The sequence below is a fragment of the Rhinoraja longicauda genome, chromosome 36, assembly GCF_053455715.1.
Source record: "Rhinoraja longicauda isolate Sanriku21f chromosome 36, sRhiLon1.1, whole genome shotgun sequence".
Classification (NCBI taxonomy): Eukaryota; Metazoa; Chordata; class Chondrichthyes; order Rajiformes; family Arhynchobatidae; genus Rhinoraja; species Rhinoraja longicauda.
In genome coordinates this window covers 12,941,209-13,013,297 of record NC_135988.1, presented here as the reverse complement: position 1 = coordinate 13,013,297, position 72,089 = coordinate 12,941,209, and positions in this window count along the sequence as shown.

Genomic DNA, 72,089 nt, shown 5'->3' with positions numbered 1-72,089 from the left:
AAGTTAAACATAGTCCGGATCCTTCACAACCGGCCTGCAAACACGACCAGCACGTGTACGATAGAGATCATCTCCATTCTTCTTATCCGGGGGGAAGAGCAGGTGATTCCACAGGCGAGGGAGACTGAATCAACGTCCCTGGATTTTTAGATTTCGATTTAGAGATACAGGCCCTTCGGCCCACCGCGTCCGCGCCGCCCAGCGATCCTCGCACATTAACACTACCCTACACCCTAAGGACAATTTTTACATTTGCCCAGCCAATTAACCTACATACCTGTACGTCTTTGAAGTGTGGGAGGAACCCGAAGATCTTGGAGAAAACCCACGCAGGTCACGGGGAGAGCGTACAAACTCTGTACAGACGGAGACGAGGCAGGAAACTGTGGAATAGGCGATGAATATGGAGGCGAAGATGGAACAGGCAGAGAGGAGCTGTTGCAGACATGGATTGTTGTGCTGGCAAAAGCATGCAAGTGCCACTAGGCCCAAACGGAAGCAAACTTGTACGATCTGGTTTATACGAAGGAGGAACTGGCTCGATCACAGGCAGGATGTGTCGCCTGTTACGTCGGTAGGTACCGCCATCGGCACTAACGATATATGAGCGTGGCTCCGAAGCAATTCCAGAAATTACTCCGATATGGTCAGTTCCAATCTACAGTTCCAACATGGAGTGGCTGCCCTTGGCTCCTATGATGGCCAACAGTCATACCATAGGATGAGGGCGGCACGCTGACGCAGCGGTAGAGTTGCTGCCTGACAACACCGGAGACCCGGGTTTCGATCCTGACTGTGGGTGCTGTCTGCACAGAGATTGTACGTTCTCCCCGTAACCCGCGTGGGCTTTCTTCAGGAACTCTGGGTTTCCTCACACACTCCAAAGATGTATAGTTTTTAGGTTAGACATAAAATGCTGGAGTAACTCAGCGGGACAGGCAGCATCTCTGGAGAGAAGGAATGGGTGACGTTTCGGGTTGAGACCCTTCTTCAGCCTTCCTGTACATTGTTTGTAGGTTAATTGGCTTCTGTAAAACTAAATTGCCCCTCGTGTCGTTGTTGAGTCGGTACAGATTCGTTGGGCCGAAGGGCCTGTTTCCGCACTGTATCTCTAAAGTCTAAAGTCTAAATATTATTTTTGTTTGGACATAGTTTAGTTGAGTTTAGTTTACTTTAGTTTAGCTTAGTCTATTGGTACATGTAACGAGGTACAGTGAAAAGCTTTTGCTGCAGGCTAACCAGTCAGTGGAAAGACAATACATTATTACAATCGGGACATCCACAATGTACAGATACATGATGAAGCGAATAACCTTTAGTGCAAGACAAAGTCCAGTAAAGTCCGATTAAAGATGGTCTGAGGAAATAGGCCCTTCGGCCCACCAAGTCCTCACTGACCATCGATCACCATGTGCACTCGTTCTATGTTATCCCACTTTAACTTCCAGTGCACCAAGGGCAACATACGGACGTCAATCAACGTCCAAACCTGCGCGTCTTTGGAGTGTGGGAGGAAACCGGAGCACCCCAAGAAAACACACGTGGTCACAGGGAGAACGTACAAGCTCTGCACAGACAGTACCCATAGTCGGGATGGAATCAGGGTCTCTGGCGCTGTGAGGCATCAACTCTATTGCTGCACCACTGTGATTCTCAGCTGTTAAATGGTGGGAAAGCACTACTTGTTATTTTTATCACACACTGTGTCTTTGGGAAGGTTTTGCAGTTATTAACTACTGAAGGCGTTCATTCAGGTCCCTCAGTATCAGCAAAGTGGCTCTTTAAATAAGAAAACAAGAAACAAACAAGCATGGAGACGCAAGGGATTGCGGACGCTGGAATCTTGAGCAAATCACAGTGCACTGGAGTAACTCAGTGGGTCAGGCAGCAACTGCGGAGGGAATGGGTAGATGACGTCTCGGGTCGGGACCCTTCTTCAGTAAAACAAACATGATATGTTGAGGAAGGAACCGCAGATGCTGGTTTGCACCGACGATGGACATAAAATGGACACTGAAGTAACTCAGTGGGACAAGCAGCATCCCCGGAGAGAAAGAATGGGTGACGTTTTGGGTCGAGACCCTTCATCGGAAGTCTGAAGAAGCCTGATATGTTCTTAGTTCCAGCCAGTCTCCGTGATGGTCTTAATATGGACCTTTGCATTCCAATTTCTGCCGATGTGGGCAGAAATGGATGTGGTGTAAATCATGACGTTATTGCCTGCTTGACTCTGGGAGAAGGTCGGTCGCTAATCCTGATGGGGCCAGTGTGGGGAAATGCCTCGGGACTGAGATGATTTCCAGCTGAGATGATTTCACGTCTGGACTGAGATGATTTCCAGCTATGAAAATGAAAACGTATGCTTATTTCCAATGCCCAAAAAACAAAACTCAGCACAGCCAACCTTTGGAGCTTTGGATTTGAATTCCAAACGTACTTATTTATTTCCATTTCTCTGCAGTCACGGTGGGATTGGAACCTGTATCTTTGGATCTCACATCCAGGGTACTGCATTACTGCACGAGGCTGCAATGGATTGGAGTCACAAAGGGCTGGTGTGAGGTAACATCAGTAAACCGATTCTGAGCAGCGTACTGTCTCATAAGGTCATAAGGTAATCAGTGATAGGAGCAGAATTAGGCCATTCGGCCCATCAAGTCTACTCTGCCATTCAATCATGGCTGATCTATCTCTCCCTCACAACCCCATGCTCCTGTCTTCTCTCCATAACCCGTACCAATCAAGAATCTATCTATCTCTGCCTTGAAATTATCCACTGACTTGGCCTCCACAGCCTTCTGCGGCAACAAATTCCACCGGTTCGCCACCCTCTGACTAAAGAAATCCCTCCTCATCTCCTTCCTAAACGAACGTCCTTTAATTCTGAGGATAGGACCTCTTGGTCCTAGACTCTCCCACTAGTGGAAACATCCTCCACATCCACTCTATCCAGACATTTCACTATTCGGTAAGTTTCAATGAGGTCCCCCTCTCGTAATGGGAATGTGGAGCATTATCAGCATCAATGACTCCACTACGTTATAAGGGGTTTGCAAAAGGTTTGGCGTTATTGCAAGCAAGTGAGTACTTTGGAGTACACTCTGCCTGGGTGAAGCTTCACTCAATTCCCATTTACCCTGTCCTCTTTTTATTAGTTTAGTTTAATTTAGTTTATTGTCAAGTGTACCGTCAAGTGTATTGTCAAGTGAAACTAAACTAAACTAAACTAAACTGAACTGAACTGAACTGAACTAAGTTTAAACTAAACTAAACTAAACTAAACTAAACTGAGGGTGACCACGGTGGCGCAGCGGTAGAGTTGCCGCCTTACAGCGCTTGCAGCACTGGAGACTCGTGTTCAATCCCGACTACGGGTGCTGTCTGTACGGAGTTTGTACGTTCTCCCCCTAAACCGCGTGGGTTTTCTCCGAGATCTTCGGTTTCCTCCCACACTCCAAAGACGTACAGGTATGCAGGTAATTGGCTTGGTGTATGTGTAAATTGTCCCTAGTGTGTGTAGGATAGTGTTCATGTGCGGGGATCGCTGGTCGGCGCGGACTCGGTGGGCCGAAGGGCCTGTGTCCGCGCTGTATCTCAACTTGCCCAACTTGCTCACTCAGGCCAACATGTTCCAGCTACACGCATCCCACACTCACACTATCCTACACGCTAGGGACAATTTACACATGCACCAAGCCAATTAACCCACAAACCTGTACGTCTTTGGAGTGTGGGAGGAAACCGCTGTACCCGGGGAAAACCTACGTGGTCACGGAGAGAACGTACAAACTCCATACAGACAGCACCTATAGTCAGCATTGAACTCAGTTCTCTGGCACTGTCAGGCAGCAAATCTACCACTGCACCAACTGGTGTTGTCAACTATCTCACTCCCATATACGGGGCAAGGTGACGTCACTGACCCGCGCCACACGTGACCTCACGAGGTCGCGTGGGGCGCGGGGGCGGTGACATCACCCTTTGTCCCTTATTTGGGAGTGAGGAAGTTGGCAACCCTACTAATACGGGACAAGGGCGGTCCCGTACGGGGCAAACTAACTTAGCCCAAAATACGGGATGTCCCGGCTAACACGGGACAGTTGGCGACCCTAGCACCACCATGCCACCCTGAAGTGAAAGTGAAAAGCTTTTTTTTTTTGCGTGCTATCCAGTCAAGACCGTATATGATCGCAATCCAGCTGGCGACATTGAGCAGATACAGGATAAAGGGAATAGTAGCGATCTTAAAGCCTGGAGGGACTGTCATAAATGATTGCAGGTCCTCTTCTGAGACTTCTGAGTCGCCTGGCTTGGGCGCCATCTTAACATGAAAGATCATTTACGGGTCAGTCTGTAAACTTTACCCCGACGCTCACGACGATCCATTAAAATCCATTAAAATTCAAGCTTCAAGACCCATAAATGGATCACACGCTGGGTTCATTACAGAATGGTTTCCAATATGCTGTGCTTAAATGAAACGTTGTCACACAAGATAAAGTTAAGTAAAGTAATAGCCGCTTGTAAAATCCGTACGCTTAATACCAAAGCTACCTTGTATCAGGGCCATTTGCTTTTCTCAGAATTTACACCATTATTACAAAAACGAGTGAATATATCAATTGCAGTATTTGCTCAGTAAGATGATTGGTGCCATGCACCATCTCCTGAAAATAATTGAATTTGCCTGTTATCAGATATTTATTTCAACTCTTTAATTTTACAAGCAAACAATTTTTTAGTCGAAAGCTTGGCAGGCAATAAGCACAGAGCATTTATCCGACAATTGACTGGAATCGGTTGGTAGACACAGAACTTGAATGAATATTTAAGATTAATATATAGGATGAGGGGTGATCGTATAGAGGTGTATAAAATCAAGAGAGGAACAGATCGGGTAGATGCACAGAGTCCCTTACCCAGAGTAGGTGAATCGAGGACCAGAGGGCATAGGTTCAAGGTGAAGGGGAAAAGATTTCATAGGAATCTGAGGGGTAACTTTTTCACATAAAGGGTGGTGGGTGTATGGAACAAGCTGCCAGAGGAGGTAGTTGAGGCTGGGACTATCCCAACGTTTAGGAAACAGTTAGACAGGTACATGGATAGGACAGGTTAGGAGAGATATGAGCCAAACATGGGCAGGTGGGACTAATGTAGCTGGGACATGTTGGCTGGTGAGGGAAAGTTGGGCCCAAGGACCTGTTTCCACGCTGTATCACTCTATATACAATGTTGTCATCTTTGTGAGGCTTTGAAGATTTATTTTAGAGCATGTTTCGGCCTGTTGCTAACCCTGGGGCTCTGTCTGCAGCTCCACATGTTGTGCTGGAGGTTCCCAAGGGATAGGAAGCCATTCGGCCCATTATGAACCGGTTTGAAGGCACTCTCACTGTAGTTCTGTGACTGCATGCAAATCTGGACACTTTTTACCATCTAGAAATGTGTCCCATTTTCTCTTGGGCAAAAATCTTGAACGTTACTCGACTATCCTTTGAGCCAATGTATTCCAGATCTATGCAAAATTCACACCCTCATTTTTTGATCAATTGCCAGCTGTGGTAAACCTGTGATCCTGGTCACTGCTCCTTCTCTTTTAGAAAGCTGTTCCCCCTTCCCCTGCAGGTCCACCACTGATTTTCCGGCATCTGATGGTCCGGCACCTCCTTTAATGCGGACAAAATCATGGGGGAGCAGACTTGAAATCCCCCCTCTCCCCCCCCCTCCTCCCCCCAGGAAGTCCCCCAGAAAATGTGGCTCCTAGGCCGGGTGAGACAGTTGATCTCGACCTCATCGGGACTTCCGCGGCCGATTGGTGGGTCAAATTCGCCTCCCTGCGACCGTGGCTCCGGAACTCTGGCCTGGATGCAGCCAGCAGATCTGTTCGGTCCCATGGCCAACTGTCGAGGCCCACTTTGCAGGCCAGTATCTCGGCCCCCTCAGCGGCCTGGACCGTTCGACTAAATCCGATTATCTAAACCGGATAATCCGGACAGGCTCTGGAACCCAGGGGCACCGGAAATTCGGTGATGGACCTGTGCCAAAACTTAACATGATTTCACCACATCACCTCTTAACTTAACTTAAGGGCGGCACGGTAGCGCAGCGGTAGAGTTGCTGCTTTACAGCGAATGCAGCGCCGGAGACGCAGGTTCGATCCTGACTACGGGTGCTGCACTGTAAGGAGTTTGTACGTTCTCCCCGTGACCTGCGTGGGTTTTCTCCGAGATCTTCGGTTTCCTCCCACACTCCAAAGACGTACAGGTATGTAGGTTAATTGGCTGGGTAAATGTAAAAAAAATTGTCCCTAGTGGGTGTAGGATAGTGTTAATGTGCGGGGATCACTGGGCGGCACGGACTTGGAGGGCCGAAAAGGCCTGTTTCCGGCTGTAGATATATGATATGATATGATATGATAACTCTCTTTGCGACAAGGTGAATATTCTTCAGTCTGAAGAAGGGTCTCGACCCGAAACGTCACCCATCCCTTCTCTCCCGAGATGCTGCCTGACCTGCTGAGTTACTCCAGCATTTTGTGAATAAATACCTTCGATTTGTACCAGCATCTGCAGTTATTTTCTTACGCTAATTGAACCTGCAGTGTGGCCATTCAGGGCACGACATCTTTCCTATGTTGAGGTGCTCAGAATGTACTAGGTTAATTCCCGGAATGGCGGGACTGTCATATGTTGAAAGACTGCAGCGACTAGGTTTGCATACACTGGAATTTAGAAGGATGAGAGGGGATCTTATCGAAATGTATAAGATTATTAAGGGGTTGGACACGTTAGTGGCAGGAAACATGTTCCCAATGTTGGGGGAGTCCAGAACCAGGGGCCACAGTTTAAGAATAAGGGGTAGGCCATTTAGAACTGAGATGAGGAAAAACCTTTTCAGTCAGAAAGTTGTGAATCTGTGGAATTCTCTGCCTCAGAATGCAGTGGAGGCCAATTCTCTGAATGCATTCAAGAGAGAGCTAGATAGAGCTCTTAAGGATAGCGGAGTCAGAGAGTATGGGGAGAAGGCAGGAACGGGGTACTGATTGAGAATGATCAGCCATGATCACATTGAATGGCGGTGCTGGCTCGAAGGGCCGAATGGCCTCCTCCTGCATCTATTGTCTATTGTCTTTTGTTCCACAGAATCTTTCCAGTGATTGATTTGTCCTTTTGCATACCTTTCATTCATTTGTTTCTTTGTACCTTTTCATACCTCTCGTTTCCCTCTCAGTCTGACTCTCTGTCTGAAGAAGGTTCTCGACCCGAAATGTTACCCATTCCTTTTCTCCAGAGATGCTGCCTGACCCGCTGAGTTACCCCAGCTGCCTCTGTCTATCTTCAACCTCTGTCTATCTTCGACCGAAACCAGCATCTGCAGTTCCTTCCGACACATTAATAACGGCCTGTTCACCTTGCAAGTCAAACCAAGGATCGGGTGAAGAAACGAAGATCGTGTGTACAGTTTTAGTGGGTTCCTCAGTTTAAATCAAAGATACCAGAGGAGCAAGATGAACCTTGATGATCCGTCGAAATCGCCTGTACTGAAGTGTAGCACGCAAAGGAGCGGAACGTCCGCCATTTTAGCAAGCAAACCCCGCCGTTCGTCATGCCTCTCGCTGTGTCATCAGTGTTTTGGGGGGAACAGTATGTGTGATGATACCATAAAAATGCAGAAAATATCTCATCTATCTATTCACAGATTTTTGTTATTTTTCTTTTAAAATGTTTCTGCGAGTTTCTGCCTACTAAAATGGCGCCCTGACATACTACGTCTGTTAGGGTCGAGTGGTCTATCTTGCTCTGCTCTATTATCTTTGGTTTAAATGCACCCACAGATTTCTCGGATCGCGTCACAGGTTTCAGCCGAGTTACTATTTTGTTCGTGTTAGCTGGGTCCAATCTTAATTGCAAAGTGCAATGCTTCTGCAGGAAGAGCACGACACAAGGTTATCGATGGGGAATGCCTATGGGCATAATAGTAAACTGGAAAGTCTCCCCTGCTTGATTTCCCCTGGGCTCCTTGAAATGCATCAAGGTCTAACTCCATCGCAGAAACGCTGTTATTACGGGTGTTATTTCTCCTTGCACCACAAGGTTTAAACAACAGCATGTAAATGTTGCATGCACCGCAAATGGAACTCAAGTTGAAGCTCTTACTTGCTGCAGCTTTTACAGGCAAATTAATGCAACCGTTGCACCCCTTCTCTGACGCACCTCTGTGCCACCCTTCTCTGACGCACCTCTGTGCCACCCTTCTCTGACGCACCCCTCTGCCACCCTTCTCTGACGCACCTCTGTGCCACCCTTCTCTGACGCACCTCGGTGCCACCCTTCTCTGACGCACCCCTGTGCCACCCTTCTCTGACGAGCCACTTTGCCACCACCCTGGATGGATCTATTAGAATTTGCTTTGCATTTAGGTGGTGCAGCGGGAGATTTGTTGCCTGACAGCGCTTACAGTGCTGGAGACCCGGGTTCGATTCGGGCTGCGGGTGGTTGGCTGTACGAAGTCTGAACGTTCTCTCCGTGACCTGCGAGAACTTCGCCCTCCAAAGACGTACAGGTTTGTAGGTTAATTGGCTTGGTGTAAATGTAATAAACAAACTGTCCCAAGTATAGATAGGATAGTGTTAACGAACGGGGATCACTAGTCGGTGCGGACTCGGTGGGCCGAAGGGCCTGTTTCCACACGGTATCTCTAAACTAAGCTAAACTAAACTAAACTATACTAAACTAAATCAGGACCTCCATCCAAGTCAACCATATCTCAAGGTTGAAGATAGACACAAAATGCTGGAGTAACTCAACGGGACAGGCAGCATCTCTGGAGAGAAGGAATGGGTGACGTAACTTAACGGGACAGGCAGCATCTCAAGTCCCGTTGAGTAACTCAGCGGGACAGGCAGCATCTCTGGAGAGAAGGAATGGGTGACGTTTCGGGACGAGACCCTTCTTCAGACCCGAAACGTCTGTAATGTCTTGACCTGAAACGTCGCCCATTTCTTCTCTCCAGAGATGCTGCCTGTCCCGCTGAGTTACTCCATCATTTTGTGCCTATCTTCGGTTTAAACCGGCATCTGCAGTTCCTTCCTGCACATATCTCAAGCTCAATGCCTGCTAAGAATACATGTGGATTCTGGAGCAATGGGAGTGCATAATGGTGATATGTAGACCACAGGCGATCACCTGCCCATATTAATGCTGGGGCAGGAAGTAAGTGGTTGAAAAGATTGTGTGCGAAAACACAAGATGTCACCATGTTAAGCTCTGAATACGCAAGGATAAGCAAGGGTCTTCTCGAACCTATCTGTCATGAATGACTGTAATGAGGAATACCTTTTAAAGGTACGGGGAAGGTTGTTGGATTCATGATAGATGGGAAAAGAGAGATACCTCCTGAAGTATGAGGTATCCATGCCAGCCACCTTTATCAGATAATCCAAAGTGTTAGGAAAGTCAAGCCAGCTTGACCTGGGGCTGCTGGAATTGCTTACGTTCATAACACGGTAGCGCAGCAGTAGAGTTGCTGCTTTACAGCGAATGCAGCGCCGGAGACTCAGGTTCGATCCTGACTACGGGTGCTGCACTGTAAGGAGTTTGTACGTTCTCCCCGTGACCTGCGTGGGTTTTCTCCGAGATCTTCGGTTTCCTCCCACACTCCAAAGACGTACAGGTTTGTAGGTTAATTGGCTGGGTAAATGTAAAAAATTGTCCCTAGTGGGTGTAGGATAGTGTTAATGTACGGGGATCGCTGGGCGGCACGGACTTGGAGGGCCGAAAAGGCCTGTTTCCGGCTGTATATATATGATATGATATGATAACTTCATGGTTCATGAGTTGTTGAAGCAGAATTAGGCCATTCAACCCATTAAATCTATTTCGCCATTCAATCATGGCTAATTTATCTTTCCCTCTCAACCCCATTCCCCTGCCTTCTCTCCACAACCCTTGACACCCATACTAATCAAGAACCTATCAATCTCCACCTTAAAAACATCCATTGATTTGGCCTCCACAGCCGTCAGTGGCAATGAACTCCAAGTGACATGGTTCTTGCACTGCTCCCAGCTGAATAATTTAATATGCCAAGCCAGAACCATTCGCTTGAGTTTAAGCAAGTTCTTTCCTACGGCGTTTGACGTCCATGTTGAGATATCGAGACACCATTCATATGTATAGTGATATTTGTACTGAACTGTATACAAAAATTAATTTCACTATGCCTCGGTACATGAGTCAAATAAAGTACCGTACCATACCAATACTGAAAGTGCAGTCATCAGAGATGGGACTATGGGAGAAGAAGATAAATCATGTTCATAAGCCATAGGAGCAGAATTAGGTCATTCGGCCCATCAAGTCTACTTCGCCATTCAATCATGGCTGATAGAAACATAGAAAATAGGTGCAGGAGGAGGCCATTTGGCCCTTCAAGCCAGCATTCATTGTGATCATGGCTGATCATCCACATTCAGTGAACCGTGCCTACCTTCTCCCCATGTCCCTTGATCTATCTCTTCTAACCCCATTTACCTGCCTTGCCCCCTATAATCCATGATCACATTGAATGGTGGTGCTGGCTCGAAGGGCCGAATGGCCTACTCCTGCACCTATTGTCTATTGTCTAACCCCTGACACCCACCTCATTCCCATTCCACCTGGACTCGCAGGTTATGTACCTCTAGGGTGTCCGAAGCTGGACTTTGTATCTGAGAGTCCACAAGGAGGGTCTGGGCCCGAAACGTCACCCATTCCTTCTCTCCGGAGATGCTACCTGAGTTACTCCGGCATCATCCATAAGGAGGAAGGATGGCTGCTTCTGGAGAAAACGAAGTAGTTGAAACTTCAAGGGTAAAGTGAATTTGTCCGCGTGGGGAATGAGGGAGAGAAGGCTGAACATGTGTTGCAGGGAAGGAACATCTGGATAGTCAAAAGCACAACCCACTTGAGGTTCCAGCTGTTCTTCATTAATCACCATTGCTCTGTTCGGGTTGATCGATGATGTCATTTTGACTCCTTATCGAGCAAAGGAGCAATTTAATAAGCCTGCAGCCATCTGCTCCCGGGACACACGTTGGCTGTGGGGATAATCAAGGATAGTTCGACCATCCTTACTTACCGCTAGCCCTCCTTCTTGCTCTATCACAGTCCGACGCACATTTTGATACTTCATTATACGTGGCATCTGCTTGATTGAAGGGCCTTGAACTGATGAAACACATTCCGTCCGCAGGGCTTTGCAACAGTCTGCTTGAGAAGTGTTGAGCGATCTGAAAAATGAACTGTCCATTTGGGGTCCGCACACAGCAACAGTGAATGGCCGTGTGACCTGTTACTTTAAGGGTTAAGGGGAAGTTAGCTGTAACACAAAGGGATTCTCTGGTCTCTTTGAGAGGTCCCAAAGTGACAGATGGGGACCTCACTTTAACATGGAGTCATAGAGTCTTACTGCATGGAAACAGTTCCTTTGGCCCAACTTGCCCACACTGACCAGCATACCCATCTACACTAGTCCACCTGCCTGTGTTTGGCCCATATCCCTCTAAACCTGTCCAATCCATGCACCTATCTAAATGTTTCTTAAACATTGCAGTGGTACCTGCCTCAACTACTTCCTCCGGCAGCTTGTTCCATACACCCACCACCCATGTGTTTAAAAGTTACCCCTCAGGTTCCCATTAAATTTTCCCCCCACCTCGCCTTAAACCTATGTCCTCTGGTCCTCGATCCCCCTACTCTGGGCAAAACTCCGTACAGACAGCACCTGTAGTCAGGATTGAACCTGGGTCTCTGGCGCTGTAAGGCAACAATTCTACCGCTGTGCCACCGTGCTGCCCCGAAGTTAAACAAACCACTTGCCTTCATTAGTTGGGACATGGAACCAAAGAGCTGGGACATCTTGGTACAAGTTCATGAAATATTAGTTAGGCCCCACAGCTGGAGTTCTGGTTTCCACACGACAGTAAAGATTTGATTGCACGGGAAAAGGTACATCGATCACCCATTTACATTAGTCTGAAGACGGATCTCGACCCGAAACTCCACCCATTCCAGAGATGCTGCATGACCCGCTGAGTTACTCCAGCATTTTGTGTCTACACCAGTTCTATGTTATCCCACTTTTGCACCTACTCTCTACACACAATTTACAGTTGCCAATTAAACTACAAATTCGCACGTCTTTGGGATGTGGGGGGAAACCGGAGCACCCGGAGACAAAAAAAATGCGGTCTCAGGGAGAAGGTGCAAACTCCACACAGACAGCACCCGATGTCAGGATCGAACCCTGGTCTCTGGCGCTGTGAGGCAGCAACTCCACCATCTACACTACAGTGCAGGCCTAATGGTCAGTATGGACACGACAAGCATTTTTGTGCTGTATGTCTCCAGGACATTATGCGTACCCGTCTTAATTCTAACAGATTCAGAGGGCGTGCAACGTAGGTTCACTAGGTTAATTCCCGGAATGGCGGGACTGTCATATGTTGAAAGACTGGAGCGACTAGGCTCGTATACACTGGAATTTAGAAGGATGAGAGGAGATCTTATCGAAACGTATAAGATTATTAAGGGGTTGGACACGTTAGAGGCAGGAAACATGTTCCCAATGTTGGGGGAGTCCAGAACCAGGGGCCACAGTTTAAGAATAAGGGGTAGGTCATTTAGAACTGAGATGAGGAAAAACTTTTTCAATCAGCGAGTTGTGAATCTGTGGAATTCTCTGCCTCAGAAGGCAGTGGAGGCCAATTCTCTGAATGCATTCAAGAGAGAGCTAGATAGAGCTCTTAAGGATAGCGGAGTCAGGGGGTATGGGGAGAAGGCAGGAACGGGGTACTGATTGAAAATGATCAGCCATGATCACATTGAATGGCGGTGCTGGCTCGAAGGGCCGAATGGCCTCCCCCTGCACCTATTGTCTATTGTCTATAACCCATTATCTTATTATGTATAGGAAGGAACTGCAGATGCTGGTTTACACAAAGATAGACACAAAATGCTGGAGGTACTTAACGGGACCGGCAGCACCTCTGGAGAGAAGGAATTAGTGACGTTTCGGGTCGGGGTCTGAAAAATGGTCTTGACCCAAAACGTCACCCATTCCTTCTCTCCAGAGATGTTGCCTGTCCCGCTGAGATACTCCAGCGCTTTGTGTCTATCTCCATTATCTCCTTAAGTAGCTTAGCATTAAGCACTCATTGCATTGCCTCTGGGATGCACTGTACAATGATTTGTTGTGTTAAAGTTGACAACATCAATGTTTGCTGCACTTCTTGTCAGAACGAGAACCCTGGCAATCATTTCACTCTGGAAAAACTTTGTGGTGGAACTCAGTGGGGTAGAAGGTGCAGTAAGTAATTTGATTAATTGGCAACAAATCTGCTTTTTAATTGTAGCTATGTTACACGGGTGAATAAAAATCAAGGGAGATATGGATTTCTACAGCGGGGAAATCAGGCAAGCAAATAAGCAATGGATCTTGAATTAAGGATATTACATGCTTAGTTAGACTGAAACTTTCTAGTTTTGATACCTGAAGCATTGCTTTAAATGACTTTCCCAAATTGCATTTTCTGTTTATTAATTTTCCATTTTGCTTTCATTGCATATTTAAAAAATATAATTCATAATTTTCCCTCTACCTTTTTTCATTGTTTTCTCTCCGCATTCTCACATTAAAAGCCTTTTTAACAGTCACACAAACTGGGATGTACTTACTCTGTACCTTAGGCATGCCTGCTCTCTGTATTTCTATCAGTCTGAAGAAGGGTCTCGACCCGAAACGTCACCCATTCCTTCTCTCCCGAGATGCTGCCTGACCTGCTGAGTTACTCCAGCATTTTGTGAATAAATCGATTTGTACCAGCATCTGCAGTTATTTTCTTATACTCTGTATTTCTATCGTGGTTCCGCTGTTGCGTCAGTCTTTTTAGGTTCAATTTAGTTCAGAGATGTAGCGTGGAAACAGGCCCATCTTCCCACCGAATCTGCGCCGACCACTAATGGAATCAAGGGGTATGGGGAGAAGGTAGGCACAGGTTACTGATTGTGAATGATCAGCCATGATCACAATGAATGGCGGTGCTGGCTCGAAGGGCCAAATGGCCTCCTCCTACACCTATTTTCTATGTTTCTATGACCTGCGATCACCCTGTACACTAGCACTATCCTACACACTAGGGACAATTTACATTTTTTACTGAGGCCAATTAACCTACAAACCTGTACGTCTTTGGAGTGTGGGAGGAAACCGGAGCAACCGGAGAAAACCGTGTTAGTGTACAGGGTGATCGCTGGTTGGTGTGGACTCGGTGGGCCGAAAGGCCTGTTTCCGTACTGCGTCTCTAAACTAACTAAACTAAGACCCCATTAACTACCATCACATCAAATAGAGACACCATGGCATCAGTTGAGACCCCATCAAACAGGGTCCAAAGACGTACAGGTTTATAAGTTCATTGGCTTCGTATAGATGTCAAATTATCCCTCGTGTGTGTTGGATAGTGTTAATGTGCGGGGATGGCTGGTCGGTGCAGACTCGATGGGCCGAAGGGCCTGTTTGTGCGCTGTATCTCTAATATAACGATGTGCTACTAGTGCGCTACTGTACTTGGTTGCAGCTCCACAAACAACCCCTACTCCAAGAGTTAATGCATCTCGTTTCACAGTCCACAAGTTAAATGTATTATTCATTCACAAAGCGGACTACTGAAGAAGGGTCTCGACCCAAAACGTCACCCCTTCCTTCTCTCCAGAGATGCTGCTTGACCCGCTGAGTTACTCCAGCTTTCTGTGTCTACCTACAGCACAGGTCTGTGCCAGCTGAAATGCTGAATTTCCAGCATCTCCTGGGGTTGCTTGAAATCTTGAGGCTGCAAAAATGGATAAGAATCTGATCTATTGTCTCAAGAGCATGCATTTGTGATTTGTGGGAAGGGTTTTACACAAGAGCTCAGAAACTTTGGAGTAAGTGGTGAAAGTACTCGAGTGGGTATTTCAATGGTAAAAACTCATTATTATTTTTAACAGCAGCTTTTCATTTAAGCCCGTCTTATGTCTTGCTCTCTACTTTATGACTCTTATGCACTGATGGATGCTGATGGGGTTTGCAGGTACATTATCAGTGGAGTGCAATACTAGTCAGCAAAAACACCTCGAGCACGGGATAAAGTGCTGAAGGAACTGGTGCAGCAGTCGAGTTACTGCCTTCCAGGGCCAGTGAACCGGGTTTGATCCTGACTACAGTCGCTTGTCTGTACGGAGTTTGTACAAATGGTCATCCTCCCCATGACCTACGTGGGTTTTCTCCGAGATCTTCGGTTTCCTCCCACACTCCAAAGACGTACAGTTTTGTAGGTTGATGTAAATGTAAAATTGTCTCTAGCGTGTGTGTAGGATAGTGTTAGTGGGCTGGGTTCGCTGGTCGGTGCGGACTCGGTGGGCCGAAGGGCCTGTTTCCATGCAGGACCTCTAAACTGATAATTGAACTAAACTTAGCAGGTCAGGCAGTGTCTTTGGAGGGGCTGGGCAGAATACACAGAATGCATTTCAGATCCGGACCGTTCCTCAGCCTCATGTTGTTTGGTCGGATTCTTGCAGAGAATTGTGGACGCAGGCCAGACCATCACACAGACCCACCACCCTTCCACTAACTCCATTCACGCTGCCTTGGCAAGGCCAGCAGCATAATCAAGGATGAGTTTCATCCTGGCAACTCCCTCTTCTCCCCTCTCCCACCGGGCAAGAGGTACAGAAGTGTGAAAACGCACACCTCCAGATTCAGGAACAGTTTCTTCCCAGCTGTTATTATCCAACTGAACCATTCTATCAACAACTAGAGAGCGCTGAGCTACCATCTACCTATTGGAGAACCTTGGACTATCTTTAATCGGAATTGACTGGACTTAACTTGACCTAAACGTTATTCCCTTCCTCATGTATCTGTACACCGTGGATGGCTTGATTGTAATCATGTTGAAAGGCTGGAGCGATTGGGCTTGTATACACTGGAATTTAGAAGGATGAGGGGGGATCTTATTGAAACATATAAGATAATTAGGGGATTGGACACATTAGAGGCAGGAAACATGTTCCCAATGTTGGGGGAGTCCAGAACAAGGGGCCACAGTTTAAAAATAAGGGGTAGGCCATTTAGAACGGAGATGAGGAAGAACTTTTTCAGTCAGAGAGTGGTGAAGGTGTGGAATTCTCTGCCTCAGAAGGCAGTGGAGGCCAGTTCGTTGGATGCTTTCAAGAGAGAGCTGGATAGAGCTCTTAAGGATAGCGGAGTGAGGGGGTATGGGGAGAAGGCAGGAACAGGGTACTGATTGAGAGTGATCAGCCATGATCGCATTGAATGGCGGTGCTGGCTCGAAGGGCTGAATGGCCTACTCCTGCACCTATTGTCTATTGTCTATTGTCTATTGTCTTTCCACTGACTGATTAGCACGTAACAAATGCTTCACACTGTACCTCGGTACATGTGACAGTAAACTAAAATAAACTAGGCAGATGGTTGGACAAAGACCAGAGATTAAAAGACAGAGTGAAAAGAATTGTAGAGTTGCGAATTGTGAAAGTATTTTCAATGAGGTCCCCCCCCTCAACCTTCTAAACTCCAGCGAGTACAGGCCCAGTGCTGACAAACGCTCATCATTTGTTAACCCACTCATTCCTGGAATCATTCTTGTAAACCTCCTCTGGATTATCCCCAGAGCCAGCACACATCCAAAGATAGTAGAGCAGAGCAAGATAGACCACTCGACTCTAAAAACCGTAGTATGTCATGGCGCCATTTTAGTAGGCAGAAAGTTGCAGAAACGTTTAAAAAGAAAAAGAACAAAAATCTGTGAATTGATAGATGAGATATATTCTGCATTTTTATGGTATCATCACACATACTGTTCCCCCAAAACACTGATTACACTGCGAGAGGCATAGCGAACGGCGGGTTTTGCTTACTAAAATGGCGGACGTTACGCTCCTTTGCGTACTGCACTTCAGTATAGGCGATTTCAACGGAGTGGTCCATCTTGCTCTTCTAGTATCTTTAAGCACATCCTTCCTCAGATATGGGGCCCAAATTTACTCACAGTACTCCAAATGCGGCCTGACCAGCGCCTTATGGAGCCTCAGCAAAGTTACAAAGTGCCTTGTGTGTAAACTATTGGGTTAACTACCCGACATCGTATTGTCAGGCGACTGGTGTAAACTTTCTAGGCTGGCTGTGAAGAGGCGTGCACTTGCCAATCTTGAATTTGCTCCCAATGTATCTCCATTAGCGCAGCGGTAGAGTTGCTGCTTTACAGCGAATGCAGCGCCGGAGACTCAGGTTCGATTCTGACTACGGGTGCTGCACTGTAAGGAGTTTGTACGTTCTCCCCGTGACCTGCGTGGGTTTTCTCCGAGATCTTCGGTTTCCTCCCACACTCCAAAGACGTACAGGTATGTAGGTTAATTGGCTGGGTAAATGTAAAAATTGTCCCTAGTGGGTGTAGGATAGTGTTAATGTACGAGGATCGCTGGGCGGCACGGACTTGGTGGGCCGAAAAGGCCTGTTTCCGGCTGTATATATATGATATGATATGATATTACCCTGCCTAGTCGATTATTCATTACCCTTTGTGTGAAGAAGGTCCTTCTGATAAATTTCCTCGAAATTAAATTTTCATTATTTTATATTTATGACCTCGTGCACCGGACCTGAGATTTATTGTGTCTGGGACATTCAATATTTTATGGTCAGTGGATGAAACGTCTACTTTCCCTGGAGCTGCAATGCTGATTTGTTAATTGCAGTCCGTACATTCAGACCTTTTCCCTTACATTGGGCATTCATTATTTTGTGCGTTTGTTTTTTTTGCGTTGGCAGGTGTGGCTGAAATATGAGTTGAGATTTATTGGGAGACACAGTGAGACTTGCTGGTGGCCTTCCAGAGTTTAGTTTAGTTTAGTTCAGTTCATTGTCACATGCAACGAGGTACAGTGAAAAGCTTTTGTCGCGTGCTAACCAGTCAGCGGAAGGTCAATACTTGGTTACAATCGAGCCATTTACAGTGTATAGACATAGATTTTTTAGATTTAGATTTAGAGATACAGCGCGGAAACAGGCCCTTCGGCCCACCGAGTCCGCGCCGCCCAGCGATCCCCGCACATTAACACTATCCTACACACACTAGGGACAATTTTTACATTTGCCCAGTCAATTAACCTACAAACCTGTAAGTCTTTGGAGTGTGGGAGGAAACCGAAGATCTCGGAGAAAACCCACGCAGGTCACCGGGAGAACGTACAAACTCCGTACAGACGGCGCCCGTAGACAGGATCGAACCTGAGTCTCCGGCACTGCATTCGCTGTAAGGCAGCAACTCTACCGCTGCGCCACCGTTCCGTGAATAGAAACATAGAGACGTAGAAAATAGGTGCGGGAGTAGGCCATTCAATATGAATCATGGCTGATCATCCAAAATCAGTATCCCGTTCCTGCTTTCTCCCCATATCATTTGATTCTGTTACAAGAGCTATATCTAACTCTCTCTTGAATATATCCAGTGAATTGGCTTCCACTGCTTTCTGTGGCAGTGAATTCCACAGATTCACAACTCTCTGGGTGAAAAGGATTTTCCTCATCTCAGTCCTAATGGTCTACCCCTTATTCTTAAACTGTTACCCTTGGTTCTGGACTCCCCCCAACATCGGGAAAATGTTTCCTGCATCTAGATTGTCCAATCCCTTGAGAAGTTTCTATAATTTCCCCTCTCATCCTTCTAAATTCCAGTGAATTTCAGCACAGTCGATCCATTCTTTAATCTATCTCTATATTCATATATCTCTACATAAAGAGGTTTCAGTAACAGGGTCTCCATGGGTTACATTCTGTCCTCAGAGTCTGGCAATTTTGGCGGCTCGGTGTCGTAACGGTAGAGTTGCTGCCTTACAGCGCCAGAGACCCGGGTTCGATCCTGACTACGGGTGCTGGCTGGATGGTGTTTGTACATTCTCCCTGTGACCTGCGTGGGTTTTCTCCAGGATCTCCGGTTCCTCCCACACTCCAAAGGCGTTAAGGTTTGTAGGCTGGTTGGCTTGGTATAATTGTAAATTGTCCCTAGTGCATGTGGAACAGCGTTAGTGTGTGGGGATCGCAGGGAGGGGCGGACTCGGTGGGCTGAAGGACTTACCGTACCATACAAAATAGGTGCAGGAGGAGACCATTTGGCCCTTCGAGCCAGCACCGCCATTCATTGTGAGCATGGCTAATCATCCATGGCGTGTTGTCTCTAAAGCTAAAACTAAATAAAAACTAAAAATTCAAAAGTGTGTAATTGTTATATGTACCGGAAACAGAGGAATCAAATTCTGTCAACCCCTGCAACAGTCTGTTCGAACTTCTACCATCGGGCAGACGATACAAGGCCTTCTACGCCCGCACCTCCAGACTCAGGAACAGCTTCATCCCCAGGGCCATAGCTGCCATGAACCGGTCCTGCTGAGCCGGATGGTCACATCGCAAAGTGATCCGGCACAGATCTACTTGCACTTTATTCTGTTTTAAAACTGTTACAATTTGTTTCATTGGGTTGTTTAAATTAATACTGACTAGCTAATTAAATTATTGCATCGTATGGGAGGCGCATTCCCAATCTCGTTGTACTCCTATCCTGTACAATGACAATAAAGATATATTGTATTGTATTGTATTGTTTCTTGCTGAAGCTTTACATGCAGTAATGCAACAAATAACAAGACAATAATCAATCATAGTCAATTAACAATCAGTAATACTATGCAACTAGACCACAACAATACACAACAGGAGTATGGAGATGCTGCCTGACCCGCTGAGTTACTCCAGCATTTTGTGTCTACCAACCTTATACAAAGTCCACAGTGGATTGATGCTGAGGTAGGATTGTGGTTAGGGCCGCGTAGTACGGTTCAAGCTGGGAAGAAGCTGGAGGTCACAATTCCCAGCTTCCTGTACTTTCTTCCTGGTATTCTTTAGTTTTAGTTTAGTGATGTAGCATGGAAACAGGCCCTTCGGCCCAACAATCACCCCTACACTAGTTCTATGTTATCACATTTTCGCATCCTACACACGAGGGGGAATTTACAGAAGCCAATTCACCTACAAACCTGCACGTCTTTAGCACGCGGGAGGAAACCGGAGCACCCAGAGGAAACCCACGCGGTCACAGGGAGAACGTGCAAACTCTGTACAGACAGCGCCCGTAGTCAGGATCGAACCCGGGTCTGTGGCACTGCCAGGCAGCAACTCCACCGCTGTGCCACCGTGACTGTATGGGATGTTCTAAGGTTCCGAATGACGTCGTCCAAAAGCGACTCTTGCTTTCCTCTGTGCAGAAAGGAACTGCAGATGCTGGTTTACACCAAAGGTAGACACAAAATGCTGGAGTAACCCAGCGGGTCAGGCAGCGTTTCTGGAGAGAAGGAATGGGTAGATGCTGCCTGACCCGCTGAGTTACTCCAGCATTTTCTGTCTATCTCGCTTTCCTCTATCAGGCTGTCTGCTGAGAACAGAATTGGGCTTTAACTGTGATCTCTGTGATTTAGTAGGCTGCCGACAGTCACTTGTGCATGAATAATAGCCACGAGCAAGGAACAAGAAAGCAATCAGTATCTCACAGTCCATTCCCTAAAGGACAGACAACAGATTGGGGGAGGCATAATAGAAAATTGGTGAAAAGAAATCTGGTGCTGAAACATTGGCATATTTAACAATCTGAAGTTTATTTTATAAATGTGCATGAAATATTCAATGTGAATATCTTCATCTCCTTACTCTACCTTGTCACGATCTTGCTGCACAAACAACCAAAGCAAGGATTTATGTCATGAATAGTAATACAAAGATAATCCCTAAAGATTTAATGTGACGAAAAGGATGTACATGTTTAGCAATTTCTTGTCACTCCTTAGAGTATTCCTCTCGAACTTTGTAAATCTGTTCAGCGTTCTCCTTCGCAAAGTGAGGTTGGGTGAGTGCATAAGAATCACTGCTTCTCACGCGGAAAGCACACACAGGGCATCCTACAGGCGACACGGTGGCGCAGCGGTAGAGTTGCTGCCTCACAGCGCTGGGGTCCCGGGTTCGAACCTGACTACGGGTGTCTGTCTGTACGGAGTTTGTACGTTCTCCCCGCGACCTGCGTGGGTTTTCTCCAGGATCGCCGGTTTCCTTCCACACTCCAAAGACGTACGGGTTTGTAGGTTAATTGGCTTGGTATAATTTTATATAGTCCCGAGTGTGTGTAGGATAGTGTAAGTGTGCGGGAATTGCTGGTCGGTGCGGATTCGGTGGGTCGAATGCCTTGTTTCCGTACTGTATCTCTAAACCAAACTAAACTAAACTAAATTAATAAACAAACCCCAGAAATAGAGAGGCCAATTATCAGCGCTGTTTAAAAAAGTGTTGCTAAACTTACACCCATGATGTGTAAAGATAGCGGAGTGAGGGGGTATGGGGAGAAGGCAGGAACGGGGTACTGATTGAGAGTGATCAGCCATGATCGCATTGAATGGCGGTGCTGGCTCGAAGGGCTGAATGGCCTACTCCTGCACCTATTGTCTATTGTCTATTGTCTATTGTTATTTCTGCAAAGACAGAAAATGCTTGGAAAGTTCAGGTTAGGCAACATCTGTGGAAAGAGAAACAGAGTTAATAAGTTGGAGAACTTTCATGGAAAGGAGATCTACTGGGTTGTTCTAAGTTCATAAGTTTATCATTTCAGATGAACGGTCTTCAAACTTTAGACTTTAGACTTTAGACTTCATAAGTAATCGGAGCAGAATTAGGCCATTTGGCCCAGCAAGTCTATTCCACCGTTCAATCATGGCTGATCTATCTACTTTAGGCTTTAGTAATACAGTGCGGAAAGTGGTCCATCGGCCCACCGAGGCTGTGCCAACGAGCAATCACCCCGTACACTAGTTCTAACCTACGCACTAGGGGACAATTTTCAGAGGCCAATTAACCCACAAACCTGTACGTCTTTGGAGTGTGGGAGGAAACCGGAGATCCCGGAGAAAACCCACTCTGTCACAGGGGAGAACGTACCAACATGTAGGTCAGGATCATAGAAACATAGAAACATAAAAAATAGGTGCAGGAGTAGGCCATTCGGCCCTTCGAGCCTGCAACGCCATTCAATATGATCATGGCTGATCATCCAACTCAGTAACCTGTACCTGCCTTCTCTCCATACCCCCTGATCCCTTTAGCCACAAGGGCCACATCTAACTCCCTCTTAAATATAGCCAATGAACTGGCCTCAACTACCTTCTGTGGCAGAGAATTCCACAGATTCACCACTCTCTGTGTGAAAAAAAACTTTCTCATCTCGGTCCTAAAGGACTTCCCCCTTATCCTTAAACTGTGACCCCTTGTTCTGGACTTCCCCAACATCGGGAACAATCTTCCTGCATCTAGCCTGTCCAACCCCTTAAGAATTTTGTAAGTCTCTATAAGATCCCCCCTCAATCTTCTAAATTCCAGCGAGTACAAGCCGAGTCTATCCAGTCTTTCTTCATATGAAAGTCCTGCCATCCCAGGATCGAAACCGGGTTTCTGGCGCTGTGAGGCAGCAACTCTACCGCTGCACCAATGTGCCTCCCTATGATTTAATTTATTTTAACAACCTTAAACCTTAGTTCTGGATTTTTTTTTAAATTGGCTTTGTTTATGTTCAAACAGAACAATTTATATGCCTTGTGTTGCTCGTATCATGTGCAATTTGCAATGTGTTCGATGTACCACTTCCTAATAGTCAGTGTATCGTAGGTGACCCTATTGACACCAAATACATCACTGCAATTAGTGTGATTACCACGGCGTGTCGGCTGTATTTGATTCCACAAAGCCTGGGATATCTGCTGTTAGCAACCTACCACAAAGGGAGTGACTGTCAGAATAAACTCTAATTAACTCGCAAATGGGGGGTGGGGGTGGGGGTGGGGGTGGATGGAGAATATTAACATGAACTATTTGCCCGACTAAGTAGATCGGCAATATCTTGTTGAGCTCAACATAAAGTGCTAGAGGAACTCAACTGGCCAGGCAGTATCTTTGAGAGAATGAACGAATGGACAGATGACGTTTCGGGTCGGAAACCTTCTTCAGTCAGGGATCTGATGCAAGTTATAGAGTCACACCACCTGATTCAGGAACAGTTTCTTCCCAGCTGTTATCAGGCAACTGAGGAAAAACTTTGTCAGTCAGAGAGTTGTGAATCTGTGGAATTCTCTGCCTCAGAAGGCAGTGGAGGCCAATTCTCTGAATGCATTCAAGAGAGAGCTAGATAGAGCTCTTAAGGATTGCGGAGTCAGGGGGTATGGGGAGAAGGCAGGAACGGGGTACTGATTGAGAATGATCAGCCATGGTCACATTGAATGGTGGTGCTGGCTCGAAGGGCCGAATGGCCTACTCCTGCACCTATTGTCTATTGTCTAATGTCTTTTGAACCATCGTACCACAACCAGAGAGCAGTGCTGAACTGATATCTACCTCTTTGATGTCTCTTTGATATCCCTCGGGCTATCCTTGCCCGGACTTTGCTGGCTTTACCTTGCAATAAACGTTATTCCCTTATCATGTATTTATACGCTGTAAACGGATTGATTGTAATCATTAATTGTCTTTCAGCTGACTATTTGGCACGTAACAAAAAGCTTCTCACTGAACCTCGGTACGCATGACAATAAACTAAACTGAACTGACACCTACAACAGGACCCCACCACTGGCCATATCTTCCCATCCCCTCCCCTCTCTGCATTCCGCAGAGACCGTTCCCTCCGCAACTCCCTGGTCCACTCGTCCCTTCCTACCCAAACCACCCTAACCCCGGGCACTTTCCCTTGCAACCGCACGAGATGCAACACCTGTCCCTTTACCTCCCCCCTCAACTCCATCAAAGGACCCAAACATTCTTTCCAGGTGAGACAGAGGTTCACCTGCACCTCCTCCAACCTCATCTATTGCATCCGCTGCTCTAGATGTCAACTCATCTATATCGGCGAAACCAAGCGCAGGCTCGGCGATCGCTTCGCTGAACACCTGCGCTCGGTCCGCATTAACGCCACTGATCTCCCGGTGGCCCAGCACTTCAACTCCCCCTCCCATTCCCAGTCTGACCTCTCTGTCATGGGCCTCCTCCAGTGCCATAGTGAGGCCCGCCGGAAATTGGAGGAGCAGCACCTCATATTTCGCCTGGGCAGTTTGCGGCCCGGTGGTATGAACGTTGACTTCTCCAACTTCAGATAGCTCCTCTGTCCCTCCCTTCCCCTCCTCCTTCCCAGATCTCCCTCTATCTTCCTGTCTCCACCTATATCCTTCCTTTGTCCCACCCCCGACATCAGTCTGAAGAAGGGTCTCGACCCGAAACGTCACCCATTCCTTCTCTCCCGAGATGCTGCCTGACCTGCTGAGTTACTCCAGCATTTTGTGAATAAATCGATTTGTACCAGCATCTGCAGTTATTTTCTTATACAGTGTGGAAACAGGCCCTTCGGCCCAACTTTCCCACACCGGCCAACATATCCTGCTTAAGATTAAGGGGTAGGCCATTTAGAACTTAGATGAGGAAAAACTTTTTCAGTCAGAGAGTTGTGAATCTGTGGAATTCTCTGCCACAGAAGGCAGCGGAGGCCAATTCTCTGAATACATTGAAGAGAGAGCTGGATAGAGCTCTTAAGGATAGCGGAATCAGGGGGTATGGGGAGAAGGCAGGAACGGGGTACTGATTGAGAATGATCAGCCATGATCACATTGGTTGGCGGTGCTGGCTCGAAGGGCCGAATGGCCTACTCCTGCACCTATTGTCTATTGTCTATTGTCTATTGAGCCATCGTACCACAACCAAAGAGCAGTGCTGAACTGATATCTACCTCTTTGATGTCCCTTTGATATCCCTCGGGCTATCCTTGCCCGGACTTTGCTGGCTTTACCTTGCAATAAACGTTATTCCCTTATCATGTATTTATACGCTGTAAACGGATTGATTGTAATCATTAATTGTCTTTCAGCTGACTATTTGGCACGCAACAAAAAGCTTCTCACTGAACCTCGGTACGCATGACAATAAACTAAACTGAACTGAACACAGTGTGGAAACAGGCCCTTCGGCCCAACTTGCCCACACCAGCCAACATGCCCCGTCTCTACTAGTCCCACCTGCCTGCGTTTGGTCCATATCCCTCTAAACCTGTCCTATCCGTGTTCCTGCCTAAATGTTTCTTAAACGTCGTAATAGTGTCTCCAATACAGTAGCTGACGTTATTCCAATGACTGACCTCAGGTGTCAACCGTGAATTACTATCACATCCTCTCCTCCTCCAGGAAGCCGTGATCTTCACACACAACAAGTTTGTGACTCTTTCGCCTCTTCAGCACCGACATCCTGCTACCCCCCAGCCCTCATCCCCTGCTGAGGTCTTCACATGTCTTCAGCTGTCTGTCCACGGGGGGGGGGGGAGGGGGGATGCGAGATTCAGCATCGCTCACCTTCGCTGCCAGTGGTGGTGTTAGAGTCTGTCGTCATCTGTTGCTTTGGTTTGGCGCCCGGTCTTACTGCGATTCGTTCGACGCCTGAGATCGCAGGAAATCTGTCCCAGGAAAGCGAGCCAACAGCTCCTATTCCGTTTCCCAGAGAACAGAAGGGCGATGTGACGCTTGCGTGAAACATCGACTGGATCATACAAGCGCCAGCTATGATTCTGGCCTCCATGCTGCAAAACGGGCGGAGAGAGATTCAAGAACTTGACCCACAGAATGGACACTCAGTATTGGCAGCAGTCCTCAATGCTACTTAGTTTAGTGTAGTTTAGAGATACAGCGCGAGAAATGGGCCCTTGAACCTACAGTGTACGTGCCGACCAGCAATCCCCGCACATTAACACTATCCTACACACACTAGGGACAATTTTTACATTTACCAGGCCAATTTGCCTACATTCCTGTATGTTGTAGCGACCATAGGGATTGGTCCTGAGAGTCGAACCCGCTGATTGGCCAGCAAGGTCACATGGTGGTTTTGGGGCCCAAAACCAGTCAGTGGGAAGAGAACTTCGATGTGAACAGTTTGAGTTAATGGTTGTCTGTAATCTCGTTTGTTATCCTTTGTAATTGAATATTGCTGCCGCAATAAACTTCTTTAACAAAGTACAAGCCTCCAGACTCGCCATATTGGTGACCCCGACGTGATCTAGCCGATCATCTACCATGGAGGGACAAGACCCCCCTTCTTTGGTTCTAACACCCGGCGTACCGCAGCTAAACGCGGTCAGCGTTCATCTTCCTCCGTTTTGGGCGCATCAACCACAACTTTGGTTTGCCCATGCTGAAGCTCAGTTCCACCTGAGAAACATCTCGGTGGACGAGACAAAGTATTATTACCTGGTCAGCGCTCTACCGCCTGAGACGTCCGCGCGGGTGATGCAGTTCCTCACCTCCCCTCCTGCAGACGGCAAGTACGAGGCGCTGAAGGTACTCATGCTTCGAACCTTCGGATTCAGTAGGCATGATCGAGCTGAGAGGCTTATGCACCTGCCGGATCTCGGAGATCGGCTGCCGTCCGCCCTCATGGCCGAAATGTTGGCGCTGGCAGGTGAGCACAAGGATTGCCTCATGTTCAAGCAGGCATTCCGAGAGCAACTTCCAGAAGGTGTTAGGCTTATGCTCACGGATTGTTCTTTTAAGGACCCCGTGGCATATGCGGAGAAAGCCGATGCGCTCATGGCGTCCAACTCGAAAAAACACAGTTCGATCAACAGGGTCTCGGCACCATTAGGCAGCTCGCAGCGGCACCAAGATGGCGCCGCGACTCCCGGCATTTCTTCAAAACCCCGCCAAAAAGATCCGCACAAGCGCGGCTGGTGTTATTATCATCTGAGATGGGGTGGAGAAGCCCGCAACTGCCGCTCACCTTGCACCTTCTCGGGAAATGCCTCGGCCGATCGTACATAGAGGCGGGTGCGATTGGCCAGAACCGACGCCTCTACGTCCGAGATCGATTCACAGACACAGAGTTCTTGGTCGACACGGGAGCCATAGTCAGTATCGTGCCGCCGACCGACCTCGAAACCCGATCGGGTAAGAGAGGGCCTACCCTCATCGCGGTTAACGGTAGCCCCATCCGCACGTATGGTACGCGGGCAATGTCTCTGGCGTTCGGCACCCGCACGTACGAATGGTCGTTTATCGTCGCGGAAGTCGGTCAGGCGATCCTGGGCGCAGATTTCCTCTGGGCCTTTTCGCTAGTTCCCGATGTCGGAGGTAAAGGCCTTCGACCCTCCGCTAGCAGCGATGAGCCCGCTGCTCCCCCGCCGGTCACCCCGCCCAGCCCGACTGTCCAGGCCGTTGTCGCAGCCTCCGACCCGTATGCTGCGGTCCTGGCTGAGTTTCTGGAGCTGCTCGTTCAGCGTTTCGACGCCCCTTCTGCCCGGCACGGCGTTGTCCATCACATTCCCACCAAGGGGCCCCCCGTTATCGCTTGGGCCCGGAGGTTGCCGCCGGACAAACTGAGGGTAGCACGTGAAGAATTTCAGAAGATGGAACAAATGGGCATTGTCCGTCGGTCCGACAGCCCGTGGGCCTCTCCGTTGCATATGGTCTCCAAAGCATCTGGGGGGTGGAGACCATGTGGAGATTACCGACGCCTTAACGCCGTCACCACGGCCGACCGCTACCCCATACCGCACATCCAGGACTTCTCGTCTGGGCTGGAAGGTGCCATGGTATTCTCCAAAATTGATTTGGTGCGGGGTTACCACCAGATTCCTGTGCGTTCGGAAGACATACCAAAGACTGCCATGATCACTCCGTTTGGGTTGTTCGAATGGTTGCGTATGCCTTTCGGTTTGAGGAACGCGGCACAGGCTTTCCAGTGGCTTATGGACCATGTTGGTCGGGATTTGTCTTTTGTTTTCATTTATTTGGATGATATCCTGGTCGCCAGTCGCTCGGAGCAGGAACACCTGGTCCATTTGCGGACCGTGTTCCGGTGGCTTCAAGACCACGGGCTCATCATCCACCCCTCCAAGTGTCAATTTGGCCTCCACTCTATTGATTTCTTAGGACACCGGATCACCTCTGCCGGCGCCACTCCTTTGCCCGAAAAAGTGGAGGCTGTCAGTGCCTTCCCGCGACCCACCACAGTAAAGGGGTTGCAGGAGTTCGTGGGCATGGTGAATTTCTACCATAGGTTCGTACCGGCAGCGGCAAGGGTCATGCGTCCACTCTTCCAGTGTCTCGCAGGCAAACCTGTCGAGTTGGAGTGGTCCGCGGCCGCTGAGACGGCCTTTGAGGCAGCTAAAGTGGCTCTGGCAGACGCCACCATGCTCATCCACCCAAACGCCTCCGCCCCCATGGCCCTGACGGTCGATGCGTCAAACGTGGCGGTGGGAGGGGTTTTGGAACAACAGGTAGATGTCAGTTGGCAGCCCTTGGCGTTTTTCAGCTGACAGCTTCATCCGGGTGAGCTGAAGTATAGCGCCTTTGACCGAGAGCTTCTGGCTCTCTATTTAGCTGTCCGCCACTTTAGGTATTTTCTAGAAGGCCGCCCATTTGTGGCCTTTACGGACCACAAACCATTGACTTTTGCTTTTTCGAAAGTGTCCGACCCATGGTCGGCCCGCCAGCAGCGGCACCTGAGTGCCATCTCAGAGTTTACTACCGATGTCCGACACGTCGCGGGTAAGCTTAATGCCGTTGCTGATGCCCTGTCCCGGCCAGCCAGTTCCCCAATTTCAGCGGTGGAATGCGAGGTGGATTTCCAGGAGCTTGCGGAGGCACAGCGCCTGGCAGACACTGCCTCAGCATACCAGTCCACCATTTCGGGGTTGAAGTTGGCCCAAGTGGCCTGCGGGTACAAAAGTCTGGTGTGATGTTTCTCTTCCCCGCCCTAGGCCGGTGGTGCCGGCCGCCCTTCAGCGCCGGGTGTTTGATGCCATTCATGAGCTGGCGCACCCGTCCATCCGCTCCACCTCTGCCTTAGTGGCCGCTAGGTTTGTGTGGCATGGCCTGCGGAAACAAGTAGCCGCTTGGGCCCGATCCTGTGTTCCCTGCCAGACCGCTAAAGTTCACCGGCATGTCCAACCTCCAGTGCAGGAGTTTGCGGTCCCTACGGTCCGTTTTGTTCATATTCACGTTGATTTAGTTGGGCCTTTACCTTCCTCCAGGGGCTACACTCACCTACTCACGGTGGTTGACCGGTTTACCCGTTGGCCGGAGGCCTTCCCGTTGTCCGAAACGTCCGCCGCCTCTTGTGCCCGGGCCCTGGCCCTCCATTGGGTGGCCCATTCCGGTGTTCCATCCGTCATTACCACCGACCGGGGGTCCCAGTTCACCTCTGCCCTTTGGGCTACGCTTGCGGAGCTGTACGGTTCCCGGTTGCAGCAGACCACGGCGTACCACCCACAGGCTAATGGGCTCGTGGAGAGGTTTCACAGGCAACTTAAGGCAGCCCTCAGTGCGCGGCTGGACGGCCCTGACTGGGTAGACCAGCTCCCCTGGGTCCTTTTGGGCATCCGTACTGCTCCTAAGCAGGATCTCGGAACTTCGTCCGCGGAACTGGTATATGGCTCGCCACTCACAGTGCCCGGGGATTTCCTTCCGGAGTCCTCTGGTCAGCAGCCCTCGGTTCCGTCGGTAATAGCATCCCTCCGGGCGCGAGTGGGTTCCCTGGCTCCGGTTCCTACTTCACGTCACGGGTGTTCCATGGTGCACGAATCGCCTGCCTTGAAGGACTGTGAATTTGTGTTTCTGCGTAGAGATGCCCATCGTTCCCCGTTGCAGAGGGTCTATGAAGGACCGTTCCGCGTGTTGCATAAAGGGACGGTCACCTTCACCTTGGATGTTGGGGGCAGGAGTGAGCTCGTCTCTGTGTCCAGGCTCAAACCTGCACACTTGGATCAGGACCGCCCTGTCCTGGTCGGCCAAATGCCTCGGCGGGGCCATCCTCCTGCAATTCCACCTGATCCGGGACCCCCTGCTCCTGTGGTTCCTGCAGCCCCTCTCCTTACTCGTTCTGGTCGCGAAATCCGGCTCCCTGCTAGGTTCCGTACCTCAGGTTCTGGGGGGGGGTCATGTAGCGACCATAGGGATTGGTCCTGAGAGTCGAACCCTCGGATTGGCCAGCAAGGTCACATGGTGGTGCGACCATAGGGATTGGTCCTGAGAGTCGAACCCGCTGATTGGCTAGCAAGGACACATGGTGGTTTTGGGGCCCAAAACCAGTCAGTGGGAAGAGAACTTCGATGTGAGCAGTTTGAGTTAATGGTTGTCTGTAATCTCGTTTGTTATCCTTTGTAATTGAATATTGCTGCCGCAATAAACTTCTTTAACAAAGTACAAGCCTCCAGACTCGCCATAATGTCTTTGGAGAGTGGGAGGAAACCGGAGCAACCGGGGGAAAACACATATGGTAAGAGGAAGAACATGCAAACCCGCAGTCAGGATCGAACCCGAGTCCCTGGCTCCGTGAGGCAGCAACTCTACCGCTGCACACCACTGCACAACCGTGCAACCCCAATGCTTGGATTCTTATAACAGGAGAAGGGCAAACATGAGGCGTTCCGACCAAGGTCTTTCAAAGCATGGAAGCTGTGTGCAGTTTTGGTCTCTAAATTTGAGGAAGGATATTCTTGCTATTGAGGGCGTGCAGCGTAGGTTTACGAGGTTAATTCCCGGAATGGCGGGACTGTCATATGTTGAAAGACTGGAGCGACTAGGCTTGTATACACTGGAATTTAGAAGGATGAGAGGAGATCTTATCGAAATGTATAAGATTATTAAGGGGTTGGACACGTTAGAGGCAGGAAACATGTTCCCAATGTTGGGGGAGTCCAGAACAAGGGGCCACAGTTTAAGAATAAGGGTTAGGCCATTTAGAACTGAGACGAGGAAAAACGTTTTCAGTCAGAGAGTTGTGAATCTGTGGAATTCTCTGCCTCAGAAGGCAGTGGAGGCCAATTCTCTGAATGCATTCAACAGAGAGCTAGATAGAGCTCTTAAGGATAGCGGAGTCAGGGGGTATGGGGAGAAGGCAGGAAGGGGGTACTAATTGAGAATGATCAGCCATGATCACATTGAATGGTGGTGCTGGCTCGAAAGGCCGAATGGCTTCCTCCTGCACCTATTGTCTATTGTCTATTGAAGCATTGGGGAGGGAGGGTGGTCACAGGGAAGCTGTTTCTGCACCCTGGGTAGTGCAGTTCATTAATGTGGTCTGCCTCAGCTTGCTCTGATACTAACCTCAGAAGGAGGAGAAAAAAAATCAATGGCTGCAGTCGGAGAGATTGGTGAGGATGGCGTGTGGCACGCTTGCCTTCATCGGAGGGGCATTGAGCACTTGGACTGAGAACTCTGAGGTCCAACACCACCAGGTTCAGGGACCGCTACCCTCCTACAACTATCAACCGAGTTCTTAAAACAATTTACACAATCCTAATCCTATCCTGGCAATGGAATACAATGGACCATCCCTTATAGACAATAGACAATAGGTGCAGGAGGAGGCCATTCGGCCCTTCGAGCCAGCACCGCCATTCAATGTGATCATGGCTGATCATTCTCAATCAGTACCCCGTTCCTGCTTTCTCCCCATACCCCCTGACTCCGCTATCCTTAAGAGCTTTATCTACCTATCTCTTGAATGCATTCAGAGAATTGGCCTCCACTGCCTTCTGAGGCAGAGAATTACACAGATTCACAACTCTCTGACTGAAAAAGTTTTTCCTCATCTCAGTTCTAAATGGCCTACCCCTTATTCTCAAACTGTGGCCCCTTGTTCTGGACTCCCCCAACATTGTGAACATGTTTCCTGCCTCTAACGTGTCCAACCCCTTAATAATCTTATACGTTTCGATAAGATCTCCTCTCATCCTTCGATACCTTGAACTATCATGGTATTTACCTTGCGCTCAATGTTATTCCCTTTATCCTGTATCTCTACTCTGTGGGCGACTTGATTGGAATCATGCATAGTCTTTTCGTCAACTGGATAGAACGCAACAAAAATGCTTTTCACGGTACCTCGGTACACGGGAGAATAATAATAAAGTAAAGTGAAGTAATGTTTCTAAGGTAGACACAAAATGCTGGAGTAACTCAGCGGGTCAGGCAGCATCTCGGGAGAGAAGGAATGGGTGACATTTCGGGTCGAGACCCTTCTTCAGACTGACATAATAAGCTCTAATTTGTCTCAACCCGAAACGTCACCCATTCCTTCTCACCCGAGATGCTGCCTGACCCGCTGAGTTACTCCAGCATTTTGTGTCTACCTTCGATTTAAACCGGCATCTGCAGATTTTTTTCTCCTAAGTAATGTTTCTACTTGTTTGTACTTTTGCCTACTTGGCAGGCTATGGATAAACAGGCTTTTCCCTCTGCTGCTTTTCTCCCTAGATGGGTCTCTGTATCCCGAGTGCTTGTGTTCTGGGGTGAAGCTCGGTCTCCACAATGACACCGGGTGCCAAACAACAACCTGGGGCTGTTTCTTGGCGATATTGTGGTTGAGGAGCAATGTCTTCACAAAGGTGAATCTTTGGAATTATCTCCCCAAAAGGGCTGTGTGGGGCGGGCTGCCCTGCTAAACACAGACCAACACATTTCTGGATATTAAAGGACTCGCAGGATATGGTGACACTGCAGGAAAATGGCACCGAGACCTGAATTCAACGAGGGTGGACAATAGACAATAGACAATAGGTGCAGGAGTAGGCCATTCGGCCCTTTGAGCCAGCACCACCATTCAATGTGATCATAGCTGATCCAAAGTACCGGTTCAACTCGTCTGCCATTTCCTTGCTCCCCATAATAAATTCCCCTGCTTCTGACTTCAAGGGACCCACATTTGCCTTGACTATTTTTTTTCTCTTCACATACCTAAAAAAGCTTTTAATATCCTCCTTTATATTGTTGGCTAGCTTACCCTCATACCTCATCTTTTCTCCCTGTTTTGGAGGAAGCTGGAAGAGTCAGAAGGCCTCTTGCCTCTCTTACATCTCAAGCACAGTGAGGTGGAAGTGTACTGGAATTTAGAAGGATGAGGGGGGATCTTATTGAAACATATAAGATAATTAGGGGATTGGACACATTAGAGGCAGGAAACATGTTCCCAATGTTGGGGGAGTCCAGAACAAGGGGCCACAGTTTAAGAATAAGGGGTAGGCCATTTAGAACGGAGATGAGGAAGAACTTTTTCAGTCAGAGAGTGGTGAGGGTGTGGAATTCTCTGCCTCAGAAGGCAGTGGAGGCCAGTTCGTTGGATGCTTTCAAGAGAGAGCTGGATAGAGCTCTTAAGGATAGCGGAGTGAGGGGGTATGGGGAGAAGGCAGGAACAGGGTACTGATTGAGAGTGATCAGCCATGATCGCATTGAATGGCGGTGCTGGCTCGAAGGGCTGAATGGCCTACTCCTGCACCTATTGTCTATTGTCTATTGTCTATTGTACGGGCTGATGCAATAGCAGCCTCGAAGGATGTGCCACTGAGGAAGGTGGCTCAGCGGTAGAGTTGCTGCCTTACGGCACTTGCAGCGCCGGAGACCCTGGTTCGATCCCGACTACAGCTACTTGTCTGCACGGAGTTTGTACGTGGGGTTTCTCCGAGATCTAACTGGTTCCTCCCACAAGACGTACGGGTTTGCAGGTAAATGTAAAAATTGTCCCTAGTGTGTGTGTTTGTGTGCAGGGTAGTGTTAGTATGCAGGGATCGCTGGTCGGCGCAGACACAGTGGGCCAAAGGGCAGGTTTCCATGCTGGGTCTCTAAACTAAACTAAACTAAACTAAACTAAAGAAGTAGGGATTTCGAGTGCGGAATACAATCTGCTCACAGCGATTAACTAGAACAGGAGAGAATGCTTGACTGGAGAGATGTTAAGGACTGGCATTGAATGTATTGGCTTACTGGGAATCAATCAAATCGTGAGCTTTACACGTTGGAAATTGCACCCTTCCATCCGCACTCACTTACAAAAGATAACAGGAATGATGTGTTAATTTGAACAGGTCTCAAGTGTTGCATGAAGTAATTGGCTTGGATTCATGCTGTCTTGGCAGAGAGAGATGGCAAGGCAACATTCGACGTGTGACGAAGAAGGTTCAACTAATTGGGATGAATGTTGATGGCCTATGAAGCCAAGCTCTGTCTGATGATGTATTAGCATCCTGTTTCCATGCTGTTCTTTACGAGGCTGTTCATTCCTATCCGAAGATTGGCGTACTGATTTCAATATCATTTCCCCACAGTGTGAAATATTGAGTATAAGAAAATAACTGCAGATGCTGGTACAAATCGATTTATTCACAAAATGCTGGAGTAACTCAGCAGGTCAGGCAGCATCTCGGGAGAGAAGGAATGGGTGACGTTTCGGGTCGAGACCCTTCTTCAGACTGAAGAAGGGTCTCGACCCGAAACGTCACCCATTCCTTCTCTCCCGAGATGCTGCCTGACCTGCTGAGTTACTCCAGCATTTTGTGTGTAAAATATTGAACTTGGTAAACGGGATATGAGAGTTTTGGTACACCGGGAGAGAATGTGGATTGTCATATAGCCATAGAATCGCACCCACGACCGAAAGAGGGCTTGGACACACTGTCCATGCCGGATCGAGCTGCTGCCTCACAGTGCCGAAGATCCGGGTTCGATCCTGACCTTGGGTGTTGCCTGTGTGGAGTTTGCACGTTCCCCCTGTGACTGCCTGAGTTTTCTCCAGGTGCTACGGTTTCTTCCCACATCCCAAAGGCGTGCAGGTTTGTAGCTTAATCATCCTTAGAAGGATGAGAGGAGATCTTATCGAAACGTATAAGATTATTAAGGGGTTGGACACGTCAGAGGCAGGAAACATGTTCCCAATGTTGGGGGAGTCCAGAACAAGGGGCCACAGTTTAAGAATAAGGGGTAGGCCATTTAGAACGGAGATGAGGAAAAACGTTTTCAGTCAGAGAGTCGTGAATCTGTGGAATTCTCCGCCTCAGAAGGCAGTGGAGGCCAATTCTCTGAATGCATTCAAGAGAGAACTGGATAGAGCTCTTAAGGATAGCGGAGTCAGGGGGTATGGGGAGAAGGCAGGAACGGGGTACTGATTGAGAATGATCAGCCATGATCACATTGAATGGCGGTGCTGGCTCGAAGGGCCGAATGGCCTCCTCCTGCACCTGTTGTCTATTGTCTATTAATTGGCCTCTATATAAATTGCCCTTCTCTGCAGGATGCAAAAGTGGGATAACACAGAACTAGCGTACTGGTGGTTGATTGTCGGTGTGGACTCGGTTGGCTGGTGGGGTCTGTGTCCATGTTGTGTCTCTAAACTAAACGAAATGAAACTAAATAGAACTCAGAGCAGTGCAGCTGAGTGAGGAACAGGCTCTTCAGGCCAAAATGATGGCGCAGAATATAACACCAAGATAAATGAATCTCCCCTGTCTGTATGTGATCCAAACCCCTCCATTCCCTGCAGATCCATGTGTCTATCTCATAGCATCTTAAACATATTATCTGCCGCTTATTGATCTTATCTGCATCTTATACATACTACTGCTCTTGGCAGCGCATTCCAAACACCCATCACTCTCTGTGTCAAATAAATTACCCAGTATATCTCCTTTAAATGCTCCCCTTATAAACGTTCCCCCTCTGACGTTAAAGGCTATGCCCTCTAGCCCTTGGCAATTCCACCCTGGAAAAAAGGTGCTGACAATCTGGCACGGTGGCGCAGCGGTAGAGTTATTACCTTACAGCACTTGCAGCGCCAGAAACCCAGGTTCGATCCCGACTATGTCTGTATGGAGTTTGTACGTTCGCCCCGTGACCGCATGGGTTTTCTCCGAGATCTTCGGTTTCCACCCACACTCCAAAGACGTACAGGTATGTAGGTTAATTGGCTTGGCGTATGTGTAAATTGTCCCTAGTGTGTGTAGGATAGTGTTAATGTGCGGGGATCGCTGGTCAGCACGGACTCGGTGGGCCGAAGGGCCTTTTTCCGCTGCGTATCTCTAAACTAACTAAACTAAAAAACTAATCTACCATATCTATGCTTCTCATAACTTTATATGCTTCTATTAGGTACCTATCTATAGCATTCTCATTTACCAGTCCTTGGTCAGTAACCTTCTCCGCTTTGATGATTCAAGTCATCCTCTAGTTTTTTTAGTTTTTAGTTTTAGAGATACAGCGTGGAAACAGGCCCTTTTGGCCCACCGAGCCCGCACCGACCAGCGATCCCCGCACATTAACACTATCCTGTACCTACTAGGGACAAATTTTACATTTACCAAGCCAATTAACCTGCCTACACGTCTTTGGAGTGTGGGAGGAAACCGAAGATCTCAGAGAAAACCCACGCAGGTCACGGGGAGAACGTACAAACTCCGTACAGACAGCGCCCGTAGTCGGGATTGAACCCGGGTCTCTGGCGCTGCATTCGCTGTAAGGCAGCAACTCTAGCGCTGCGCCACCGTGCCGCCCTATCCAACCTCTAGATACTTAATTGTTGTGGATGTACCTGCCTTCACCACACCTCAGGGAGTGCATTGCAGATTTGAGGTGAAAGAAATTCCACCGCAAATCCCCTCTTAATCCTTTATCCCTTACTCTAAACCTATGTCCTTAGGTAATAGATACCTGGGAATCGGGGACATGGTGAGAGGGGAAAGATTTGTTAGGAACCCTAAGGGGCAACGTTTGACTCAGTGAGTGGTAGGTACATGGAATGAGCTGCCATAGATGTTAGTTGAGGCAGGTACTATAAGAGCATTTAGAACATAGTGGAACAGTACAACACGAGAACAGATTCTTCGGCTCACATTGTCTGTGCCGAACATAATGACAAGACCTTCTCTTATGTGCATGCACATAATCCATCTCCTCCATTCCCTGCAGATCCACGAGCCCAATCGTAAAATCTCTTCAATGCCACTATTATATCTGTGTCAGCCACCACATTCCAGGCACTCACCAACCCTTTGAGTAGAAAACCTGCCCCACATTTCTCCTTCAAATTTTGCCCCTCTCACCTTAAGTAATGCCTAATTTTTGCCACACTGTGTAAAAGATTCTGACTGTCTACCCCATCTATGCCTCTCATAATTATATATACTTCTATCAGGTCTCCCTGCAACCTCCAGCGTTCCAGAGAAAACGATTCAGATCTGTCCAAGCTCTCCTTGTAGCTAATAGCCCCTAATCCAGGCATCATTCTGGTAAACCTTCCTTTCTTTATATTTGTTTCTTTATATTCGTCAAAAAGCCCAGTCTGACTCCATCCACTTAAACCTTGCACGCACATCTTTAAAAAAAAATTTGACCAAATTTACAACCTCTTTGGTCATCCAAGGTTCCCTTACTTTGCCATCCTTGTTCCTCCCCCTTATTGTAACATGCCAGATCTGAAATTTGATGAATTGGCCTTATAAAATGACTCCCACACGCCAGATATGGACTTGCCCAATGACAACTGCTCCCAGTTTACCTTCCCGAGCTCCAGCCAAATAACGGTATAGTTTTCCTTGCTCCAATTTAATTTATTGCCGCAAGGTCCAGCCTTTTAGAACTGAGATGAGGAAAAACTTTTTCAGTCAGAGAGTTGTGAATCTGTGGAATTCTCTGCAGGAGAAGGCAGGAACGGCGTACTGATTGAGAATGATCAGCCATGATCACATTGAATGGCGGTCCTGGCTCAAAGGGCCGAATGGCCTTCTCCTGCACCTATTGTCTATTGTCTATTGTCTTTTCGCTATTCAAAGCAACCTTAAAGCTGATGGAGTGGTGATTGCTATCCCCAATATGCCCTTCCACAGTAACACCGATCTCTCGACCAGGCACATTTGCCAACACAAACAAGATCCAGTGTGTTCCCTTCTCGGGTTAGACTACCCACTCACTGCTTCAAGAAACCCTTTTGGATCCACCTCACAAAGTTTGCGTCATCTAAAACTCTAACACTGACCAAGTCCCGTTCAATTTGGGGAAGTTTAAGTCACCCACTAAGATAACAAAGATAACTAATGCTAACTAAGATAGTCGATACTTGGCCAAGGTGTGTGGGGAGCAGTCAGTGAGGCCAGTCCTTCAGACTGAAGATGGGTCTCGACCCCGAAAAGTCACCCATCCCTTCTTTCCAGAGATGCTGCCCATCCCGCTGAGTTACTCCAGCATTTTGTGTCTAGCTTCCATTTAAACCAGCATCTGCACTTCTTTCCTGTACAAAATAACTAAGATAACATGTACCGAGGTAGAGTGAAAAGCTTTTGTTGCGTGCTAACCAGTCAGTGGAAAGACGATACATGATTACAATCGAGACGTTCGCAGCGCACAGATACACGACGAGGGGAATAACGTGAATAACGTTTAGTGCAAGATAAATAAAGTCTGAAGAAGGGTCTCGACCCGAAACGTCACCCATTCCTTCTCTCCTGAGATGCTGCCTGACCTGCTGAGTTTTGGGTCGAGACCCTTCTTCAGGAGAACGGGGTTAAGAGGGAGAGATAGATCAGCCATTATTGAATGGTGGAGTAGACTTGACCAGCCGAATGGCCTAATTCTGCTCCTATCACTTATTATCTTGTGAACCCTTCACTGAAGCATGCTAGCGTTCCCCCTACAATTCAGATACAGGTTCCACACATGGCATCTGACCAAACGGGAGTAAAATATCATCCTCGCTGGGAACGAATGTTTGCACTGCCCTGAAAAGGTTAATCCTTTCTATCTTGAATGCTCAGTCAGCCGTATTTTTTATTAGTAAGACATGTTATGATATGATAAATTATTCTGAAGGGATCTCGCTCCATTAATAGATGGAAAATTACCCAGACAGGGGTGGCAGCTCAAGCCATGACATTGTGATTATCTTTTCTGTGCAAAAAAAAAACCCCTCTATAATTGAGATTTTAATAATTAACTTGATGCAATATTTTTGGTTTGGGTGCAAGTGTAGGATAATATTTAATAGTTTAGTTTAGAGATACAGCGCGGAAACAGGCCCTTCGGCCCGCCGAGTCCGTGCCGACCAGCGATCCCCGCACACTAACTCTAACCTACACACTAGGGACAATTTACCACTTTACAGAAGCCAATTAACCTGCAAATCCGCACGTCTTTGGGTGTGGGAGGAAACCGGAGCACCTGGAGAAAACCCACGTGGTCACGGGTGGAATGTACATACTCCGTACAGACGGCTCCCGTAGTCAGGATCGAACCCGGGTCTCTGGCGCTGTGAGGCAACAACTCTACCGCTGCGCCACCGTGCCGCTCTTACAGTATTTCGCAGGAAATGTTCTGAGGTGGATTGATGTTTCTTTCTGTTTTCTCTCTAGAACTCTAAAACTTCTGACCAGCTCAATCAACTAAATGAGTTATACCTTTAATTTTATTCCAATAATCTAGGGATTAATCTACTACATGTCTGTGGCCATACATCAAATTAACCATATAACCATATAACCATATAACAACTACAGCACGGAAACAGGCCCGTTCGGCCCTACCAGTCCACGCCGACCACTCTCTCTGACCTAGTCTCATCTACCTGCTCTCAGACCATAACCCTCTAATCCCCTCTTATCCATATACCTATCCAATTTACTCTTAAATAATAAAATCGAGCCTGCCTCCATCACTTCCACCGGAAGCCCATTCCATACAGCCACAACCCTCTGAGTAAAGAAGTTACCCCTCATGTTACCCCTAAACTTTTGTCCCTCAATTCTGAAGCTATGTCCCCTTGTTGGAATCTTCCCCACTCTCAAAGGGAAAAGCCTACCCACGTCAACTCTGTCCGTCCCTCTTAAAATTTTAAAAACCTCTATCAAGTCCCCCCTCAACCTTCTACGCTCCAAAGAATAAAGACCCAACCTGTTCAACCTCTCTCTGTAGCTTAAGTGCTGAAACCCAGGCAACATTCTAGTAAATCTCCTCTGTACCCTCTCCATTTTGTCGACATCCTTCCTATAATTTGGCGACCAGAACTGCACACCATACTCCAGATTCGGCCTCACCAATGCCCTGTACAATTTTAACATTACATCCCAACTTCTATATTCGATGCTCTGATTTATAAAGGCAAGCATACCAAACGCCTTCTTCACCACCCTATCCACATGAGATTCCACCTTCAGGGAACAATGCACAGTTATTCCCAGATCCCTCTGTTCCACTGCATTCCTCAATTCCCTACCATTTACCCTGTACGTCCTATTTTGATTTGTCCTACCAAAATGCAGCACCTCACACTTATCAGCATTAAACTCCATCTGCCATCTTTCAGCCCACCCTTCCAAAAGGCCCAAGTCTCTCTGTGGACTTTGAAAATCTACTTCATTATTAACTACACCACCTATCTTAGTATCATCTGCATATTTACTAATCCAATTTGCCACACCATCATCCAGATCATTAATGTAAATGACAAACAACAGTGGACCCAACACAGATCCTTGGGGTACTCCACTAGACACTGGCCTCCAACCTGACATACAATTGTCAACCATTACCCTCTGGTATCTCCCATTCAGCCATTGTTGAATCCATCTTGCAACCTCACTATTAATACCCAACGATTTAACCTTCTTAATCAACCTTCCATGTGGAACCTTGTCAAATGCCTTAATGAAGTCCATATAGACAACATCCACAGCCTTGCCCTTATCAATTTCCCTGGTAACCTCTTCAAAAAATTCAAGAAGATTAGTCAAACATGACCTTCCAGGCACAAATCCATGTTGACTGTTTCTAATCAGGCCTTGTTTATCCAAATAATTATATATATTGTCCCTAAGTATCTTTACCATTAATTTTCCCACCACAGACGTCAAACTAACAGGTCTATAATTGCTAGGTTTACTTTTAGAACCTTTTTTTAAACAAAGGCACAACATGCGCAATGCGCCAATCTTCCGGCACCATCCCCGTTTCTAATGACGTTTGAAATATTTCCGTCATAGCCCCTGCTATTTCTGAACTAACTTCCCTCAATGTCTTAGGGAATATCCTATCAGGACCTGGAGACTTATCCACTTTTATATTTTTCAAAAGTGTCCGTACCTCCTCTTCTTTAATCCTCATAATTTCCATCACTACTCTACTTGTTTCGCTTACCTCACATAATTCAATATCCTTCTCCTTGGTGAATACCGAAGAAAAGAAATTGTTTAATATCTCCCCCATTTCTTCCAGCTCAGCACATAGCTGTCCACTCTGACTCTCTAATGGACCAATTTTATCCCTCGCTATCCTTTTGCTATTGACATATCTGTAGAACCCCTTGGGGTTTACTTTTACATTACTTGCCAAAGCAGCCTCATATCTTTTTTCGCTTTTCTAATTTCCTTCTTAAGATTCCTTTTACATTCTTTATATTCCTCAAGAACCTCATTTACTCCCTGCCGCTTATATTTATTGTATATCTCCCTCTTTTTCCGAACCAAGTGTCCAATTTCCCTGGAAAACCATGGCTCTTTCAAATTATTATTCTTTCCTTTCCACCGAACAGGGACATAAAGACTCTGTACTCTCAAAATTTCACCTTTAAATATCCTCCATTTCTCTATTATATCCTTTTCATAAAACAAAAAGTCCCATTTCACTCCTTTTAAATCCTTTCTCATCTCCTCAAAATTAGCCTTTCTCCAATCCAAAATCTCAACCTTTGGTCCAGATTTGACCTTCTCCATAATTATATTGAAACTAATGGCATTGTGATCACTAGACCCAAAGTGCTCCTCAACACATACCTCCGTCACCTGACCCGTCTCATTTCCCAACAGGAGGTCCAACACTGCCGCTTCTCTGGTAGGTACCTCTACGTATTGCTACAAAATTATGGGAGGCATAGGTAAGGTAGATAGTCAGAACCTTTTTCACAGGATGGGAAAATTAAGTAGTAGAGGGCATAGCTTTAAGGTGAGAGGGGCATTTTTTTAAAAACAGACTACCTGGACGTGCTAGCAGGGGGTGGTAGTTGAGGCAAATATGATACTGGCATTTCAGAGACTTTTGGTGAATCTGTCGAATTCATTACCACAGAAGGATGTGGAGGCCAAGTCAATGGATGTTTTTAAGGCGGAGATTGGAGTGTGTGTGGGAGGGATTATGGGGAGATGGCAGGAGAATGGGGTTGTGAGGGGAAGATAGGTCAGCCACGATTGAATGGCGGAGTATACTTGATGGGCCGAACGGCCTAATTCTGCTCCTCAAACCTATGAACGTTTGGATCAACACATGGACATACATGGGATGGAAGAATATGGATTATGTGCAGGCAGTTAAGAGATGGTCTTGGCATCATGCTTGGCGAGGGTTGCCAACTTTCTCACTCCCAAATAAGGGACAAAAGGTGATGTCATCGCCCGCGCCCTAGTGACCTCATCCAGCCAGCGGCCACATGTTCCTGCTTCACAAATGGCGGCCGCCCGGACCAGGAGGCAGACACACTTGGCCCCGCTCCCCGAACACACTCCGTTAGCCTACACTGTCCGGGCCTACACTGTCTGGGCCTGCAGCACCCCCTGGGCCTAATAAGGGACAAGGGCGGTCCCGTGCGGGACAAACCAATTTAGCCCAAAATACGGGATGTCCTGGCTAATACGGGACAGTTGGCAACCCTATGCTTGGCACAGACATTGTGGGCTGAAGGGCCTGCTCTTGTGCTGTACTGCTCTGTGCCCTACATTCTAAGTGAGGGGTGGATTTGACGGGATGGTTCTGAGATCCAGCGGAGACCTGATGGCGAAGATAGACACAAAAAGCTGGAGTCACTCAGCGGGATAGACCGCATTTCTGGAGAGAAGGAATGGGCCCATTACTTCTCTCCAGAGATGCTGCCTGTCCCGTTGAGTTACTCTAGATCTTATTTTGTTTATCATCGGTTTAAACCAGCATCTGCAGTCCCCCCCCCCCCCCTCTCCCCCCATCACCCCCTCCCCCCTTCCCCCTCTTCCCCCCCCTCCCCCCCCCCTCTCTCCCCCCCCCCCCCCACCACTCCCCCGAGATGATGGTGCCTGCACATTGTTACATCGTTAGTTACTTGACCACGTTGCCCATCGACCTCTGTCTCTTATAAGTGCCGTTATAATTGCCTGCTGGACCTGCATGCTCACCTTAAGACAAGTGAACAAAGAGGAAGTTGATTGAACTTTATTACCTTCCATCACAGTAGGGAATGTGGAATCCGCTGTGGTGGATGTTTATGTTAAATGTTACTTTATCTGGCTGTGTGTCTTGTTGCTTTTCACTTAGTATGGCTGTATGGTAACTCAAATTTCACTGTACCTTAATTGGTACGGAACAAGGGGCCACAGTTTAAGAATAAGGGGTAGGCCATTTAGAACTGAGATGAGGAAAAACGTTTTCAGTCAGAGAGTTGTGAATCTGTGGAATTCTCTGCCTCAGAAGGCAGTGGAGGCCAATTCTCTGAATGCATTCAAGAGAGAGCTGGATAGAGCTCTTAAGGATAGCGGAGTCAGGGGGTATGGGGAGAAGGCAGGAACGGGGTACTGATTGAGAATGATCAGCCATGATCACATTGAATGGCGGTGCTGGCTCAAAGGGCCGAATGGCCTCCTCCTGCACCTATTGTCTATTGTCTATTGTCTATTGTTATGTGATAATAAATTGATCTTGAAGTTGAGTGAGTGGACAAAACAATGGCAAGCGTAGCTTAAATGTGGCAATTGTGAGCCTGTGTATGTTTGGCTCAGGTGAATGCAAAGACAGACTATCATTAAATCAAAAACATAGACAGGTGAGACATAGACAGGTTCATGAGGTTGATCCCTGGGATGGCGGGACTGTCATATGAGGAAAGATTGAAAAGACTAGGCTTGTATTCACTGGAGTTTGGAAGGATGAGAGGGGATCTTATAGAAACATATAAAGTTATAAAAGGACTGGACAAGCTAGATGCAGGAAAAATGTTCCCAATGTTGGGCGAGTCCAGAACCAGGGGCCACAGTCTTAGAATAAAAGGGGAGGCCATTTAAAACTGAGGTTTAAAAGTGAGATAAGAAGAAACTTTTTCACCCAGAGACTTTGCGGAATTCTCTGCCACAGAGGGCAGTGGAAGCCAAATTACTGGATGGAGTTAAGAGAGAGTCAGATGGAGCTCTAGGGGCTAGTGGAATCAAGGGATATGGGGAGAAGGCAGGCACGGGTTATTGATTGTGGAAGATCAGCCATGATCACAATGCATGGCGGTGCTGGCTCGAAGGGCCGAATGGCCTCCTCCTGCACCTAGTTTCTATGTTTCTATGTTTCTACCTCCCCGACATGGCAACTCCAACAGCCTGACCGTGGGACAAGACGGCAGGGAAGAGAAAAAGACATTCTGGCCTTCCATCACAGTGAGGAGGGACTGGAGGAGACTCACTGTGATGGATGTTTCTTTTTGTTTGGTGTTAGTTGTGATTGTATGTGTTATTGCATTTTTATTGATTAATCTTATTGGTCTTATTGTTCAACTGCGGGTAATGTTTCATTTCACTACACATTTATGTGTATGTGACAAATAAACGACTATTGACTATATTGATATTGAAATTGCAATGGGGTCCCTGCGTCCATAAATCGCAAATAAAAAGTTCCCTTCGTCCGTTGCAACAAAACCGTGCGCAATGTAAAAAAAAGCATTGCAGCTCTTCCACAGTGCTGCAGTAGAGGGGCAGCTGGACTTTAATGCTCGGCTTGCTGCCGCAGGGCCTGAGGATGCCACCTGCGGACTTGGAGACTGAAGCTCTCCTATCTGAGCCCAGGTGAGACCAAAAGCAGAAGACACGCGGAAAGATTGGTTACACGCTGTGCCATTCACAGGAGCTGGTTCGTTATGTGTGCGGTGACAGAGGTAGTGACTGGCACACCGCGGTACCCTTGAACGCAGTGAATAAAAGAGGTGAAAACTGCCACTGAAAACTGTTTCTCCTGACTTGTGTGAATCTCCAGTGACATTTCGAAAACCCTGCTAAACATGAAATAAGAGCTGTAAAGGTTATGTATGATCGGCAAGTAAAATTTTGCATAGTAGCTGTCTGGCAAGTTGTAACTCCACTGTGGTATTCCGAAGATTAGTCGGCAGGTCCCGTCTCAACAGTAACCTTGGCTGCTGGAGGTCAAGATGCAACTCTGTGGTAAAATTATTGATGACTTCAGTCCACGTGTTGGAAAACTGAATTGAATCCAATTCATTGAAATGGGGCTATTTGCAATATTTCTCTCCAGATATAAAGTGTCAGATGTATTTCTTTTCCCCCAATTTTGATGTCACGTCTGATTTATCGGTAGCTTTGTGCCAGAGGTTTTGATTTCAGAAAGCAGGGCACTAAATTTAAGAGTGGCACGGTGGCACGGCGGTAGAGTTGCTACCTTACAGCGCCAGAGACCCGGGTTCGATCCTGATTATGGTGCTTGTCTGTATGGAGTTTGTACGTTCTACCAGTGACTGCGTGGGTTTTTTTCCAGATGCTCCAATTTCCTCCCACACTCCAAAGGCGTACAGGTTTGTAGGTTAATTGGCTTTGGTAAATATTGTAAATTGTTCCTAGTGTGTAGGATAGTCAAGTCAAGTCAAGTCAAGTCAATTTTATTTGTATTGCACATTTAAAAACAATCCACGTTGACCAAAGTGCTGCACAACTGATTAGGGAAAAAAAAAAGAAAGTTACAGTGGCAGGCAGCCAAGCACAATGGCGTGGCCATCTTGAACAAAATGTTTACTAAAGCAGAATGGTGTCCCGCGGCTGCGCCGCACCGGGCGATGGAAGGCCCCGCGGCCGAGCTGCACCGGGCGCTGATCAGTCCCGCGGCCGCGCCGCACCGGGCGATGGAAGACCCCGTGGCCGAGCCGCACCGGGTGCTGATCAGTCCCGCGGCCGCGCCGCACCGGGCGATGGAAGGCCCCACGGCCGAGTCGCACCGGGCGCTGATCAGTCCCGTGGCCGAGCCGCACCGGGCGATGGAAGGTCCCGCGGAAGAGACCTAAATAAAAGAAAGATTTCCCCCACCCACACCACCCCCCCACATACCCCCCCCCACATACACAACCAAAACAAAACACCCCACCACCAACACACAAACAAACAGACATGGAACATGATACAGCACAGGAACAGGCCCTTCTGCCCACAATGTCTGTGCCAAACCGAGATAAACTACTATAGTGCTAGAGTAAGGGGTGATCGCAGGTCGGCAGGGACTCGGTGGGCTGAAGGGCCTGTATCTGCGCTGTATCTCCAAAGTCTAAAGGAAAAAATCCATGTCAACACTCCAGAATTCACTTCATTCACCCTCTGAGGGAAAGGGTTAGGGTGGACGGGAGAGGATCATACGGGATGGGATAGTTGGACTCGCCCAACTATCACAGAGTAGAGTTGCTGCCTCACAGCGCCAGAGACCCGGTTCAATCCTGACCACGGCTGCTGTCTATGTGGAGTTTGCATGTTCACCCTGTGATCGTGTGAGTTTCCTCTGTAAATTGGCCTCTGTAAATCGCCCCTAGTGTGATGAGAAATCAGAATGTAGTTAAGGTGAGAGGGGGAACGTTTAATGGAGAAGTGCGGGTAAAGCCCCTGTACCACTTAGGCGACTACAGGCGACTACAGGTGACTAGGCTGTCGCGGGGGTGTCGCCTGTACGGCCGTGAGTCGTCTCCAAAGAGTCGTAGCGTTTTTCTGGTCGCCGCTGGACTTTGATGTTAAAACAAAATTGGCGACAGTTGGTTTGACGCCAATGATGGTAGCTTGACGTCTCCTGACGCGGGCGCTGTCGTACGTTGTCGGCAGGTGACGTAGGTTGTCGCCGGTGCTGACTTCGGTGAATTCCATTGGCGACTACCTACGTCAACCGGCGACAGGTACCGGCGTCAAAACCGGAGGCCAAAATGACGTGAATTGTCTTCAATTGTCGCCGACACGGTCGTAGCTTGTCGCGGGTAGACGTGGGTTGACTTCGGTTGTCGTCTGTGTGGTCGTAGGTTGCCGTAGGCGCGGTCGTAGGTGGACGTCCTAGGTCGCGACGATTGGGTCGCCGGTTGTCGGTAGCTTGCCGTAGTTTGACGTCGACTAGGTGGTAGGGTGTTGGAGCTTGTCGTAGACATTGTCGTGGGGGGGTCCAGTCGCCGTTTTTTCGGCGACCTGCTACGACTATGACAGTCGCCGGCAGTCGCCGGCAGTCGCCTAAAACATCGCCTAAGTGGGACATGCCCTAAGGGCTAGTGGGGGGGGGGGGGGGGGGGGGGCTGGAATGCATTGCTCGGGTTGGGGGTGGAGGCAGATACGATAGTGGCCTTTCAAGAGGCTTCTACTGTAGATAGGCACATGAAAGTGCAGGGAATAGAGGGACATGGATAATGTACAGGCAGATGAGATCGGTTTAACTTGGTGTCATGTTCGGCACAAACATTGTGGGCCAGAGGGCCTGCTCCTGTGCTGTATCTATGTTCTATGTTCCAAGAGATGTACCTGGAAATGTCTTTAGGCAGAAAGTAATGGGTGGATGTAACGTGCCGCCAGGCAGATACAGCATGGGGATTTTAAGAGGCTTTTGTATAGGCACATGGATCTGCTGGGAACGGAGGGATATGGCTCACATGCAGGCAGAAGCAATTAGTTTAACTTTGCGATCCGAAGGGCCTGTTCCTGCACTGTTCTGTGCGCCAATAGACAATAGCTGCAGGAGTAGGCCATTCGGCCCTTCGAGCCAGCACCGCCATTCAATGTGATCATGGCTGATCATTCTCAATCAGTACCCCGTTCCTGCCTTCTCCCCATACCCCCTGACTCCGCTATCCTTAAGAGCTCTATCTAGCTCTCTCTTGAATGCATTCAGAGAATTGGCCTCCACTGCCTTCTGAGGCAGAGTATTCCACAGATTCACAACTCTCTGACTGAAAAAGTTTTTCCTCATCTCCATTCTAAACGGCCTACCCCTTATTCTTAAACTGTGGCCCCTGGTTCTGGACTCCACCAACATTGGGAACATGTTTCCTGCCTCTAACGTGTACAACCCCTTAATAATCTTATACGTTTCAATAAGATCCCCTCTCATCCTTCTAAATTCCAGTGTATACAAACCTAGTCGCTCCAGTCTTTCAACATATGACAGTCCCGCCATTCCTGGAATTAACCTAGTAAACCCATGCTGCATCCCCTCAATAGCAAGAATATCCTTCCTCAAATTTGGAGACCAAAACTGCACACAGTACTCCAGGTGCGGTCTCACTGGGGCCCTGTACAACTGCAGAAGGACCTCTTTGCTCCTGCGCCATGCGCATCTAAGTTTGAATCCACTGCTGCAGCAGTCAATACTGCCCGACTAATTTGGCAAATTATTCCATCGATCGTTCTCAAAAACGAGGGGGTCACACAAATTCTTGGATTTTCCTGCCCGGTGGCCAATCTTCTCTACCCTTCTGCCCATTGTTGAGGTTTCTAAAAACTGTGATCATGAACTTGCCTTCATATCATGTCTCCAGCTGAACCGTGATGAATTTGTCAGAGAATTGTCACCGCAGAGCGAGCAGAATTGGTGCCACGCAATCCCTTGCCTCCATTAGAAGTCATCTCCTGGCAATCAGATATCCGTCCCACTGTTTGATTGCAGGCAACGTTCTCGAGTGCTGGTGCTTCACATGTGCCATGGTTTTCTCTCTGGTCTCCTAAAGTTTTGGTCTCCTAATCTGAGGAAAGACGTTCTAGCCTTAGAGGGAGTACAGAGAAGGTTCGCCAGATTGATCCCTGGGATGGCAGGACTTTCATATGAAGAAAGACTGGATAGACTCGGCTTGTACTCGCTGGAATTTAGAAGACTGAGGGGGGATCTTATAGAAACATATAAAATTCTTAAGAGGTTGGAGAGGCTAGATGCGGGAAGATTGTTCCCGATGTTGGGGAAGTCCAGAACCAGGGGTCACAGCTTAAGGATAAGGGGGAAGTCTTTTAGGACCGAGATGAGAAAACATTTCTTCACACAGAGAGTGGTGAGTCTGTGGAATTCTCTGCCACAGAAGGTAGTTGAGGCCAGTTTATTGGCTATATTTAAGAGGGAGTTCGATGTGGCCCTTTTTGCTAAAGGGATCAGGGGGTATGGAGAGAAGGCAGGTACAGGTTACTGAGCTGGTTGATCAGCCATGATCATATTGAATGGCGGTGCAGGCTCGAAGGGCCGAATGGCCTACTCCTGCACCTATTTTCTATGTTTCTATGTTGCTAAATCTTTATTCTGAGCACAGCAGGTGAGGTCTTGCAGGCGCTGAACAGAGATCGCCAGTAATCTGAACTGGGAGTCGACGTTGGACCCCATGTTGAGCTCTGCAAGGCGGTGGCATGGATAAGAATGATTACAATGTGAGGCAGTGCGAACGCTCTCTCTTGTGACTCGCGGAGCTTTGTTTTCATTGAAAAGGCAAGTTCGGGGATTGGGAATTATGCTTCAGTCACGGAAGGTCAGTCAGGAATTCGAACAAGGCTGACAACTGATTCATCATGCTCACACGAGAGAGTTACATGGGCTTTGAATTCATATTGCCTGGAGAAGATGTATGCTGACCGGATGAATTTCAAATCCAGTTCAGGAAACCCATTCTTCTAAAACAAATGCTTGTTCCTTGACAGTTCCATTGTAACATTATGCCCTGGATAACAGCGACCCATATTTTAATTTCCACAGTGGTGCTAGAACCTTGAATGTGTGGTTGCAGGGCAAAGCAATTGCACTCAGTAACTCTGACCTCAGAAGGAGACAATTAGTCAATAAATGGGCAGCAAAATGTGAACATTTTGACCCAATGCAGACCAATGCTGAGATATTTGGAGTTTGGAGTAGTTATTTGTTAGGTAAAAGTATTGATGGATATGGGGCCATATAGCCCCACTGTTTCACAAGTTTACAAGTTATAGGAGTAGAATTAGGCCATTCAGCCCATCTAGTCCACTCCGCCATTCAATCATGGCTGATCTCTGCCTCCTAATCCCATTTTCCTGCCTTCTCCCCATAACCCTTGACTCCCGTTCTAATCAATAATTTGTCTATCTCTGTCTTAAAGATATCCACTGTCTGTCCTCCTCAGCCCTCTGTGGCAATGAGTTCCACAGATTAACTACCCTCTGACTAAAGAAGTTCCTCCTCACCTCCTTCCTAAAAGAACGCCCTTTAATTCTGAGGCTGTGACCTCTGGTCCCAGACTCTCCCACCAGTGGAAACATCCTTTCCACATCCACTCTGTCTATGCCTTTCATTATTCTGTAAGTTTCGATGAGGCCCCCCCTCAACCTTCTAAACTCCAGCGAGTACAGGCCCAGTGATGTCAAAAGCTCGCTCGTCATATGCTGGTTTATGAAAGGAGGCAGAGTGAAACAGGGGACTAACCACCTTTTTTTATTTATTTTTTATTTTTATTTATTTTATTTATTTATTTTTTTTCTTAATTTTTTTAATTTTATAATTGATTACAATGCATATAACAACAACAGTAAACCCCATCCCTCCCCTTCCCTACATAATCATGAAAACAAACAAACAAAAACAAACAAATAAATAAATTAAAATACATTAAAAAAAAACATAACTACAATGTAACAAAAAAAGGCAAGCACAAAAACATGAGGCAAGGTAATTTTCACAGTCAAATATTTCAGTATTTTCACTGCTGGATTCAAAGAAGGTACAAACGCCTGTGGCATTGAGGGGATAGTTTTACTTGTCCTTAATATGCTGCAGCACTGGGTTCTGGTCCTGAACTCCTCCAAAACAAAGGAACTTATAATTGACTTTAGAAAAACCAGTGGAGATTATGACCCACTCTACATCAATGGGGTCTGTGTGGAAAGGGTACCAGCTTTCAGGTTCCTGGGTACGCACATCGCAGAGGATCTTACCTGGTCTACCAACACCATCACCACAGTAAAGAAGGCACAGCAGAGACTCCACTTCCTGAGGATCCTCAGGAAAACCAACCTGCAGGAGAAGCTCATGTTGTCCTTCTATCGCTGCTCCATCGAGAGTGTGCTGGCATACTGTATAACCACATGGTATGCCAGCTGCTCAGAAAAGGACAGGAAGGCCCTTCAGAGGGTCATCACGACGGCCCAGAAGATCATCGGCTGCTCACTGCCCTCCCTGGAGCACCTGTTCAGACTACGCTGCCTCAGTAGAGCAGGCAAAATAATAAAAGATCCATCCCACCCCGGCCACCGTCTGTTTGTTCATCTGCCCTCTGGTCGACGTTTCAGGTCGATCAAATCCCGAACAAACAGACTTAAGAACAGTTTTTACCCCAGGGCCATACGAGAACTGAACACTACCTTTGCACTAGGCAACACCGTTAAAAAATCTTGTACTTAATATAATTGTATTTAATTGTATTTATGTATTTATTTGTTTTTGCATTTATTGCATATATGTTTGTACGCACCGTCAGGATTGGCTATTTTTTAATTTCGTTGTACTCGTTGCAATGACAATAAATGAATATTATTATTATATGTTGAAGAACTTTTGAGGGTTGCCAGACAATTCATATCTCAACCTCTCTACGTGTAATATGCCCATTAATTCTCTTAACCAAGTCTCAAACTGAGGAGCAGAGTCTGATTTCCATAGTTTCAAAATTCATCTGTTGGCAATTACCATGCCATAAACCAAGATTGTGCGAGCATTATGGTCTAGCTTCTCAAGCGTTGTGGAATACCCGAATAGAGCAGTTTCAGGGTCCGGAGTTAAAGTGACGTTTAAAACAGTGGAGTACCATTGAAATAAAAGACACCAAAAGTTGTGAAGTTTTGGACAAGTCCAAAAGTGGTGAGCGAGTGTACCCTCAGCGGTCTTGCATCTATTACACAAAGGTGAGAGATCAGGAAAGATTTTATGCAGCTTAACCTTAGAGTAGTGTAATCTGTGTATAACCTTGAATTGAATCAGTTGTAGCCTAGAATTAATAGAACAGGATTTTATACTTTTCAGTACTTCCTTCCAGACATCGTCATCAATTTCAATGTTAAGGTCTTCTTCCCAGGTTTGTTTTATTTTTAAAGTAGATTTATCTAGTTTGTTTAAAAAGATACCTACAAACGATGAGATTAGGTTCTTTGCTTCCGGGGGACCCAGCAAAATTTTGGACAACAAGTCGTCTTCGGGCAGGGACTCAAAAAGCGAATTGTTTTGTCGAACATAATTTCTCAGCTGTAAGTACCTGAAGAATTGAGTTTTGGGCAATGAGAACTTGAATTGTAGCTGATCAAATGATGCAAAGTGTCTATTTATGTAAAGATCTTTTATTGTAACTATCCCTTTACAGCTCCATTCTTTGAATGCTGTGTCTGTAAATGATGGGGGGAAAGCGTGGTTATGCCAGATTGGGGCGTGCATTGACGTATTCGGAAGCTCACAAGCTTTCCTAATTTGGTGCCATATTCTCTGAGCATTGGACAGAGTGAAGTGATCCTCTCTAAGAGAGGTGAGAGATCTGGGTAATGAAAAAAGGAGAGCAGGGAGAGAAGTTTTTGGGGTTAAGCTTTTTTCAATCGCCAGCCAAGGTGGCAGGTCATATCCAACTCCCCGTTCATATGCATACTGCCAGTATACCATGACTCTAACATTGGCCGCCCAATAGTAATATAAAAAGCACGGTAACCCCAGTCCCCCATGTTCCCTCGTTTTTTGAAGATAAGCTTTTGAGATCCTGTGTGCTTTATATCCCCAAATAAATGGCATAATGATAGAATCGATTAACTTAAAGTAGGATTTGGGGATAAAAACAGGAACATTCTGAAATAAATACAGAAATCTCGGCAGGGAGACCATCTTTACTGCGTTCACGCGGCCAATCAAGGAAATAGGCAACGTTCTCCATTTCTCTATGTTCTCCTTTAGCTTGTTCAACCTTTCGGTAAAGTTAATTTTAAAAAGGGTCTTGGGATTTTTAGATATTTTAATGCCCAGATATTTTATACTATCCGGATTTGTTTTAAACTGCATGTTGGCTAAGAATACAGGGTCTAATTCTGCTGTTATCGATATAAGTTCACTCTTCTGCCAGTTTATAGTGTAACCTGAGACCTCGCCAAAGGAATTAATAAGCTGGAATAGGTAAGGAACAGAATGTTCAGGGTCAGATACAAAGATGGCAATATCATCCGCATAAAGCGAAATCTTATGTTCCACCCCACCCAGTATTATCGGTTTTATAAGTGCATGCCCTCTTATGCCAATTGCCAGCGGCTCAATGGCTAACGCAAAGAGGAGCGGCGAGAGGGGGCAGCCCTGTCGCGTACCCCTCTGAAGGGCAAAAGGGGGTGACCTATCCTGGTTTGTGAGTATGGAAGCGGTGGGATGAGCATATATAAGACGTACCCAGGAAATAAAAGAGGCTCCAAGACCAAACTCTTCCAGCACTCTGAGTAAATATCCCCACTCAACCTGATCGAAAGCTTTTTCTGCGTCTAAACACAGAATGGCTTGTTTGGAAGAACTATCGAATTTGTGATACATAATGTTCATTACTCTTCTAACATTAAAGAAAGAGAACCTATTGGGGATGAACCCGGTCTGATCCGTATGGATAATGGATTCTATACACTTATTTAGTCTAGTCGCCATTATTTTAGTAAAAATCTTGAAATCCAAATTAAGCATAGAAATTGGTCGGTATGAGGAGGGATTGGTTTCATCCCTGTCTTGTTTCAATAAGAGAGAAATATTAGCATTGTACAATGACGGTGGGAGCTTTTTCAACTCGATTGAGTGGGAGAGCATCCTGTGCAGAATCGGAGTTACCTGGTCAGCAAACTTCTTATAAAATTCGACTCCAAAACCGTCTGGTCCAGGGCTCTTGCCGTTTTGCAACGACCTAATTGCATCCTTGATTTCTACAGAGGAGGGTTCTGAGTTTAAGGCCTCACAAGAGGCACTATCTAATTTTGGTATGTCCAACTTTTTTAACCATGCATTGATATCACCGTTAGCTTTGGATTTATACAGCTCTTGATAATACTCCTCAAAGCGTTCATTTATTAATTTTGGATCGGTTAAAGCAACACCCTTGCCTGATTTTATTATATGTATGGCCCTACTTGCTTGTTGCCCTCTAAGCTGACGGGCTAACAATGTATGCGGTTTGTCCCCTAATTCAAAATATCGCTGTTTCAGTCGCAGTAGCTGGTCACTGACTTGATTTGTTAGAATCGTGTTATACTCATATTTAAGACTGAGCATATTTTGCAGCGTTTGGGGGTTGTTTGTGCTCCGATACAACGTCTCCATTGGAGAAAGCTCCGAATCAATTTCTTGTAGACGTCTCTCTCTGGATTTCTTTAAAGACGCTTCATACGAAATAATATGACCCCTCATAACTGCCTTGAAAGCTTCCCACAAGGTGGAGTCCGAGACATCAGAAGTGTCATTGGTCTCCAAATATTCTGTAATTTTTTCAGACATGTATTTACAGAAAGTTCCATCATTAAGCAAGGAAAGGCATAGTCGCCATTTAGCACATCGTTTAGACAGCTTAAAGTCAAAGATAATTGAGGTTGGAGCGTGATCTGAGATCAAAATGTTATGATATTTGGTATTTATTACATTAGGTATGAGTTTCGAGTCTAATAAAAAATAATCGATACGAGAGTATGAATTGTGCATTTTAGAAAAAAAAGAGTATTCTCTGTCTGTGGGATGCTGTATCCTCCAAATGTCAACTAAATTGGTGGAGGAGATGAGATTTTTCAAAACCGTGGATGCATTCGAAGGGCTACACATTTTATTTGATGACCTATCCAGGTGCCAGTCAAGGATTGTGTTATGGTCCCCTGCAACAATCACATTCGTATTAGAAAGGTCAGGTAGCTTATCAAAGATTTTGCGAAAGAAAGCTGCATCATCAATATTCGGACCATAAATGTTAAGCAGTGTTACATGAACAGAGTAAAGGTACCCAGTTACTATGAGAAATCGACCATTCGGGTCACTTACTGTAGAAATATGTCTGAAATCTATGTTTTTCTTAACCATAATTGCCACCCCGCGGGCTTTGCTAGAAAATGTAGATTGAAATATCTGATCTGCCCATCTGCAGCGCAACTGTCTCTGCCCCAATGTTCTAATGTGAGTTTCTTGGAGGAACACAAGGTCGGCAGATAAAGACCTAAGATGTGAAAACACCTTAGCTCGTTTAATTGGGTGGCCCATGCCGCGGACATTCCAGCTCACCATGGTAACCCTCCCACGCACATCATCATCCCCAGGTACCATCAGAAGGTGTAAATTGTATTACATAAGCAGCGACATAATAATTTGCCTCAAACAAAAAAACAGGAAGACCACCAACACACAAACACACACAAAACTCGGACTTTCCCTCCCCCCATCCCCACTCTCCCAAACAAAGTGAGAGAAAATATCCTAACATACTGTAAACGGGGGTTACTTCAACTATCTAGCCTGTTAAGCCCAAAGGCTAGCTAAAGGCTAAATTGTGAAACCGCTAGCTAGTTAACTACAAATTCAGTCGGCATCCCCTCCGATGAACAAACAAAATTACGGATCTGGAAAAATTAGCAGGAACCCATCCTGTAAAATCATCCTATTCCTGAAACGAATTAAGCACATTAAACAAAGTTAAAGTTAAATCTATTGAGTCCAACGTCTACCTTTCGTGTGAATGACCATGTCCATGGCTCAGAGTTAACTCGTTCGCATGTTAGCCGACGCCCGCCGTCCACTCCGGGCCAGCGGCTTAAACATGGATAGACATGGGAGAGTCAGTGCACTTGGACAAAAGCTTGTATCCTCAGGATTTAAGCTTACTCGACAAGAGGGTGACCATGCCCCCACGTTGAGATTGGCTGAAACAGCTGGTCTGGAGACCAGCTAGTCAGTGTTAGTCTGTTAGCCGACATTAGCCCACCGTTGTCACCGGGCTGGGCGGCAGGTTATCCGCGAATAGTTTAAATATCGACGTGTCGATACCCTGGGTAACCCGGAGGCGAGCAGGGTAGATATATCCGGTTCGCAGGGCTGCCTCTTTGAGCTTCTTCCTCGTGACCTCGAAAAGACGACGTTGTTTCATTATCTCTGCGCGGGAGATCAGGAAAAATGTGAATTTGCTTCCCATTGTAGTTCAGCGGGTATTGTTGTTGTGACAGTCGCATTATCCGCTCTTTCTGATGGCCGCTGTGGATCTTAACTATCATGACTCTGGGGCGCGCGAGATCGTTAGCCGGTTGTCCTCCCAGCCTATACGCCCTATCAACTTCTATGGGCATCGAGAAATGTTCTGCCCCCAACAAGTCCCGAATAAAGTTACCAATGAACTCCATGGGGCGGCCGCCTTCAATCTTTTCTGGTAGTCCGACCATTTTTATGTTCTGGCGTCTGGAGCGCGCCTCCAGATCAATAACTTTATCCTGGAGGGCCTTGTTAGCATATTCTAGCCTTAGCCACTGCTGCTCCAACTGAATTAGTCGAGTATCATGGTCACTGCTCGCATCTTCTACCATAGATATCCGTGCTCCATGTTCAGTCAGAGTGGCTTGGGTAACTTGGAGGGACACCTCCAGGGTATTAAATCGGTCATCCATCTTCTTGCTCATTTCATTTATAGCTGTAAGAATGATGGCTGTTTCAGGAGTTCCTTCTGCCGATAGTGTGATTAGCTCCGGCTCTCCACCACTAGGCCGCTCCTCATCCAGTGACGATGCTGGGTTTTCATTAAATTTCCTGACGGCTGGCTGCTTTCTGAACGACTTCTGCGTTGTCATTTTATGTCGGTCTGTTATTACAGCAGTAGACACAACTTAAAGTGGGAGTTGTACTATAAATAGTCTTTTATTCCTTAATCTCGATTTATCGGAGGAGAGCTCTAGCAAAACACGTCTATTACATCATATGCACACTAGCGCCCCCACCTTTTTAACCAAAAGGTTAATTTGTAGGTTATAGACAATAGACAATAGGTGCAGGTGTAGGCCATTTGGCCCATTCAAGCCAGCACCACCATTCACCGTGATCATGGCTGATCATTCACAATCAGTACCCCGTTCCTGCCTTCTCCCCGTACCCCCTGACTCCACTAGCTTTAAGAGCTCTATCTAACTCTCTCTTGAAAGCATCCAGTGAATTGGCCTCCACTGCCTTCTGAGGCAGAGAATTCCACAGATTTACAACTCTCGGACTGAAAACGTTTTTCCTCATCTCCGTTCTAAATGGCCTACCCCTTATTCTTAAACTGTGGCCCCTGGTTGAATCGGGAGTAAGGAAGCCAAATGCAATGTCAGCATTCATTTCGAGAGGACGAAAACATAAAAGCAGGGATGGAATGCCGAGGCTTCACAAGGCGCTGGTCAGACCGCCTTTTAAGTATTGCGAGCAGTTTTGTGCCCCATATCTGAGGAGGGAATTGCTGGTTGTTCCCAGTTTGAACATAGAACATAGAAAATAGGTGCAGGAGTAGGCCATCCGGCCCTTCGAGCCTGCACCGCCATTCAATATGATCATGGCTGATCATCCAACTCAGTATCCCGTACCTGCCTTCTCTCCATACCCCCTGATCCCTTTAGCCACAAGGGCCACATCTAACTCCCTCTTAAATATAGCCAATGAACTGGCCTCAACTACCTTCTGTGGCAGAGAATTCCACAGATTCACCACTCTCTGTGTGAAAAAAAACATTCTCATCTCGGTCCTAAAAGACTTCCCCCTTATCCTTAAACTGTGACCCTTTGTTCTGGACTTCCCCAACATCGGGAACAATCTTCCTGCATCTAGCCTGTCCAATCCCTTAAGAATTTTGTAAGTTTCTATAAGATCCCCCCTCAATCTTCTAAATTCCAGCAAGTACAAGCCGAGTCTATCCAGTCTTTCTTCATATGAAAGTCCTGCCATCCCAGGAATCAATCTGGTGAACCTTCTCTGTACTCCCTCTATGGCAAGAATGTCTTGCACTCGTGCCAGCTGTTTTGGGAACCTTCTTAAAACGTGCGATACACAAACGCACAGACACCGCTCCAGCAGAACCTGACGCAATGTCGAGAAAGCACTCCCTCTTTTACACTCCCTGGTTGGATAACGTTTGCTCAGAGAAAAAAAAACCTTATCAATTGACGAAACCTACTGTTTTGGAATGCGTTCAAAATGGAAATTGAACATTCAAAAGGCACCACACTTCTTGTGGAGGAGAAATTTGCCTTACATCATTAATAATAAGAAAAATATTGAATAGAACTGGCTGCCAGCTGTACTGGTCTCCTGTCGAGACAGTTCCAGTGCCAATACTGCTGCATAGCTTTAGCGTTCAGTAATAAATTCAGGCGGCAATGTGGCACAGCGGCAGAGTTGCTGCCTTACTGTACCAGAGACCCGGGTTCGATCCTGACTTAGGGTGCTGTTTGTATGGAGTTTGTTCGTTCTCCCCGTGACCTGCGTGGGTTTTCTCCGGGATCTCCGGTTTCTTCCCACACTCCAAAGACGTACAGGTTTGTAGGCTATTTGGCTTGGTAGAATTGTAAATTGTCCCTAGTGTGTTTAGGATAGTGCGAATGCGCGGGGATCGCTGGTTGGCGCGGGCACGGTGGGCCGAAGGGCCTGTTTCCGTGCTGTGTCTCTAAACTAAACTAAATAAACTAAAGCAAGTTCTGGAAGAGCTCAGGAAGTCAGGCAGCATCTGTGGGCCAAAATGGACAGACAATGTTGTGGGTCCTAATACACTGTGGCGCCATCTTTGGAATCAACGATCTTAATGCCAACTTCCAACTCTGCTCTGGACTTGTGATCTTGATGTGGTTGAGCTCGAAGCTTTGAATCAGAAGCATCCCAAAACTAATTGAATTGAATTGAATTGAATTAAATAGAATAAGTTTATTGGCCGAGTATGCACACATACAAGGAAGATTTATACCAGCATCTGCAGTTATTTTCCTACACATACAAGAAATGTGCCTTGGTGCTCCGCTCACAAGTAACAACACGAACATACAGTAAACAATTAAGAATAAAGCATAAAACATGAAAACATTAAGAATACAACATTACAGTTTCAACATGTGAGTGAAATAAACCAGAACAAAAAGAGACGACAGGCTTTTGGTTATTGAGTAGAGCTACTACTGGTGGGAAAAAAAAAGCAGTTTTTATGTCTGGCTGTGGCAGCTTTGACAGTCCGGAGTCGCCTTCCAGAGGGAAGTGCTTCAAAGAGTTTGTGGCCAGGATGAGAGGGGTACCTGATACCCAGTGAAAACTCAGAGAGGTCACGGAATGAATGAATGCAGGAAACAACAGATTGTACCAAAGGGGTGAATTGTTATTTTAGTTTAGTTTAGTTTAGAGATACAGCGCGGTAACAGGCCCTTCGGCCCACCGATTCCACCCCGACCAGTGGTCCCCGCACACTATCACTATCCTACAACGCACACTAGGGGCAATTTACAATTTATACCACGCCAATTAACCTACTAGCCTGCACGTCTTTGGAGTGTGGGAGGAAACCGAAGATCTCAGAGAAAACCCACGCAGGGAGAACGTACAAACTCCGTACAGACAGCGCCCACTGCAGCTGGATCGAGCCCGGGTGTCCGGCGCTGTGAGGTAGCCACTCTACCGCTGCGCCACCGTGCTGTCCTTTTAATGGAAAGCAGGTGAGGAGGAGCAGGGACATATTGAAACAATGCAACAAGTACCTCCACCCACCTGTGAGCTCAGGTGCATCCACTGCGGATGTGCTGGAAGGGACCACGGAACCATTGAACGCCTACCTTGGGGACTGCTTGATGGATCACCTCCTCGTGTAACCTGGCCTTCGAGTAATTGAAAGCACTTCTCAGACACAGTCCCGCTGTGGTGTTTAACTGCTAAGTAACAACTTGGGGGTAGTGGATACCGAATGCTCGAAATATAATAACCTTCTCCATCCCCCGCACCACCAGTGATATTCCTCAATGTGGACACGTAAATGTGGATCACAGTTAAAAAATAAATAAATTATGATATACTCGCTGGAATTTAGAAGATTGAGGGGGGATCTTATAGAAACTTACAAAATTCTTTAGGGGTTGGACAGGCTAGGTGCAGGAAGATTGTTCCCGATGTTGGGGAAGTCCAGAACAAGGGGTCACAGTTTAAGGATAAGGGGGAAGTCTTTTAGGACCGAGATGAGAAAGTTTTTTTTCACACAAAGAGTGGTGAATCTGTGGAATTCTCTGCCACAGAAGGTAGTTGAGGCCAGTTCATTGGCTATATTTAAGAGGGAGTTAGATGTGGCCCTTGTGGCTAAAGGGATCAGGGGGTATGGAGAGAAGGCAGGTACGGGATACTGAGTTGGATGATCAGCCATGATCATATTGAATGGCGGTGCAGGCTCGAAGGCCCCTATTTTCTATGTTTCTATGTTTCTATTACACATAAAATTCACAGGCTGTGGGGCTGTTAAACAGGAAATGTTGACGACCACCTTTGGGGAAGTGGAGGCGATTTCCAACACTTTTGCAGGGAAACACTATTACAGTATCAACTGAACGGTGGAGGATTTTAATGGCCATTGATCTGTTCCCGCTCTCTCCCTCTCAGCTGTAAAGGCTCAAGATCCAGGGCACAATGGATACCGTGAGAGGAATACTTACAGCCACAGATCTAGGCTGATAGAACATAGAACATGGAACGTAGAACGGCACGGCATAGAAACGGGCCCTTGGCTCCATCCACAACGTTTGTGCCCATCTTGATGCCAAGCTGAACTGATCTTATCTGCCTGCACATAATCCATATCCCTCTATACCCTGCACTCCATCTACTCCTTTAAGTCCAGGCTCAAAACCTATTTCTACTCCCTAGCGTTTGAGGCCCTCTGAGGGGGCGCTGTGAACTGTTTATGTCTGTGCTGTTATGTTTGGGTGCCATTGTATGTTCGTTTCTTAGTACCTGAACTGATGTACAGCACTTTGGTCAACGTGGGTTGTTTTTAAATGTGCTATGCAAATAAAATTGACTTGACTTGACTTGACTTGACTTCCTTCTAAAAGCCTCTGAAATGCCACTGCCTTATTTGCCTCCACCACCAACCCTGGCAATTTGTTCCAAACCCCCACCACTCTGTGTGTAATAACTTGCCCTGTACATCTACATTAATCCTTTCCCCTCTCAGGTAACTATTTTGTGCCTACCTTCGATTTAAACCAGCATCTGGAGTTTTCTTTCCTACCCCATCGCAAAGTTTAAGAAACATTTCGCCAGGTACTTGGATGGGACAGGCTTAGAGATTGGTGGGCCCAATGTAGGTTGGTGGGACTAGTGTGGATGGGACATGTTGGCCAGTGTGGGGAAAGTTGGGCCAAAGAGCCTGTTTCCCCACGCTGTAAAACTGTACGGCTCCAAGACTCTGTTTTAGCTGTGCCTATTCTTGTAAATCTCCACCCTGTGGAACTGAAGGCACCTTGTGCTGTTGGTGGGGTTGCTTTTCAGGACAAGACTCCATCAAAAGTTCCTGTCAAGCTGCAGCAAGCAGGGATTTCATTACTCTGGTTTATATCCAGTGCGCCTGACAAATAAACACTTCTGAAATCTCATTAAATCTCGTCTGCACTCTCCAGGGGATACATTAAAAAAACTCTGGCACCATTTTGAACAGAAGCATCCCGGTCAAGGTCTACTCCTCGAATTAATTCCCTTCTCATGATCACAACACTCATTGTGTGTGAAAATTGACAATGTGCATTGCAAGATACAACACTTCCACAGTGCACCGTGTGAAGCATTTCTGAACAATGGGAAAGAGGTTGCTGGGACTTGTTTTCCTAATAATTAATATAAAATATCAATAAGTAATTTCACTGCTTCGCCATCCAGAAAAACCTTGAACAAATCCAATATTCAGAATGTTCCTTGTTTCTTGGGGTTGGTAGAGCTGCCACCTCGCAGCGCCAGAGACCTGGGTTCAACCCTGACCGCGGTGCTGTCTGTGTGGAGTTCGTCTGTTCCACCTGTGAGCACGTGCCATTCCTCTGGGAAAAACAACCTTTGTTGTTGCAAAACAAAGCATGTTCGCTGTGGGCGCAGTGGTGGACTTGCTGCCTGACAGCTCCGGAGACCCGGGTTCGATCCCGATGTCTGTACGGAGTTTGTACGTTCTCCCCGTGACCTGCGTGGGCTTACCCCGAGATCTTCCGTCTCCTCCCACACTCCAAAGACGTACAGGTTTGTAGGTTAATTGGCTTGGTATCAATGTAAACTGTCCCTACCGTGTGTAGGATAGTGTTAATGGTGGAAATCGATGGTTAGTGCGGCCTTGGCGGGCCGAAGGGCCTGTTTCTAGTTTAGAGATACAGCGCGGATGATCAGCCATGATCACAATGAATGGCGGCGCTGGCTCGAAGGGCCAAATGGCCTCCCACTGCACCTATTTTCTATGTTTCTGTTTCTATGTAACTAAACTAAACTAAACTGAATTAAGCACTGCACATAGGTTTTAAGTGGCAATAAAGTATTATTGAATCATTGAATTGAATGGTATTTATTCACAAAATGCTGGAGTAACTCAGCAGGTCAGGCAGCATCTCAGGAAAGAAGGAATGGGTGACGTTTCGGGTCGAGACCCTTCTTTGGAGCTCCGGTTTTCTTCCATATCCCAATTATTTGTGGGTTTTGTAGGATAATTGGGAGTTATAAAATTGCCCCTTATGTGTAGGGAGTGGACGAGAAAGTGGGATAGCATAGAACGTGCGAATAGGTGATCAATGGTGGGCGTGTAGTCAATGGGCCGAAGGGACTGTTTACATGCTGTAGTTATAAACTAAAACTGAACAATGGATCGATCACTCTATCCACTCGGCACAACACTTCATTCTAGACAAAGTGTGGTTGTTTCACACAGGGGGTGGTGGGTGTATGGAACCAGCTGCTGGAGGAGGCAGTTGAGACAGGTACTATCACAATATTTAAGAAACATTTAGACAGGTACATGGATAGGACAGGTTGAGAAGGGATATGGACCAAACTCAGGCAGTAGGGGGCATGGTATGACTCGATGAACCGATGACTAAAAACCAACAGAGGTGTTACATGATATAGGATATATGCATGTACAATGTTTCACGTATAAGATTATTAAGGGGTTATCATATCATATCATATCATATATATACAGCCGGAAACAGGCCTTTTCGGCCCAACAAGTCCGTGCCGCCCAGCGATCCCCGTACATTAACACTATCCTACACCCACTAGGGACAATTTTTACGTTTACCCAGCCAATTAACCTACATACCTGTACGTCTTTGGAGTGTGGGAGGAAACCGAAGATCTCGGAGAAAACCCACGCAGGTCACGGGGAGAACGTACAAACTCCTTACAGTGCAGCACCCTTAGTCAGGATCGAACCTGAGTCTCCGGCGCTGCATTCGCTGTAAAGCAGCAACTCTACCGCTGCGCTACCGTGCCACCCGTTGGACACGTTAGAGGCAGGAAACATGTTCCCAATGTTGGGGGAGTCCAGAACAAGGGGCCACAGTTTAAGAATAAGGGGTAGGCCATTTAGAACTGAGATGAGGAAAAACTTTTTCAGTCAGAGAGTTGTGAATCTGTGGAATTCTCTGCCTCAGAAGGCAGTGGAGGCCAATTCTCTGAATGCATTCAAGAGAGAGCTAGATAGAGCTCTTAAGGATAGCGGAGTCAGGGGGTATGGGGAGAAGGCAGGAACGGGGTACTGATTGAGAATGATCAGCCATGATCACATTGAATGGCGGTGCTGGCTCAAAGGGCCGAATGGCCTCCTCCTGCGCCTATTGTCTATTGTCTATTGTATAGATTACATGCATGTTCTGCAGTATCCAGCTGTTCAGGCGGCACGGTGGCACAGCGGTAGAGTTGCTGCCTCAGCGCAGAGACCTGACCACGGGTACACTCTGTACAGTTTGTACTTCTCCCCACGACACGCCTGTGTTTTCTCCGAGAACCTCGGTTTCCTCCCCTACCCCAAAGACGTACAGGTTTGTAGGCTAATTTGCTCGGTATAATTGTAAATTGTCACTAGTGTGTGTAGGGTAGTTAGTGTTAGTGTGCGGGGATCGCTGGTCGGTGCGGACTCGGTGGACAGAAGGGCCTGTTTCCGCGCTGTATCTCTAAACTAAACCAAACTAAACTTCTACTGTTGCCTTGACCAACATCCGCCTGTCAGCTAACAGCCTCTGAAAGCCTCCTCCTACCAGCAGCTCAATCAGTAACAGCTACTTTGAAAGGACTCGGTGTCAGAACTGACCTTCGAAACCTTTCGGAGAGAACAAGGGCCCCCTGTTTCAAAATCTCAGTCCAAATGATGGTATGTTTTTCCCATTGTTCTTCACGCACGATTCAAATGCCGAAACGTGTAGATGAAATGCAAATATAAAAATCCTTCGCTTTGATATTCTCTGTACTTTATTACAAGAGAAGAGGTCCAAAACACGAGACAAAAACTGTTTACTTTCCACTGATTGATTAACTTCACCACCTGAGTTGTTCTCCGTTGAAGGAGAATGTACTACAGAAGCAGAACCTCTTTATTTGATAATCTCAGTGAATTTGTTTTCATATTTCCAGATTGTATTGGATTGATGAAAGTGTGGGCGATTTAGATCTGACAATGGGAATTTGAGCTGCTGTGCACAGTGTTGTTGGCTGTATGGATTTCAAGTGCTGGATTCATGCACAGTTGCGTGGGTGGCAAACCAGCCCCAGCTCGTTTCGCACAAGACAGGCTTTGCAGGGTCAACAACCCAGGCGAATGCAAACACATTGCAAGGGGATCACAGCATTCTGCCCCGTACAACGTTTTAGTTTTTAATTGCCACGAGAATTAGCATATTGCGAGATGGAACAGGATTCGGAAACATAGAAACATAGAAAATAGGTGCAGGAGTAGGCCATTCGGCCCTTCGAGCCTGCACCGCCATTCAATATGATCATGGCTGATCATCCAGCTCAGTATCCCATACCTGCCTTCTCTCCATACCCCCTGATCCCTTTAGCCACGAGGGCCACATCTAACTCCCTCTTAAATATAGCCAATGAACTGGCCTCAACTACCTTCTGTGGCAGAGAATTCCACAGACTCACCACTCTCTGTTTTCTCATCTCGGTCCTAAAAGACGTCCCCCTTATCCTTAAGCTGTGACCCCTGGTTCTGGACTTCCCCAACATCGGGAACAATCTTCCCGCATCTAGCCTCTCCAACCCCTTAAGAATTTTATATGTTTCTATAAGATCCCCCCTCAGTCTTCTAAATTCCAGCGAGTATCATCCAAAATCAGTACCCCATTCCTGCTTTTCTCCCATATCCCTTGATTCCGTTAGCACCAAGAGCTATATTTAACTCTCTCTTGAAAACATCCGGTGAATTGGCCTCCTCTGCCTTCCCGAAAATGGCAGGGGGCTGTCGTGTGCATGTCAGTGCTCTCAGTATCAAGCAAGTACCGTGTGCCTGGGTCGAATGTTCACTGGTTACAGGTGCAGATTTAGGCCATTCGGCCCATCAAGGTTTTTCACCCATTTTTTACCCAGAGAGCTATGAACCTGTGGAATTCTCTGGCACTGAGGGCAGTGGAGGCCAATTCACTGGATGTTTTCAAGAGAGAGTTAGATCTAGCTCTTGGGGCTAACGGAATCAAGGGATATGGGGGAAAAGCAGGAATGGGCTACTGATTTTGGATGATCAGCCATGATCATATTGAATGGCTGGATTGAAGGGCCGAATGGCTACTCCTGCACCTATTTTCTATGTTTCTAAGTCTACGCTACCATTCAATCATGGCTGATCTGTCTCTCCCTCTCAACCCCAATTCTCCTGCCTTCTTCCCATAACCCCTGACACACTTACTAAGCAAGTATCTGTCAATCTGCACCTTACAAATGAATGAATGAATGAATGAATGGATGAATAGGTTTATTGGCCAAGTATGTGCATATACAAGGAATGTGCCTTAGTGCTCCATTCACAAATGACAAAACAAACTTACAGTTAACAATTAAGAATAAATACCCATTGACTTGGCCTCCATATCCATTTGTGGCAATGAATTCCACAGATTCACCACCCTCTGACTAAAGAAATTCCACCTAATCTCCTTTCTAAAGGTACGTCCTATTATTCCGAGCCCATGGCCTCCGGTCCCAGACTCTCCCACTATTGCAAACATCCTCTCCACATCCACTATATCCAGTCCCTTTCACTATTCAGAATGTGGTCCCCCCTCATCCTTTTAAACTCCAGCGAGTACAGGCCCAGTGCCGCCAAACGCTCATCATAGGTTAACCTACTCATTCCTGGGATCATTCACATGGCAATGCACCTGACCTCTTGTACTACCCTTGTACTCAGTTTGCAGTCCAATGGTAGTTGTAGATGCAAGGAACTGCAGATGCTGGTTTACAAAATAGGGTTTAGGTTTAATAATAATAATAATAATGCATTACATTTATATAGCGCTTTTCATACACTCAAAGACGCTTTACAGGGATTTAAAGAACATAGGGAAGTGAATAAATAGATAAATAAGTAAACGAACAGAGAAAGGAGACAGAAGGTGAGGTGACCTTCAGTGGTTGAAGGCAGTACTGAACAGGTGAGACTTCAGTGATGTTTTGAATGTGGTGAGTGAGGAGGAGTCTCTGACGGTTTGGGGTAGTGAGTTCCATAGGGTGGGAGCAGCGATGGAGAAAGCCCTGTCCCCCCAGGATCTGAGTTTGGTCCGGATGGGGGGGGGATAGGAGATTGGCAGCAGCAGAGCGGAGGGTGCAGGTGGGAGTGTGCCTGTGGAGGAGGTCAGTCAGGTAGGATGGGGCCAGGTTATGGAGGGCTTTGTAGGTCATGAGGAGGATTTTGTACTGGATTCTCTGGGGGATGGGGAGCCAGTGGAGTTTGTAAAGGACGGGGGTGATATGGTCACGGATCGGGGTGTGGGTGAGTAGACGGGCAGCGGAGTTTTGAATGTATTGAAGTTTACTGATGATTTTTGAGGGTGCGCCAGTAGTCCAGACGGGAGGTGATGAAGGCGTGGATGAGGGTTTCTGCAGCTGTGGAGGAGAGGGATGGACGGAGAAGGACAATGTTTTTGAGGTGGAAGAAGGCTGTCTTTGTGATGTGTTTGATGTGTTTGTCGAAGGAGAGGGTTTGATCAAAGATGATTCCAAGATTCCGGATGTGAGGGGAGGTGGATACTGGGTTTAGGTAGGTTTAGAGGGATATGGACCAAACGCAGGCAGGTGAGACTAGTGCAGATGGGACATGTTCGTCGGAGTCTGCAAGTTGGACCGAAGGGCCTGTTGGAGTAAGCCAATGGGTCTTCGTGTCCTTTTATACTTTGCGTCCTTTTGCGTATTAACCGGCATTTGTAACTTCTTGCTTCTACATTGAAACCAGAGGACCCAGCAGGAACTCACAATGTCACAGGGAGAACGTGTAAACTCCGCACAGACTGCAGACGAGGTCAGGATCGAACCCAGTCCCCCAAAGCTCTGCGGCGGCGCTAGCTGTTATATTGTTACCGCTGTTGCAGGAAGGAAGTGCAGATGATGGTTTAAACCGAAGATGGGCACAAAATGGGCGGTGTTTTGGGTCGAGACCCTTCTTCAGACCCGACCCGAAACGTCACCCATTCCTTGTCTCCAGAGATGCTGCCTGTCCCGCTGAGTTACTCCAGCATCGTGTGTCTATCTATCTTCGGTGCAAACCAGCATCTTGTGTCCAAAACACCAGTACGTTGGCCTGCTTCAAACTTAGTCAACATCATTCAAAAGACTCAAGGTTCAACATGAAACACTCACTTCAAATAAAACTTTGTAACCTGACTCTCGGGACGTTCAGTGTTCAGCGCATAAATATTCATTCCAGTTACTTAAGTCTAAAGCGTGCGTGAAACATGGCATGTGAATTATCAGAGAATGCTCAACCCCCAGTAAGTTGTTTGTGGAAAACCTCAGAAGAATTGAATTTCCGATAGAAAATGCCTGGTGCCCTGGAATGCAAAGGAGGATTAACAGGGACTGCCACGGACCAAGCCTGAACGACCATTCGAGAAGATCAAAACTAAACATTGACATCGATCCTACTTCCTCGCCGCATTCCACCCCGCCACCATCCTTATCCGAAGATCTATCGAGTTCAGTCCTAAATATATCGATTGCCTGACCATCCCCAGAGTCATAGCGCTCCGCCCCCATGCCAACGGGCTGACCCCTTGTCCTGAGGTTATGACTCTTATTATCATTGGAATTCTGTGGAATTCTCTGCCACTGAAGGCAGCGGAGGCCAATTCACAGGATGTATTCAAGAGAGAGTTGGATCGGGCTCTTAGGGATAACGGAATCGAGGGTGGCAAAGCTGGAATGGCGAACTGATTTTGGATGATCAGCCATGATCGTATAGAATGGCGTTGCTGGCTCAAAGGGCCGAATGGCCTACTCCTGCACCTATTTTCTATGTTTCTATGTTTTGCCAGACTTTCCAATGAAGGGTGGACTTTCTCAGTACCTACCCCGCGAAACCCTCTAATAATTCTTATCGGTAGAGTTGCTGACTTACAGCGCCAGAGACCCGGGTTCGATCCTGACTGCCTAGTACTGTCTGTATGGAGTTTGTACGTTCTCCCCGTTACCGAATGAGTCTTCACTGGGTGCTCCGGTTTCCTCCCACACTCCAGAGACGTCCAGGTTTGCAGGATAATTGGCTTGGTAAATTTGTAAATTGTCCTGAGTGTGTGTGTAGGATAGTGTTAATGTGCTGGGATCGCTGGTCGGCGCGGACTCGGTGGGTCAAAGGGCCTGCACCATGCTGTATCTCTAATCTGAACTAAATTAATCCGAAGGGTCTTTTTTCCAGGGTTTGGACAACATTTTCATTGACAACATTTCCCCCTGAAATATTATCACTGAAACAAGCAAACTGGGCAAAAATCCTGTAGTGGGTGTGGTATTGATTGCTACTTTAAGAGTCGGAGTGACAGAGTGTCAGAAGATAGTTGCAGAATAAGTCTGAAGATATTGGAACCAGTCTGAACACCATTCGGTCCACCGAGTCCGCGCCAACATTAACACTATCCTACACACACTAGGGACAATTTAAACACACACTAAGCCAATTAACCTGCATACCTGCACGTCAATAGACAATAAACAATAGACAATAGGTGCAGGAGTAGGCCATTCGGCCCTTCGAGCCAGCACCGCCATTCAATGTGATCATGGATGATCATTCTCAATCAGTACCCCGTTCCTTCTTTCTCCCCATACCCCCTGACTCTGCTATCCTTAAGAGCTCTATCTAGCTCTCTCTTGAATGTATTCAGAGAATTGGCCTCCACTGCCCTCTGAGGCAGAGAATTCCACAGATTCACAACTCTCTGACTAAAAAAGTTTTTCCTCATCTCTGTTCTAAATGGCCTACCCCTTATTCTTAAACTGTGGCCCCTTGTTCTGGACTCCCCCAACATTGGGAACATGTTTCCTGCCTCTAACATGTCCAACCCCTTAATAATCTTATACGTTTCGATAAGATCCCCTCTCATCCTTCTAAATTCCAGTGTATACAAACCTAGTTGCTCCAGTCTTTCAACATATGACAGTCCCGCCATTCCGGGAATTAACCTAGTAAACCTACGCTGCACGCCCTCAATAGCAAGAATATCCTTCCTCAAATTTGGAGACCAAAACTGCACACAATACTCCAGGTGCGGTCTCACTAGGGCCCTGTACAACTGCAGAAGGACCTCTTTGCTCCTATACTCAACTCCTCTTGTTATGAAGTTTCGGAGTGTGGGAGGAAACTGAAGATCTCGGAGAAAAACCACCGTGGAGAACGTACAAACTCCGTACAGACAGCATCCCGAAGTCGGGATCGTACCCGGGTCCCCGGCGTTGCAAGCGCTGTAAGGCAGCAACTCTACCGCTGCACTTCCCGCGCCAATGGTGCCAGCATTAGATGCAAAGTGACATTTTCTCAATTTAATGTTCAATTGCATATAATGTGACAATAAATATCCATTGAACGATTGAAGAAAGGAGGCACTGTCTTACCACAAAATGGCTGTTCGAGTGGTCCACATGACCACAGCTCGTTCCATTCTAGCGTAAAACATCCAGCCACTGGATGCTGGATATAACGGTGCCTTCTGTGAGAAACTGGTAAGCTTTCATTGATTTTCATATTGATCTATTGTGACCCAATTAGACACAAAAAAAATTTCAACCTGTTCTTTTTTGGAAACGTTGATCTTTCAAGACATAAGTTCCAAATTCTTATTGAGAAAATGTTGTTTAGATCTGTGCCACTGTGCAATCAAGTAGCCAATATTTCCTTTTCTGCCTTATAATATTTTATTTATTTTCTCCACTGACAACAGTCATGGAAATAAATTTAACAAGTAATATACACCCTAAGCCGGTGGAAAAAACAATCATGTCATGGATTGGGTGAAATGGTGAGGCAGCAATCTATGCCACTGTGCTGACTCATTTGTTTAACTTTAAATGTTATTGGTATGGAAGTAATTGGAAATAAAATAATCTGCTTTTCTTTGCACAATGACTTGTGAATTTAAATCCTCGTTTGCACCAGCTAAGGCAACCTCAGTTTAACATCCTAGCTGAAATAAGGCAGTTCTAACGGTGCGGAGTAAAAACAAAAGCAAATGGTTGCCACTGTCAGCGGGCCAGGCAGCATCTGCAGGCATTGAATTCAATGCTTGACTGTCACAGGTGACAAATCACAGTGAAATTCTCTGCTCGCATACCCAAGGTATGCAAACGGTCGCCACATAAATGGCGCTGACAAAGTTACAAAGCATGGTAGACACAAAATGCTGGAGTAACTCCATTATGCCCTCCACCATACACTTGTCCTGATAGTGGGGCGATGTAAAATAAGCTTTACTTTGCATCAAACCCTTGCCACATAGAGAGATAGATAGAGAGAGAGAAGCAGAAAGAAGGAGAAAGAAGGAGAGATGAGAGAGAGAGAGAGAGAGAGAGAGAGAGAGAGAGAGAGAGAGAGAGAGAGAGAGAGAGAGAGAGAGAGAGAGAGAGAGAGAGAGAGAGAGAGAGAGAGAGAGGAGAGAGAGGAGAGAGAGAGAGAGAGAGAGAGAGAGAGAGAGAGAGAGAGAGAGAGGAGAGAGAGAGAGAGAGAGAGAGAGAGAGAGAGAGAGGAGAGAGAGAGAGGAGGAGAGAGAGAGAGAGAGAGTTCACCATGCTCCTTCAGGAAGAAGTATACACATCCATGACATGTTTTAGAAGAAGCAAGCAATCAATCTTTATGCATTGAACAAGCAGAGTTACTCCAGCACGTGGTGCCTTTGTTTGAAAACCAGCATCTGCGGTTCCTTGTGTCTGCATTAATATGGTATCAGTACACCATCCACAGTAACTTGTGTCTCCATGAATACGGGTCTTGCAACAGCCAAAAGGATTTCACTGGCTGCAAAGCAATTTTGGGGTTATTCTGAGAGGGATATGAAGGATGCCACTGCAATGCAGTTCATTTTCTTCAAGGATAAGGAATGTGAACAGAAGATATTGACAAAGAAATAAGATACAAAGTGCTGGAGTAACTCAAAAGTTACTCTTAGGGAGCATCTCTGGAGGATATGGATATTCCATGCTTTGGCTCAGGACCGTTCTTCAACTTATTGTAATAGGGGAGAGAAAGATGAAGAGAGTGGGGGTGGGACAAAGCCTGGCAAGTGATAGGTGGATACAGGTGAAGGGGGCTTGATTGGAAGATGGGTGGACAAAAACCAGAGATGAAAAGATGAAAAAGGGCTGTGAGATAAGAGAGAAGAGGTGTGAGGTAGAGGAAGGGATAGAGGTAGATGGGAGATGAGGGAAGGAGACGGGTGTTGAAGGGGGGGTGGGGAGAGGGGGAGGGGTGGAGGGGGGGGGGTATCTTGATAGTGGGGAGAAATGGCTGTGCTTCCAGATGGGGCTTATGGAAGATATGGGGGAGAAGGTTGGGCTTGGGGCTGGGGAGGTTTGTTGGTTAGTTAGCTACATTGGGAGAATTCAATGCTCATAAGGCAACTCATTTGAGAATAAGCTGAGCAATTGTGCGTCAAAGAACTGGTAGCAATGTCATGTTAGATAGTCGACCGTAGCAGGTCA